This window comes from Vitis riparia, chromosome 16, assembly GCF_004353265.1.
Source record: "Vitis riparia cultivar Riparia Gloire de Montpellier isolate 1030 chromosome 16, EGFV_Vit.rip_1.0, whole genome shotgun sequence".
NCBI lineage: Eukaryota > Viridiplantae > Streptophyta > Magnoliopsida > Vitales > Vitaceae > Vitis > Vitis riparia.
Window position 1 is genome coordinate 13222017 of NC_048446.1, and position 72089 is coordinate 13294105.

The following is a 72089-nucleotide window of genomic DNA, read 5'->3' on the forward strand; positions in this document are numbered from 1 at the left end:
TCCTTTTTGCTTTCTATTTTCTTTTTCCCCTTATCATTCCTTTCAAACTTTTCATGGTGAAAAAAAATATATATATCAAGTATAGGTTGGAGAAGGTTCTAGAAACATCTTCTTGCCCAAGCAGCTTCAAACACTACCTACAAAAACAAAAGGTCCACAAAATTGTCTCAAGATAGATTTATTGATGATTACGTTATTTCCTTTCTGTTAAAAAAAAAAACAATTTTAAATTCATAATAATAGGAGATTGTTACTATTTGTCTAGTAACCCTTTGCACATATATGCTGGATCCAGTGGAAGGTAAATTTTCTATAGCCTTTACCTGGTCCTAATTTGCTTCAATTTGCTCCCTTAGTCATAGGGAATCATAAGAATTTTCCTTATTTCACTCCAAAGGGATATTTGCTTAAGTTTAGTTTCATATCATCATGATATTTTATATTGCTTTCACTTGTTTTATGAAATTTATTTTAAAAAATAATTATACAAGCATTCTAAATGAATAAAAATAAAACATTACATATAAAAATTATTTTTAAAGCATATTTAAAAATATTTTAGATTTTCAAATAAACTTTTATTTTACAAAACTTAAGAAAACTATTTTTAAAAACTATTATAAAAAATAGTTTTTCAAAACTATTTTTAAAAAGGGTTATCAAACAGGTCGCCTTGAATATCTGTTATGTGTTAAAAGAGGGCATGACTTTATGCATATTATTCCATGTCCTCTAATTAGGTGGATTTATAATAATGACTTTAATGACCCTATTCAACCTTTTTCTCTTACTAATTAAATATCATGGATGATATTTTATATTGTTTTCACTTATTTTATAAAATTTATTTTAAAAAATGATTATATAAACATTTAGAATGAATAAAAATAAAACATTACACATAAAAATTATTTTTAAAACATAATTAAAAATATTTTAGATTTTCAAATAAACTTTTATTTTACAAAACTTCAAAAAGTTGTTATCAAAAATCGTTTTTCAAAACTATTTTAAAAAATAGTTATCAAACAGGTTGCCTTGAATATCTGTTATGTATTAAAAGAGGGCATGACTTTATGTATATTATTCCATGTCCCATAATTAGGTGTATTTATACTAATGACTCTAATGACCCTATTCAACCTTTCTCTCTTACTAATTAAAAATATATTTAATATAATAGAATATTTGTAATGGAGAAATTCCTTGAAGAAAACCTAGTTTTGCTTCCAAGGTGAAGAATATATTCTAAAACTAGTATAAAATTCTTTTGGATTAATAATTAGGTAAATAATTTGCATTTTATTCCTTTTGTAATGATTGAGAAACATGATCTCACTTAGACGGAAGATCATATATAGTTGATGATATTCAAACTTTTGGATATTTACTTTATGATAATCCCACCTACTACCCACCATTATCACTTCATTCATCCCCATTTTCCAGCCATCCAATCGCACTCTCATCACCACTCCAATCACCACTCCACTTCCACTTCCATAATGCTTAGCCATTACTACCCCCACCCACTATTATAATCAAATATTATCATCCTCCGGTCACCAACTTGACTATTTTCAAAACACTTTTAATGTCATTACTACTAATAAGGAAATATCCATCTCATTCTCTTATATTCAAAAGAGGGTAAGGAAAACATCCAAGTAGCTCCAAGTCAGTGCTCAAAATTTGAAAAGGTCATTAAAGCGATGTTACTTTGTTCCAAAATTGATGTGATGGTTGGGATACCCAAAAATTCTACAACTTCATTGATGCACCCAACGAATGGTCCGAGGATTCCAAATTGTGCCTTTGGATTGCTGAATTTTAGCCAAAATAATAATTATATATTTTTTTCTTTTCTTTTTCTTTTTAAAATTACATGGTCTCAACACCCATTACAACAATCCTTTTCTTTTATTTCTTTAGCTTTATTTGTCTTCAAAATTTTGTGGGACAAAAGAATTAGTTTTGGGTATAAAAAAAGAAAAAAGAAAATATTGAATGTGTAATAAGATGATGTTGAAGGTTTCTTTTTCTTTTATTAAAGTCTCTTTTGTTTATGTTTAAGTCCTATTTTTATGATTAATTGGTTGAAAAAATGAAATGATCCTCCTATTTTTAAATTTAATCTTTTTCATATTTTTGTTTGAAAAGTAACCTATTTTTTTTTTTATATATATAAATACCCTTAACTATTTTAAGAATTTACATATAATTTTTTTTTTTGAAAAAAAAAGAGTTATTTTTTCAAGAAAAAATTGAGGACAATTTTTTCAAAATATAGTAAAAAAAAAAAGAAAGGTTAAATTTACAAAATTGTGTTTTCAATGGTCATTTTAATCAAATAACTCTATTTTTATATCTATTTAATGGTGGAAAATTAGATAACGATACTAAGGATTGGGATTTTAAAGTTTGTTTCATAGTGATTCTAAAAAGTCCTTTTAACTTAAAATATGTTTTAAAAAGAAAAATTAGGTATTTGGCAAATTTTGGAAACACTTTTAAAAATATTAAAAATCACATGTAGAGTTGAAACATCACTTATAATATTTTTTGGAATTGATGACTCTTCTAAAAACATTTTCAAAGAAAACATTTCTAAAACAACTTGAATAAAAATATTGCCAAACACATCATGAAAGTTGTACATGGAACTTGATATTATAATATCTAATATATGTGAAAAAAAATTATGAGTTTAGTATATAGTATAATTTAGTAGATATTATTCAATGACATAGCATAATATTTTTTATTTATTCTAAAATATATTAATTATTGCTATTAATGATAAATAAAAAAAGATTTATCATGGATATAACGTTTGACATGAAAGAGATTTTTTTGTCTTCTGAATTAAGAAAACAAAAATGTTGGTGTTGTGCCAACTGGATGTAGGTTCATCTAGCTTAACTAGAGTCAGACGAACTTCTTCTTTGTACAAAAGGATGTCGGGATAGGTGGTTTGGGCACGCCCCTCCGAAGCTTAAGTTAGAATTTAGCGAGAGTGAACCCAACTTTTTTTGAATGACTACGTGCGTGCATACCTTTTTCGTGCTTGTTGAGGGGTTTTTGTAGAACATATGACACTATTGTTGCAACGTTGATTGTGCATTCATGTCTTTCTTGTGCTGATGATCATCGTCGTGGTGGATGTTATGCCTTATTAAGGTAGTCAACGCTATTATCTTAGTGCAGATTAGACAATCATAACAAACAAGAGATGCTGATTAGTGCCATTTGTTGGTTGTCGCACAAGAATCTCATACCATATTATTGATTGTGCATTTACATTTGTCAATGCTGCTAATTGGGTGTAACAATTGACTGACATTAATTTTTTGGTGTAAATATTTTCTTCATTGTCGCTCAGACATTAATGGTAATTAATCATCCGTCCAATGCCTAAAATTTCCGACTGGCTTGGTTTGTCTGTTTGGAAGTCCCCAGTCTACTTGGTTTGTCAATTATGTTTGGTATTGGGGAATAAGGAAATATGTCTTTCTTCTTATGCCAGACGGAACTTGTCTTGGTCCAAACAAATTGTTCCTAAACGAATTATCTCCTTACCTTGGACAACCAAAAGGTCTTGAGCCTATGAAGGACATGTGGAGGGAAGCTTCCCACAAAAAATGTCATGTATTTCTTTGTTATTATTAATTTTTTAAATATCAAATATGATAATGAATTATGGTTCTCATGGAGAAAGAGAAGAAAGAAGAAAAATATGAAACACTCATTTTTAGAATTTGTATCAGTTGCTAGAGACAGGAGTGGACCTTAGAGATCCTGTTGAGGACCAAATTTAGTATGATAACTTAATTGCCATTTTCTTTTATAATGTGAGAGTGATTTTCAAAATCCTAACAATGGCTTGAAGATGATGAAACTAACAAGTTTATGAAGATCTTCACATAAAGCAAAACAAAGTTCTAAAGTTGAATGAGATGAAATTGATTTCCAATACTGCCTTCATTTAGGAGAAGATGACTTGAAGATGATGGACCAACAAATCTATAAATATCTTCACATAGCATGTTGTTTTTCGTTTTTAGAACAATAGCAAAATCAAGGAAATACTCATTAAAGGTGTTATTTGAAAACATCGTGCTTTGGGAATAATTTCCTGAAAACTATTCTTAGAAAATTTTAGAGCCAACTGAGTTTTCTTCTATTAAAAAAAAGTGTTTCCTATTCTAAAAAATAAATAAATAAACTATTTTTGAGAACGATTATCAAACAAAGCCTAACTCTTCCGTTAATTGGTCTCTTTGTTTTTATTAATTGACAACTTATTTTGGATTTTAAAATCACAAAATTAACTTTCAATGTCTAATGTAGAGAGAGGTACGTTTTGATTTTTTTTTCTACAATTAAATATATTGGACTCAAATTATATGCATTGTCCTTAATCTAATTTTTGTGCAAAAGAGTAAAGAAAAAAGTTTTAAATATGTTATCCTACTTTTTACCCTATCTTATTTTTCATTTAAAGATGGAATAAGATAAGATGTGAAATAATATATCCACATTCTTTCTCATATTCCTTATACGTGAAATTTAATAATCTCATAGGGAGCGATGGGATGTATATCCCATGGATTATGAATTCTTTTCTCTCATTTATTTTCTTCATTTTGTCTTATACTAAGTATTATTGTGGCAAAATCGATACTTTTTGACAAAGAGTGAGACTAAATCAAAATAGACTGATGGTCTAACATGTGGTGTGAAAAACAATTTCTATACGAGGAATCACTTATCATTCCCAACTATTCCAATTTATTTTAGGCAAAGTGCAGTATGCTTAGGAGGATACTCTCATATCTTTCTTCCTACTAGGACTCTTTATGTACACAAGGTTCTTTTCTATGAACTTTTAAGCCAATAAACATTCACTAAAACCAAAATTAAGAAAAAAAGAAGTTATTCATAAGAAATCAAATTGGCTAGTAGAGTAGGTTAGTTCACTAAGAATTCTTATGAGTTTGGCTCATTATAAACTAGATTTATAGAGATTGAATAAAATATAATATTAGACTTTTCATTAATTCAGTTGGAAAATTAGAATAAGAATACCATATAATATTTATTAAACTACATTACACAAGACCATTTCTTCAGTGGTGATCACCCTAATGCAATGCCTTGAATATTACTCTTACAATATCCTAATTATAGTCTCTCTATTATGAAGCTTTATAACAAGCTTTGGAACTGGTTATTATGTTATTGATCAATCTGTAACTTATGGCTAGTGGGTGTAGGATACGTTCGCTGATCCACTAGTCGCTCCATTGATATATGTATTGGATAATGTTGTAATGGTAGTTTATTGGAGTGGTGTAGTGTAACCCATGCTAGAGAAATCTTCTTGCCGTATTCCTAAGCAATGATGCTAAATTAATGATTGAACATTGAGTGGACTCTTTTCCTTGAAGTCGACTCATGACTAGATGTTTTTCTTTGATTCATTTTATTGATTTAAACTTAAGAAATAAGAATATACATTGGGGTATTCCTTAATTGATGCAACTATAATTGATTGTTACTCTACTCCTACTTAGAAGATAGAAGATTGTCATGATTGATAATGAAAATAAGATTTTTTATGGGTTATGTATGTTGTGTGTTATTAGAGGTAATCTTAGGTGTCAATCAAGATTACCTCCCTCTTAGGTGTAGAAAGTGAATCTCTCATTGTAATTACCATTTACCTTACTTAACCTAACCATTTACCTTATTTAGTTTAGCTCATTTTGTACATATATGTAATGTTTCTTACCAAGATAATAAGAACAATATACTCATTCACTAAATTTAACATGGTATTGGAGTAAAATGGTTGAAGCGATTTTGGAAACTTACCATGATTGAAAAACAACCTGCTCTTGATGTCACTAAGGCTCTCACAGATGTCTCCTCCCCATACTTCTTACACTCCTCCGATCAGCCCAACCACTCCCTCATTGACACACCCATAAATGGTGACAATTACAGTGCCTAGCGGCGTGCCATATCTCTCGCCCTCAATGCCAAGAACAAGTTGGGTTTTGTCACTGACTCTTTCCAAACCCAAAGACGACACCACTGCTACCCTCTGGAGTCGGTGTTGTGACATGGTTATGTCATGGCTCCTTCACTCCATCGACAAACAACTTGTTAGCAACCTGGTTTATTGTGCCACTCCCACTGACCTCTAGATCGAACTGGAAACAAGATTCCAACAAAGCAATCAAACACAGATTTTTCGCATCAAGTGGGATCTCGCAACTTTGACCCAAGACAACCTCTCGGTCACCCAATATTATGGCCGACTGAAGACCCTCTTGGAGGAATTGGCTTCTTTTTAGTCTGTTAACCCGTGCACCTGTGTAGCCACAACCAAACACTTGTAAATCCAATCTGCTAATCAGGTATATCAATTCTTAATGGGTCTTAATGAAACTTACCATCAACTACGCTCACAAATCTTGGCCATCGACCCTCTGCCGCCTTTGGCCCATTGCTACTCCATCATCCACCAAGAGGAGACCCAACGCTTGGTGCTTCCAAAATCGACGCCATGACTTTGCTTTACCAAGCACCCAGTCACAAATCCACCTTGCAGCAACGACCGAAGAGAGTCTAGCCTCCAGGCTCATCGATTTGCTTCAATTGTAAGAAATCGGGACATACCCACCATCGTTGCTTCGTGGAGATCGGCTATCCCGAATGGTGGCCAACCAAGCCCAAGGAACCGTCGACAAGCTTGACTCTGGCGATGCATAATGTGACAGCTAGCTTGACAGTCTCATTTACGAGCGTCAACTCTGGGTTCTCACATGAACAATATGACCATCTGCTCGAACTTCTATAGCCCCCCACGCTTGCCTTCTTAGGTCTATCACCGTGCCCACTTCAACCAATTACATCTCTTCCTTGGATAATATATAGTGGGGTCACTCATCATATTATCACGTCCAATTTTATTTCAACTTTACACCCTATCGCTCACCCTCTCTCTGTCAATGTTCCTACAAGAAATACAATTAATGTCACCTCCACGGGTGATGTTAAATTGTCCTCCTTCTTTACTTTACATAATATCCTTTTTGTTCATGAGTTCAAATTTAATTTAATGTCTATTAGTTAATTGACTAAATCATTAAATTGTGTTGTTTCTCTTTATCCTAAGTTTTGTTTTTTTCAAGACCTAACCACAAAGACACTGATTGGAATGGGTGAAGAGCACGATGATCTCTACTACTTCAAACCCATCACAACCATTTTTTTACAAACTTCAGGGTCCGTTTCTTTTGAGGTGTGGCATAAAGGCCTTAGTCACCCCTTCATTAATAATGTTCCTAATTTTATTTCTTGCCCTAAAACCTTGGATATTTGTGATAGTTGTGCTCATGGGAAGCATACTCATTTACCTTTTAAATTGGTTTTAAATAAAAGTTATATGCCTTTTGAACGATTATATTGTGATATTTGGGATGAATACCATATTACTTCTTTATGTGGTGCACATTATTTTTTGACAATTGTGGATGAATATGCTAGGGTTACTTGGCTTTACCTAATGTGTTTCAAATAAAAAACCTTTGCTTGTCTTAAATCTTTTATCGCTATGGTTCAAACCCAATTTAATGCAAAAATTCTCCATATTCGCACAGATAATGGTCAAGAGTTCCTTACACACTCCACACAATTTTTTTTTTTTCTTTTGAACATGACATTTTACATGAACTTACTTGTGTGGAGATACCTTAACAAAACGGTGTAGCTAAACGAAAACATCGACACATCCTCAATGTGGCTCGATGTCTTCGTTTTCAAGCTCACCTATCTTTAGAATTTTGGGGTGACTGTGTGCTCATTGCTACTTATCTAATTAATCAGATCCCATCCTCTTCACTTCAAAACCAAACTCCTTTTGAACATCTTTTTAACCAAACCCCTCAATACAATCACTTACGAGTTTTTGGTTGTCTATATTATGCTCAAATAATTACTTCACATCGAGATAAATTCCAACCACGTGCTGATCCATGCATATTTTTGGGATACCCTCCCAATCATCGTGGTTATCATCTTTATAATCTTAAACACAAAAACATTACCATATCTTGTGATGTGACTTTTGTTAAGCATATTTTTCCTTTCCAATCACATACACCACCTGTTCATCCTTTACTCGTCTTACCTCTTCCTATTTTAGATACAATCTCATCCTCTTACCCTCATATTACTTCTGAACTTGACCTACCACATTCCACCTCACCACCATCTCCCCTCCACCCTCGTCGTACCATAAATAGACCTCTCACTTACGTGATTACTTATGCCCTACCTTACCCTCATCCACTATGCTTTCTACTCATTTTGACACGTCTTCCGGTATGGCTCATCCTTTATCTTATTTTGTTTCCTATTTTAAATTTTTAGTTGCTCATTATGCTTTTTTATCCATGTTATCATAATCAATTGACCCATCCAGTTATTCTCAAGCTATTCACATTGGCATGATGCTATACAGACTGAAATCTAGGCCCTTGAGGCTAATAACACATGGACTCTTACTTATCTTTCCTTTGGAAAGAAACCTATTAGTTGCAAATGGGTGTTCAAAGACAAACTTCGTGCAAATGGTTCGATTGAACGCCATAAAACTCGATTAATTGCCAAGGGATACACTCAAGTTGAGGGCCTCGACTACTTTGACACTTTCACCCCCGTTGCCAAGCTTATTACGGTTCGTTGTGTTCTTGCCATTGATGCAGCTCGTCACTGGCACCTTCATCAATTCAATGTCAACAATGCCTTCCTCCATGGTGACTTGGATAAGGAAGTCTACATGACCTTACCACTTGGATATGGTCGAAAGGGGGAGTCCCATGTGTGTCGCTTACTTAAGTCTCTATACAGACTTATGCAAGCCTCATGCAACTGGTACTCCAAATTATCATTTATGCTCCTTTTGGTCGGTTAATCTCAATTTGATGTTGATCATTCTCTATTTATACGGAGTCAGGGTTCCTCATTCACTGTAGTTTTGGTATATGTTGATGATCTTTTAATTGCAGGAAATGATCTTACTGTTATCACTAACCTCAAGACTTTTCTAGCTAACCGATTCAAGCTTAAAGATTTTGGAACCCTCAAATACTTTCTTGGTCTTGAGGTGACACGTTCTCTTTCTGGGATTTCTCTCTCTCAACACAAATATGTTCTGGACATCCTAGCCAACTTTGGTATGTTAGGATCTCACCTAGTTTTTTTTTCCCATGGAACAACACTTGAAGCTTACTTCAGAAGATGGGGTCTTACTTTCTGATCCTAACCCTTACCGAAGGTTGGTGGGTCATCTCATTTATTTGACCATCACTCGCCCGGACATATCTTTTTCTATTAACATATTAAGCAAGTTCATGCAAGCTCCACGAGAACCGCATTATCAGGCTACCTTACATGTGCTTTGCTATCTGAAGAGCTTACTAGGCCATGGACTATTTTTTCCATCCACTTGTGACTTACAGCTTTTTGCATACTCCGACTTTAATTGGGCCAGTTGTCTTACCACTCGCCCCTCTACTATAGACTTCTTCATCACACTCGGGACCAGCCATTTTTCTTGGCGAACAAAGAAAGACAGTTGTCTCTCGTTCTTCCACAGAGGCCAAATATCGTGCTATGGCCACCACTACATGTGAACTTGTTTGGCTCAAGACTCCACTCTCTGATCTCATGGTATTACATCTGAAGTGCATCATCCTTTATTGTGATAATCAAGTTGCACTCCACATTACACGCAATCTAGTCTTCCATGAGTGTACAAAACAAATAGAGATTGATTGTCATTATGTATGTGAAAAATTTCGCTTCGGCCTTCTTATGCCGATCCATATCTCCACGTAGCACTAGATTACCGACATCTTCACTAAAACCCTTGGGAAAGATCTGTTTCATCATTTTGTTTGCAAGTTGGGCATTACGGACCTTCATGCTCCAACTTGAGGAGAAGTATTAAAGGTAATCTTAGGTGTCAACCAAGATTACCTCCCTCTTAGGTGTAAAATGTGAATCTCTCCTTGTAATTACCATTTACCTTACTTGGCCTAGCCATTTACCTTATTTAGCTTAGCTAATTTTATACATATAAGTAATGTTTCTTACCAAGATAATAAGAACAATATACTCATTCACTAAATTTAACATGTGTGTTCATTTGAAAGCCTCTTATACTGTTATACCCAAATGTCCATGATTTCCTATTGTCGTGGTTGTAAAACCCTCTACTCTTCTTATTTTTCTCTTGGCCCTAATGTGCTTTTAACTTACTTTATTTGGCATGTCTCTCACTAAATACAATTTGGCTTGGGATACTTAGACTTCTAATGCATTTGGGATATGACAACTAATATTTGTCACCCTTTTTCCATGTCATGCCACATCACTCTTTTTTCTACCGTTCGAGATCCAAAGAGTTACTTTGCAAAACAAAAATATTTAATTTAAAAACTATCTACTCATTGGAATATATTTCTTATTTCTATTTTTAGAAGTAGAAATTAGTAGCAATTTGTATATGAAATATATGAATTTTTATATAAAAAGTATGAACTCACCTTATGTACTTAAAAAATACTTTTAATTTTTTTTTTAAATTTGAGGTAGTAAAAATTTTTAATACCTCAAATTTTTAAATAACTTTTAAAAATTATTGTCCCTTTAAGATAAGTTTCAAAGAGTTTTTACTTTTTATATTGGAATTAATATCATTTTTTGTTTTTAAAATAGAAACAAGAAGTCCACCAACCACATCCAAATCTTTGGTTCCAAAATTTAATATTATTTATTTATAAAATTTTAAATATTTTAATTATTAATATTATTATTAAATAAATAAGTTACCAATTGGAAAATAAATTATAGAGATATTACCAAATAACGGTAAATATGAGAGTGATTTAAACACAAGAACATTGATTATATTTTCTATTTGACAAATAACTTAATATTAAGAAATATGTTTCCATTTTTCTTTTATTCATTTGATAGAACAAAAACTAATATGATATAATATATCCCCCTAAATATAATATTCTAAAATTTTATTATCCATTAGATATAATATTAAAATGTTAATCTAAGGGTTTTCTTAATTATGTTTTGATGATAACCGAACAAAGTTAAGTGCCCCTAACATGTTTAAATCAAGTGAAAATTTCAGATTTTATCATTAAATTCAAAAGAAAGCTCAAGTATGCTTATAAGAGATTTAAATATCACGAAGAAACATATTCATGAAGATTCAAGTGCCTAGATATCTATGTAAGATGAATTTCATGGGTGCACTTAGTATAAAATATTTTTTTATGCACTTTCCTATGCATTTAATTCATTCTTACGCTTAAAAATAACCTTTTGTTTTTAACCTTAGGAAGCATTCTTTCAAAAATATCTTAGAAATGTTATACAATGAAATGCTCAAGTTACTGGAAGAATAAAAATGAAAATGAAAGTTTTTTGAGCTTATTTTTGCCCAATAGGTCAAGAGACCTTGAATTGGTCAAATCAGTTAAGGCATGGGTTCAATAAAATTGAAAATGGAAGCTTTTTGGGCTCATTTTTTCCAATGCTGCCCTAAACCAATTTAATTTGTTGGAGAACCAATTCAACCAGTTAAGCTTTTCAAGTTAAGGACCAGTTAGGTTTGCGTAAAATTTTCTCTCTCTTTCAATAGTTGATGTCTAGTCGATCGAGGTCTAGTTAAGGTTCGATTAAGACCCAATCGAGCATTAAAAACTCCAACAATCACCTATAGTGCATTAATTACCTTAATAGTTATCCAATTGGTTGAATTGGAGTGTGACCAATTGAAGCTCTTTTGTGCTATTTTGGATGCCCGAGCTTGTTTTATGAAAATTGGAGAGTTCCCTTGCATTTATCAACAAGATAACACCTACATTGAATTATTTTACAATTACATTCTCTCGTTTAAAACTCTTCACTTAAGTACATTGAATTTGCTACTTGCAAATCCTGTAGTACACTAATTAAAATTATCCTAGTTCTTTCTTTCTATTAAGTCATATTTTTACTATGATTGAGAGCATTACATCCTCACTTTATTATTCAAGGTTGAGTGTTTGAGACTTAAAGTTGGTTGAGAACTTGAAGGGAGTGATGTAGTACTAATTGGAGTCATGAATCTAAGTGTAAAGTATTAAAGGCTTGGGTTTAAGCCTTGATAAGTGAAACCCTCAATTAAGAAGGAGATTAAGGAGAGTAGACGTAGGCTAGAGTGTTGAACCACTATAAAAGCATTTGCATTTCTCTTCCTTCTACCATTTAATTACTTGCTCGATGAATTTATTGTTTTGTTGTCTTAATCATACAATTTTGAAAAGTTTTTAATCACCTAATTCACCTTCCCCCTCTTGGGTGTTTTTATTAATTAATTAGCTTTGTTTCACACAAAGGATATTATATTCTATTGAAAATATTATAAGAGGATATGTAAATACTATCTTATCTTATCTTATCTTATCCATTTAATCAAATTAGCCATATATGTTATACCATAACAATGTTTGATTTTTCAGGTATAAAAATGGAATGAAACCATATTTTATCCTAAGATTTAATATTTTAAAATAAAAATATATTACTTGCCAATGATTAGTATGAAAAGAAAGTATAAAATCTCTCATATTTATTATTATTTGAATATCTCTTTACAATTTACTTTTTAATATGTAATTTTTTTATTAATAATATTAATGAATAAAATATTTAAAATTTCAAAAATAAAAATCCTACATTTTCAAAAAAAAAGAATTTATTTCTAAATAATATTTTTGCTTTGTAAAGTGACTAATATAACAAAAAGAAAATGAAGAAAAAATAAAATAAAATGGAGGAGGATATATGAGACAATGGAATTTATGGTCAAGGAGATACATATCCTATCATTATTAAATCATCTATGTATACGAGGAAAAAAAAAATATCCTACACGTATTATTTTATCTTATAAACAAAGGATAAGATAAGAGGTGAAATAACATATCTTATTTTCTAAATATAAGATAGGACATTTTATCTTACTTTTAGTCACATATAAGGTCATATCAAGTAAATAAAACATGATTTTAATTAAATTAGTTTAAGAATTAAAATAACCATAATTTTTAGATTAAAAATATTAAGGATGTAAATGGGCCAGATTTGGGATCACCTCATAAGACCAATTCCATACCTATCCCTCCCCCTTCAACTCTATTTGAAAAAAATTTCAATTATTTTTCTAATTTTCTAATTTTTAATATAAAAATTAAACTTATATTTTTATTTTATTTATATTCAAAGGAGAAAAGGAAAAGGAAGAAATGAATAAATTGAATTAAAATTTTATTTTATTTAAAATATAATTAGGGAGGGGACGACAATGAAAGTTGTCCATATTGTTTAAAAACTTTCCAAACCCCATCTATACTCCAATTGGACCTTATCAAAGGAGTGGGAGAGGTTGTCTTTCTTAGAGCATGATTTGTAGCATTGCTTTTATCACTTCTTTTTAAAGGAAAAATTATAGACAAGTTCTGCAAATTCTTCTCAAGGATATGAGTTATTTTAAGAAAATTTGATCAACTACAATTTCAATTATATCATTTATTTGTCTTTTCCCATTTAAATTTACTTAACTTTTTTTTTGTTTTTATGCTATATTTACTACATTAAAACAAATTGTATCATTATTAATATTAATATTTATGTTATTAGCATTATGTTATTATTAATAGAAATAATGTTATTCTTATTGAAATATTGTTTATTATTAAATATTATTAAATATTGTTATTATTATTATAATATTTTTAATAATAGTGTTTCTTTCTTTTTAGAATTATTAAATATTGTTTATTATTATTATTATTATAATATTTTTAATTAAAAATTATGAAATTAATGAAATGACAAAATATAATGATTTTGTTATTTAATTATAAAAATTGCATAATAATTTATAAAAAGAAAAAAGTTACATGCCACTCATTCAAATAATTTTCCCTTTCTTAGGGTGTGTTAAGTAAAGGTAAAGAATATAGTTTAAGTATAATTTTTCTTAATGTAGAAAAATTGCATATACTTTTTTAACTTTTTTGAAAGACCTTGCGTTTGATCCAAAAAGGAATCATGGGAAGCAAGCAGAGAAAGGAAACATTTTCTTTCTGGATAAGAAAACCCCTTGCAGTTGCAGAGAGAGGCAGGCCCACACAATCGGAAGAGGAAGGAAAGTACAAGTGGGGACACCAAGATAAGAATATCCTTGTGGGCCCATCTGTAGTGGGGCCATTGGCTCTTTCTCATGTGAACGTTCAGAATCAGAATAAGAAGAAGAAGAAGAAGAGGAGCCCGTTGAGAACGCCGAGGCGCCGAAACTTGTGTAAGGTTCGACTCACCGTCTGCTGTCAGTTTTCATTATTCCTTTAATAATTTTAAATTATTTTTGGAATTTAAACTTTGTTATCAATTTATCACATATTTTCAATTTGGAAACTATTGAAATTATCGGAATCAATTATTAATTTATTAGACCATGCAAATTAGAAATATATTTTTTTTTGGATAAAAAAACAAATTACTCGATCTATTTCAAATATATATAATAGGATTATTAAAATTCACGATAATTATTAAATGTATCGTATGTATTAATTCATTTATGTTCGATAAATGGTATTTAAAATAATTGTTCGAATTTCTTATGATATATAATTGAAACAAGTTCTTACTAATATTTAAAGAAGGGCTTTAAATGTCAGGAAGCATATGAAATATTAAAATCAAATTTATGATGAAAATTTTATTTTATTAAAAGTTACCGTTAAAGTTTATGATGGTGCATGGTGGCATAATTAATTGTGGCAACTCATTTGGTATGAAATCGAAAAGATTCGCATGGATTCATCCACATGAAATTGAGTTGTAAACAACTAGGAATTAAGATTTATTAATTTATTTTTTATTTTTAACTTTCTTGGAAAACAAGCAAAATTAGTATAGGATTAAAAAATAGGTGTACATATATGGGTGACCGGCTGAAGGAGTTGCAGGTGATTGGGGGGCGGGTCTTTTCCAAAGCCGTTTCTAGGGCAACAGGGGTGTGTATAGTCTGCGTTTTTTTATTATTACAAATTACAAACAAGGACTCCACAAAAAAAAAAAAAAGAGCCGTTTTCTCTCTCTACGCGTCTTCTCTCTTCTTCCAGACTCTCCCCCTTTCTATACTGCCTCTTCGATCATATGTAAAACCCTTCTAAAATCTCTGAAAATTGGGTTCATCATTCACTTTGATACAGTGATACACGCCCACAGTAACCCATTTCATGGAGTTTCTTGGGCACTCAACGTGGGTTCTTGTGCACATTGCGCTCTTCTCTGGCCTCTGTTTCGCTGCAGACCCATTTGTGAATTTCGAGCTGACCTACTCTTTCATCACTGCTTCTCCTTTGGGTGTTCCACAGCAGGTTTGGGTTTTCGACCTTTTCTGTGTTTTTGTCTTTATTTTTTCATGTGGGTTTGTTTCAGTTTCTTGACAGAGTGATGAACTGGTTGGGTTTTCTTTGTTTCCCTTCCCCCCTTTTTTCTTGTGGGGATTTAGTTGTTTTTTGGATTTTGTTTTGGACTGTTATCTATCGGCAATGCGATTCTGATGATTTTTCTTTATGGTTTTTGTGTTTTTTTTTTCTGCATAATCTGATGTTTATGTTCTGGATGCGTTTGCATCGTGTAGTGGGATTTAATATCGCCGGAGTAGATCGGGGTCCCAAATTTTCAGTATAAATAAATTTTTTTGCTCTTTTTTTATTTTTTTTTAATTTTTTTATTTTTGAATCAGATACAGGGGATTTTTTCCTGTTGGTGAAGCAGATTGGGAGATGTGTAATTGTTGATTATTACGGGTTTTTTTTTTCAATTTTTTTTTCTGAGTGCTTAATGTTCTACTGGTAGTTAACTGAGAATCTGGGTTTTGGTTATAAGTAGATGAGAGTCCGAAGATAGAATTACGGTTGTTTTTCTTTAATTACCTGGTTTGTGTTTTTTCATTTTTTTTTCCCAGTCATTCATATAGTTGAATCTGATGATGGGGTTTGTGTGTCAATGAGATTGACTATGGCCTAAATGTCTTCATTATAGATGTTTTTTCATACGGATTATGTGAGCTCTCATGATTTTTGATATAGGATGTCTAGTTCCTAATGGACAGAGGAAAAGGGAAAAGTTCTATATGTAGTAAATTGAGGGATGGGGTTTAAGCAATGTTGAAGTCAATCGAGTTCAAGCTTGTGCCTTGGCTTTGTGCTTTTTCATGTTTTTTAAGTAATTTGTGGCTAATATTGCATATTTAGTCAATTTACGAAGTCTGGTTTTGAAGTTACATTGAGGCAGATAACGCTTCAGTCATTTATTTATTTGTGTTACTTTTGTTGCAGGTTATAGCAGTTAATGGAAATTTTCCAGGTCATCCTTTGAATGTTACAACAAATAACAATGTTGTTGTTAATGTGACAAACAAATTGAATGAAGACCTCTTGATCACTTGGTAGGTTTCAACATATTATCTATTCCATACATTGTTTATTTCCTTTAATTAATCTTAGAATTTGTGGAGAAGTAATAATTTTAGTGGATTTGGGGTTGATAATTTTGCAGGCCCGGGGTACAAATGCGCCGTAATTCTTGGCAAGATGGTGTTCTAGGCACAAATTGCCCTATACCATCTAAATGGAAGTGGGATTACCAGTTTCAGGTTAAGGATCAGATTGGCAGTTTCTTCTACTTCCCATCTCTCAACTTTCAGAGAGCAGCTGGTGGTTTTGGGTCATTTATTATTACTAACAGACCAGTTATCTCACTGCCTTTCGCAGCCCCAGATGGGGATATCATACTCCTCATTGGTGACTGGTACACACAAAACCATACGGTGAGTACCCATTTTAGGTAGTGAGTCAAAGGGGAAATTTGATCATAGAATTCAAAGTATAATGTGTGTCTGTGCTTGAATTTTAGGCTCTGCGGCAGACCCTTGATGCTGGAAAAGACCTTGGGATGCCAGATGGAGTTCTCATCAATGGGAAGGGACCTTACAGATACAACACTACTCTTGTACCAGATGGCATAGCATATGAAACAGTTTCAGTTGAACCAGGTAATACTTTTAGGTTTCATAGAGAAACTCATCTGGTCTAGTAGTCTTTACTCTTTACCATTTAATAAGCATGGAAAAGAATTAATGTCAAGTATTTTATTCTGTTTTTTCCTTATTATGAATGACTGAATTTCCTTGGCACTTACGATATCAGGTCCTTAGTTAATTTACATTTGGTGAATACACAATGATCCATTGATTTGATCTGCTATGTGGATGCATTTTTTCATTCAAACCTAAAATCATTCACACATCTATATTGTTTCATGAGGTCCTCAAAATGTCTCACTCTGGGCCTTTAGACTATTCAATGCATGCTGATACTCAGAGGCTAGAAAATAGTGCCCATTCAGCCATTCAAGAGGACAGTCATCTAACTATCTTTGAGAGCCAACTATTCCTTGATTTTTGTAGCTGTTATGAAATAGTCTCTGATCTTCTTTTGCTTGATTGTGTAACTTTGAGTTTGCATTTTGTGTGGATTGATTCTTACTTCTGAATAGTAAATATTTTACCTGTGGTTTAGTAGAAAGAGGTGATGTTATTGATTTGATGACACCAAATAATCTGTACCTATCAAAAAAATGACACCAAATAATCTGTGATATGCTTTTGTTTTTTTATATACTTTAAGTTTAGACTTTGTACCATGAGTTAGTATCTACTATTTTGTATGTAATGGTAAACCCATTATCTGTGGTCTGCTAGAAAGATGCCATAAGTTTGATGGTTAGACCAATTAAATTTGGTTGAATTCATTTCTGCATACACACAATGGATTGGACATCGCTGATGGTATAGACTCTACATAGCAGGATTATTATGCATTCAAATCTGAGCTTTATCATACTTGCACCATTTGCCTTCTAAAATTATGCTCTTGCTTTGACACATAGTTTGGACTGTTTGAAATCTTAACCAGTGAGGACATGACATTTTGCAGGAAAAACTTATCGAGTTCGGGTTCACAATGTTGGAATCTCCACTAGTCTGAACTTCAGAATTCAGAACCATAATATGCTTCTAGTGGAAACAGAGGGACATTACACATCACAACAAAACTATAGTAACTTAGATATTCATGTTGGGCAGTCTTACACCTTTTTAGTTACCATGGATCAAAATGCAAGTACCGATTACTACATTGTGGCCAGTGCCAGGTTTGTGAATGAGTCACTTTGGCAAAGAGTTACTGGTGTCGCTGTCTTGCAGTACTCCAATTCTAAAGGAGCTGCAACTGGTCCTCTCCCTCCTGGGCCAGATGACTTGTATGACAAGACGTTTTCAATGAACCAAGCAAGATCTATCAGGTTTGTTCTTATACTGCATGGTGTTTAAGAGTTTAATTCCTACCATAGGTACATATTTTATTTTCACCTTTTTATTGGAATCCTGATATTGAACTCCCCTTTTGTAGTTAGCCTCCTATAGCTGACCTTTTTATTTTTTTCTTTCAAAGTACATTTACTTTAACCATACCCCTACTAGGTACAGGGCAGTTAGATGTACAGCTGTTCTACTGGTCCCCTCTTTTCTTTTTCGTTTTTCGCTTGAGATCAAATTTTGCAGAAAATCTGGTTATCGTTTAATTAACCATTTACATTAAGGCATTTTCTATTCCCCTGCTCCCCTTTAATTGTTTTTCTTGTTTCCTTCTTTTTCCTAAAACTTTTTCTATTCCCTTTATTCTTTTTGGTTCTTCCCTTTATATCTAATTTACAGTAGAACTGGTTTTATTTAATCTAACATTCATCATCTCAATTTTTGTTGATCAGGCAAAATGTATCTGCAAGTGGAGCTCGTCCTAACCCTCAGGGGTCTTTTCACTATGGTTCAATCAATGTGACTGATACATATGTGTTAAGGAGCATGCCACTAGTGACAATTAACAACACACTTAGGGCTACATTTAATGGGATCTCATTTGTCAATCCCGAGACACCAATCAGGCTGGCTGACCAGCATAAAGTTAAGGGAGCTTACAAGCTTGATTACCCGAAAAAGCCTCTTACAGGAGCACCAAAACTTGATATATCTGTTATCAATGGTACATATAAGGGGTTTATAGAAGTTATATTGCAGAACAATGATACAATAATGCAGAGCTTCCACATGGATGGTTATTCATTTTTTGTGGTCGGGTAGGAGCTCTCTTCTTCTTGTTTACACGATTTTCATCCAAGTTTCATGGGTGTTGACCCTTTGATTTCTACAGGATGGATTATGGTAACTGGACAGAAAGCAGTAGGGGTACATACAATAAGTGGGATGCGATTGCTCGCTGCACAGCACAGGTTTGGTTTTTTCATTTTTATTTATTTATTTTTTATTTAGAGCCATGTTATTTTCTGTTTATTGGAAGAAAGAAAGCTGGAGTTAGTCTTCTGCTTGAAGCTCTCTGTAGGATGAAGTTGTTTTAATTTTCAATATTGCCATAGAGTCCTTGTCCTCAGGAGATACTTCATTGGTCAGTACTGCAATGTTGATCTGCATTTTCCCATTTAGACAAAACTATTACCTGGTGATCTGATGAGTGAGTTGAACTGCTTGACCTGTGGATCATAAGAATCTGATGACCGAATAGTGTGTTGCAATAGCTACTATTGGAAGGATCTAGAGCTAATGATGATATGAACATTTGTTTTTTGAGGATCTGGTGATTAAACGAGTGTTATAGTGTTCGATCATTTTGCTTACTATACATGTGTTTTATCAGAGATGCTGTGCAACAGTTAGAATCTTTAAGGATGAATCCTGAAATTCATGTAGGTTTTCCCTGGGGCATGGACAGCAGTGTTAATCTCTCTTGACAATGCTGGAGCATGGAATCTTAGAGTAGAAAACCTTGACAGATGGTATCTGGGCCAAGAAACATACATGAGAATCGTCAATCCTGAGGAAAATGGTGAAACAGAGTTTTCTGCTCCCAGTAATATTTTGTATTGTGGCGCTCTTAAGAATTTGCAAGGGTATATATCTCGAACCTTGTTACATTGACCTCTCTCTCTCTCTCTCCCTCTCCCTCTCCCTCTCCCTCTCCCTCTCTTACATTAATGACTTGTACTTCTGTTGCTTTTGTCTTCAGAAGCCAGAATTCAAGTAATGCTCCAATGTTGATCACCGGGTGGAAACTGAAGCTGTTTTTCACACTACTGCTGACACTATCTGCTGCCATTTCCATATCCTGCTAATCCGCAGCAACCTTTCAATGTGTAGGCACCATGGCTATCCTAGTATTGGTTGTTGGAGTTGGGCTTGCTTTGGTTACAGTTTTAGTTTAGGTCAAAACAAGAGTCCTGACTGCAAATTTTCGTGGTGTTATAGACATGTTTTCATTGTCATGTGATTCACCCCATTCCTTGTAATACAGGCAATTGGGAATCCATCATTCTTTGGGTACCTTAGAGTTACACAGATGATAATATCATTTGCAATATGAATTAATTTGATACCCATGTTTCAATGTATTTTCTTTGATGATTCACTGTCCCTGTTTGCTTTGGAATCAATCAGTTTTGTTGTTCAACATATCACATTTTTTTTTTGGTCATTAATCTGGTGATGATTCAACTTTGAACATTTTTTCTTGACGGGTCTAGAAACAGCTTCAGGAGGCATAATCTTGATAAAGAATCAATCAACATCCGATTAAAGGGACATAGCACATTGTTTGATGTTACTAAAACTTATTTTGAGAATTTTATGTTGTAAATCTCTTATCGTTTCTTCATCTTCTACTAGAATCCATTTCAATGGATGCTGGATTTTCTGGGTTTTTGAGGCCAAGACATTTCTTTCTGGCTCAATGCGAAAGATTTCATTTGAATGAACTTTGTTGATATATCATTATTGTCTTACAAAGTTTCTGTTAAATATTTATCAACAGTAGAGCCCATGTAGGACAAGAGGGAGGAAATTAGCTTACGGCTTGAAGGATTCATGGGTTTGCCAAATTGTTTGAAAGCTAACTAGCTAAGGCCAAGACTTCCGTTGTACATGCTGCTTCTTTCTTGTGCATTCCTTCACTTGTGGCTTGTTTATACCATTGTACCTTTCAATTTTGTCAACCAAAACACGCGTACACATAGAATGCACCAACACTTGAGAATCCATTAAGAAAAGGAAATGAGATGGTGAAGCTCTAAAAAAACACCTCTCAATGTGACTACTTTAAAAATAAAACCCGAAAACATATTAATATATAATGGTGGCAAATTCGTCATTCATAACATTAAAAAATTACTTAAGGGGCAACTCAGACCACTGGAATCCATAAAGAATTTTTATATGTAATATAGAGATTTCTATTTGGCATGTAAAAAAAATCTAAATTCCTAATCCTTCTTTTGAAAGTTTTTCAATGAATGCATTACACCTTCACTATACCCCAGAAGAACTTTTCAACCTAAAACTACAATTAATATATATATATATATAAAGGGCCTTAACTCCCAACTTCATTAGTAGGGAATTCAAATCTCAAACCTCTTACAGCTTAAAATGCATCAAATTGGAAGCTTTAGTTAGAAATCAATAAAATATTAAACTCTTTAAAAATCAGAACAGCTTTTAGGGAGTGGAAGGGCCGGGCAGATAAGGGGCTGACCCATTCTATTTTACTCTATCTTGGAAGAGCACTCAAGGTTTTGGGCATGTGCTTGTCTGAACATCGCTAGGTATTGAAGTTAATGAAAGTGTTTTGCCTGTTCTTTTTTAGAAACTCAACAAGTTCAGCCTTGAAGATCAAGGAAACATCAATCAGTAAATAAATTAATGGCTGTCTCCTTTTTGGCTTTCCTTTACTTGCAGTGAAAGCTCTCTCTTTACACATGAGAAGGAGCTACATCAGAACAGGGTTTTAGTCACGTGAGTTCTGAGAAATCTCTCTCTCTCTCTCTCTCTCATATCTATATAGACGATTAAAAAATTTATGATTTATTCTCTGTTGGGTCCAGGAAATTAACAACATAAACTTGCATATTTTGAACTTCAAATCCAAAACTAATCCACCCTCAGTGGCTAAATTTCTTAATTATTATGCTAGAAGATAATGGTCAATCACCCACTAACAGATTCAATGAAATGGGCATGCAAATTTATGCAAAATAAAGAACATCTTATATAGAATATATTTGAAAAAGCGGTTTATTGTGCCAGTTTGATAGTTGTAGGATCAATTTATGCTAGAATGGAACTCCACACCTACTTAGCTGTAGTCTGTTAAGAAAGTGGAATACTAGGAAAGAGCCTATTGTTGAAGATACGTGGTGTTTGGATTTCTAATTAAATTGCAGCCTAAAATGAAGAATCCCCTTTCTCAAATTAGAATCGTGGAATCCTTAGCCTCGAAGATTTATAGGATTTGGATGTGTTGGGAAAAGTGGGGAAGAACATGATATATAACAACCAAAGACAAGCAATCAAATAGGTATATTCTTCTATCCTTCTGTTTGTAACTGGCTTTTCAACATATAAGCCTCCTGTCTCCCAAGTTAAAAAAGCCTGCAGATATATAGAAAAGGGACACCATTTTCCAAAGCAAAAGGAGGTTGAGTACAGTCCTTACTTATGTGGAAACCCCTATATCAATGAGAAACTAGGGTTTCGATTTTGACACAAAAAGTAATGTAAACTTAAAGATTGGTGGGGCACAAGTGTTTGGATTTTGTGTGTGGAAAGAAGAACATAATAGCAGTCACATGGAGTTGTTTGAGGGTGTGAATGATGGTGTCTTCCCATACAAACAACATATTCATAAAACCCTAATTATTCAGTCACCCCCCAAGTGCCCTTCTTCATGCCACATTGCCATGCGTATGGCTATCCTTTTGACTCTCCTTTACAGACAACAAAACCCAAATTCGAAGGAAGTAAACTCCACCTCAATTTTAGTCAGCATTGACTCCAAAATCCCTTTTCCTCCTAAAGAAGCATTGACTCTTCAATCCTTTCTTCCTAGGATTCCTTCTATTCATGATCTCTCTCTCTCTCTCACTCACTCACTCACTCAATGAGTATGTCAAATCTTATTCCTTAAAGGGACTTCCAAGCATGACTTTGCGACAGTAAACCAGCTCTCCTTTCACATTAATAGCATCACTGCATGCTCTATATTTTCATACTCTTACAAAAATTTCGTTCGTAGTGTACTTTTCCTAGTAAAACCATCTAGGCTTCTTGGTTCAAATTCTAACTGAATTGTTCGTCTTTTGTATCCTTCAAATTTGCTATCACTTTCTTCCCCTAACCTCGCAGTTTAGGAATTCGTTCTTGTTGCTGTTCTCTTTTTCTTCCTTGCATGAATGGTTGAAGCTGAGTGCTTTCATATAAAGCTTATCTTGGCTTGTCATTTGCTTATCTTTCCTTACTGTACTTGTCATTTGCCTCTGAGCATAGCTTCAGCAATGCAAGTAAAAAGCTTTGGAGTCCTGGAGTCCGATAAGCAAAGATAAGTTCAATGTTATTCTCAATGTCTTACACCTAATGAGCTCTACATTTTGTTTCTGTTTGATTCATACTCTTTGCAATGGAACACAGTCGGTCTTTTATAATTTTCTAAAGCCTAACCTAAAGGATTAGCTTTTGCTCTTCCATTTTTCTTTTAGTATGTCCACAGCTTTTGCTCTTCCATTTTTCCTTTAGTATGTCCACGAAACAGAAAGCTGTCTTAGGAAACCAGCACTACATACTCTTTCTTCCCTATTTAGTTGTCATCCAAGTGAATAGTCATACTAAGAGTGCGTTTGTAAGTGATTTTAGAAAGCGTTTTTAATCTTTCTAACACTTGAATGATAAAATTTTTCAAGTATTAGAAATATTAAAAGCACTTTCTATAATCACCACCAAACGGGCTATAATTCATTCCATACTCTTTTGGTGTCTGGCGCCTGCTATCCCACTTATATTTTCAGTTCTTGACTGATCTGTCTTTTAGGCTTTTTTGCAAACTTAGTTTAGTTTTTTCACTATAAATGTAACTATTTTTGAACTATTATTTCATATGTAATACATAACTTGATCATTACGATGAGGTAGAGCCCATTTTGCCAGGTATAAGCGGATTCCATCAAAACAATTAGTGTTGTTTTGATGGATTGATGAGTAAGCAATACCACTTTGCTTAGCAGCCCTTCTATTTGTCTTAGTAAAATGAGGTCCTGGCCATGATTTGTCTAATCGAGTAACATATCCTCAAGAAGCAACTTTCTGTTATGTTACTTGCTTGGCGTGCACTACTGCATCTTCCTCTCTATGATAGGTACAATAAGCCACAAAATCCCTACTTTAACAAGATATAATACTTAAGACCCTTGTTTACTAATAAATTTGGTGGCTTTCATTCAAGCATGCGTCCTCGAAGTTACATGTCATATTGCAGATATAGAAGTCATTTTCATGAAAGGATATAAGTTCTCCAAGCAACTAAAAAATTTGTCTTCTTGTAGTGAATGCCAATTTTCATGCATAATTTTCTGATTTAATAGGCCTTATGTGCCTTCTAAGAAACGAATACTCTGTGTGCCTTATTTGTCATATTTGCTAAGAAGCGATTCAGTTAGCACAATACATATCATAGTCGAATTGCATATTTTCTTTCTTTTTTGCTAGAGTGTCTTCAATGTTGGAACTCTAGTTCTTTTTGCTCGTGCATCTTTTCACTAATCAAATGAATTTGATACCATAAATTGAGCAATTCTATATTTCATTTCTTTTCCTCTAAATTGAATCTTTGCATTGAAGTAGAGAATAGAGGGAGAAAAAAAAGGCCAATAACTGCAGATATATATCTATAGAGCTAGTGAGGCAGAATTTCATGGACTATATATATGTATATATACAAAAGAAGAAAGACAATATTCTTCTATTTCAAGTTCAACCAGCGTACAAACATATCGGTGAGCGACCACAGGTCCACTCTATAAAGTATAAACAGCACAGTCGGCTGCTAGACCAGGCTATGTAATAGAGCCCATTACATGCATGCAAACAATGCTACAAGTACTCCATGCCTTTCACAGCAACACTCAGCTCTGCAGGCCTAGCAATACTTATATACTACTAGAAATATGGTTTTTGACTCACTAGTTTCATAGTTTTAATTACTTAATACCGAGGTTTTTCTAGCCAGATGATCAACAGCTAGAGTTATATTGTTATAGTTTTATTATGTACAGGAAGAGGAACCATACGTATGATATCATATCGATCCCTTTTTCTTCTGCTTGAACTTCCTATGATCAGTATATACCACCGAATCTCTATCGCAGGGTTTCATTTCCACAGCTCAATTTGACAACTTGAAGTCGATGTTGAGGCATTCTCAGGCACTGCTTCTTCTTTGTTCAGATGTTGGACAAGCAAATTTGGGTGTTCAGCTGCATGAAAGAGAGTGGCTGCATTCGATGAGTAGTTATTTTCCTTGGAAACATCTTCATGGCTGAGCTGAGAAGCAACAAACTTGTGGAGAACTCGCCAATCTGTGACTTGATCCACCGCCAGCTCGTTATTATTGTATACATAGATGGGGTGCAAGTTTTGCTCATGGGCTTGTTGGCGAATATGTTCATCCTGGGTAAGTGAAGGGGACTGCAAAGTGGTTCCATGGTTTATGTCAATACCGTATGCAACCATAGAGTTGCAGCTTACAGTGGTTGCTGCTGTTTGCAAAAGTTTTGGGCTCTCTAGGAGAGGGAGCTGGAGGAATTGCTCGTGTGGAATCTGGTACTGCAGGTCTATCTCTTTCTTGCAGGAGTAAGGGAGATGGTAAGCCATATTAGAGTGAGAGTTCTGTTTTGGTGATTCCAACTCCGGCATGAACGAGACTTGATCATCATACCAACATGGTGACTCATGCTCGCTCATTTTCCGCACCGTTGCTATTCTCTTCTTGAACACTCTGCACACAACCCAGCCTTCTTCCTGCTTCAATTTCACTAAATTCATATCAGTTGACATGATAAATAGTTTCATTAGTTTCAGGGGAAAAAGAAAAGCCGAAAAAGGAGTGAAGTAGGAAAAAAAAAAAGTCAATCACTAAGTTTATTAGGGAGGCATTTAGATGCGTCTTGATGCTTAACCAATTCACTGTGGTTTACGTGGGATTTACAAGTCCATCTTGTTCTTTCCTAGGATGTCACAAAACCCTTTTTTTCTTCTTATTCTTTAGACATTATCTCTACTTTGTTCTCATGATTTTTTAATGTCTCCATGTCACATTACCAACTTGGGTGTCAAAGGCATTGTTAGGCATTTGGACTCACTGGATTTCCATAATAAGTTTCATCTTATAATTCATTCTTTCTGGATCTTTAAGTTACATTTCTTTGTCTTACTGGATCTTTAAGCATAACATGATTTCATGATAATTTATAATCCTGGAAATCATTATTAATTTCATGATTCCATTCCTGACAATTTGAAAAGTTGTACAAGGAGCTTCAGATCATGCAATCCTATACATCTGTCTTGAACATGATAAAAAGTTTTAGATTAAAATAGCTTGCATATGGCTATGATTTGTGTCTTGAACATGATAAAAACAACTTAGCTCATCATCTGCAGCTTCCCACTAGGTTTCACTGAGTCAGTGAGTGAGTGTGTGTGTGTGTGTGTGTGTGAGAGAGAGAGAGAGAGAGAGATAGTTTCCTACCAAAAGTGCTAATGCTCAAGTGCTCGATAAGATTACTGGGATTTTATTGGTTTGGAAAAGGAAATGAATGAGACGAGCTGGCCATGTATGAATAAGAAAACTTTTTTTTCATAGGAAATAAATAAGCTTTTGAAGTTAAATGATTGAGAAAACTTGCCTGAGGAGTCCCATTCTCATCTGTCTCAAGTCGGTATTCATGCATAATCCAATCTGATTTTTGACCATTCGGGGCTCGACCTTTGTAAAAGACTAAGGTCTTCCTCATGCCAATCAAGTCATGCTTAGAGTAAATAGCTTTGTCTCTTCCTGTTGCTTTCCAAAATCCAGCCGCTGTAGCCCTATTTGTTCGAGTCCCAGTCGGATACTTCTTATCTTTATGGCTAAAAAAGTACCATTCATTTTGCTCATCCGTTCCTATTCTGCAAAGTTCTGTTCAAATTTACAAAGTCAACTTAGTTCGGTTAACGACACATTTGTTAATTTGGGTGGTCTAATTCTAAGGATAGAGTTCATTCTATTGATGGGAAGGATTGTAAAATCATGGAATACCTTGAAGATCCCATGGCTCTATTTTATAGAGATCAACATCCTTAATGACATCTAGGTCAATTCTTCTTGAAGTAACCTTTTTTCTGAGGTAGTAATCTACGAGCTCTTCATCAGTTGGATGGAACCGAAAACCAGGGGGAACATGTGCAAAGGTATTCATATCCTCCAATGTACGTAGTCCTGCTATTCATTTAGCATAATACATAAGCACATTATCATTCCAAATTCAAATAGAAGGCACTGGCTAATTAACCATGCCTATTATACAAATAGAAAGTATTATTTCATGTAGTGGATCATAGAAGGACTTAAGTTATTTACTAATTGAACTTTCCCATCTCTAAGTAGAACAATTAAATATAATGTAAACCGCAATAACATAGGTAGATGTCTAAGCAAGAAGATTATTTGATCACTTCCTAAAAATTTGATCTGATTTCCGTACCATCTCAAGAAATTTCAATCTTACAAGGTCGGAACTATCCTTCTCCCTTCTTATATTTCATGGGAATATCGAAGACCATAATGACCCGCCATTTGGGTCCAAAGCAGATAATGTCTATAGGTTTGGGAGCAGGTTGTTACAAAGATAGTTGTAAATATTTTATTTTGCTCTGAATGGAAATTAAGTTCATTCACAAGAAATTAGTTTTCCTATATTTCTAATAGTATGATGGAAATATAGGAAGAATCACTGGCTTAAGATGTTTGCTCTTTGAACAAATGCATATTGCTTGAATATTCAAGCTGTGTATGTATATATACATAGGGCTAGAACTCAAGCTTATGTTGCAGAACTTTTCCTTTGGCAATAAGTAATAATTATAAATAAATAAGACATGGAAATTAAACTTGAAAAGTTTTACATTTGAGTTATGTATTCTATATTTTTGGATAGGCTTTGGAAGAAAATAGTGTTAATAATTTTCAGTCGGTTTTCACTTCATCCAATACAAAAAGGAACATAAATATTTGGTCACTGAAAACACATGGAAACATGGGATTAATTCTTAATTAAGGAGCACTTACGTACTTCGAATCACTCATTCGAGAGTATATTAATCAAAATAAAAATTGCTTTATATAGAAAAGCTTTATCAATGCTGTCTAAACTTCTAATGTATGCACATGAATTATGTTTATTCATGTAAAGCAAGGATTCTAAGTAGCAATTTTCATTTGGGATTTTAAGGCTAATTCATTTCCAACTTTCTGATCCATGACTTTTCGAAAGAATTAATGCAGATGAGATCAGCTTTCCATGTAACCAAAATGAAACCATGCATGATGAGTAAACAAGAAATAAAAATGCATGGTTGAATCAATGACTGGACATTCAATATATACAAGAAATTTTAATAAGCATTAATTGTTTTGTTGATCACCTGAAGTCAAGAGGGTTGAAGTACATATTCTATAACACAAACAAGTTCAAGACCTCTCCTAATTATGAATTTACTTGCTTCAAATGCCTGTATGGGCATGAAGGACCTAATCATTATGTTCGACGAAATTTCTTTAGCAAGGAGATAACATAACATCGCATGTAAACATAGACATGTATGCAAAAAACTTCAGAAGCACACTCTAGCTTTAATTCATGTGTACTTATTACAATGTGAGTATGTCGATTCAGTGGCTTATAATTATCTTCCAAGTTGATATGCAATTCAATGACATTATAAAGATGAGTGAAAAATAAACAAATAAAGAACAGTGTTTTTCATGTTATATGATAATTAAGCATCATTTCAGAATTCAGAAATGAATTCTGAGATATGTGATAATTAAAAAGGGACATGTAATCATGAAATATTCAATTGGGTGAATGAAGAATAAGCGTTGACAATCCTATGTTTCTCTTTGTTGGATCATCATTCTCTAGTTAGTGCTATATTTACATTAAAGAAATGATTCATAGAGCAAAAAGATCAAATGGTTGGATGTGAACTAAATTTTAAAATCACATGAATTCTTTTCTTTAACATGAAAGCTAGACATCACTTGTGAATTCTTATGATATTCAGGAGAAACTGATCCAAAGAGTAGAAGATCAAATGGTTGGATATGAACTAAATTGAATTCACTTGAATTTCTTCTTCAACATAGAATAGCTGTGAGTTCATATGATATTCAACAGAAACTATTGATTCTAATCGATTATATGGTCCTGGTGCAGCCATATGTGGTAAGCTAACATGCGGTATCATTTCGACCATACCAAAAGAGAAAGAAAAAGGAAAAAAAACAAGCATTAGATATCACCAGCATGACAAGAAAAATGCAAATGATCTCCCATCGTGAGTGTCACTCATAGTAACTCTTCAGTGCAAGATCATCAAAATACCTAGAGGTATGGGGAAAAAAAGGAACATTCATCTTCTGAAGCAGAAGAAGCATAGAACCAAAGATAAAGACTAACGAGATTATAATAGCTGGATAGAAATTATTTTCATAAGCATTTTTGTTGTCACAAGACTAGTTGAGATTATAGATCTGCTATAAAGGAGGCCTCCACTCCAACCCACCTTGTAACCTCAATATCTTCATCCAAACAGATGATCCATAATATCAAATCACTACCTATGTAAGAAAAAAAAAACCCAACAAAGAAAAAAAAACACTGTGATCCAAGAAGAGAAGAAAATAAAGCTCACAGATCAGGTAAGAAAGACCTTTAGCGCTTGAAACCCACAAAGCACAGATCCGAGGAAGAGAATTGAGCTGGGGTTTTAGGCTTTTACAGGTTCCAACTTTAGTGGAGAGGCTTCCCAACCAGACAAGATTGAGAGACAAAAAAGAACAAGGAAAGGAAAGGAAAAGAAAAAGAGAATAAAGCAGATATCCTCGGGAATTGCAGCCCTAAACACTAGTGATGATCCCAGGGACAGTGGTCCAGGGATGTGGAAGGAGAGAGTGGGCTGGGATCCCGAGGACTGTGTTTATGTTCTGTGTTTCCGAAAAAAGGAAAGGGCTGAGGAATGGGAGAAAGGGGAAGGAGTAGGGTTAAATAGGAAAAAGAAAAATGTAGAGATATGAAAGTTGAAAGTGATGATGAAAGAATACTAGAAAGAAAGCAGAGTCATCTGGGGTTTCACTGTCATGTGGGGAGGGGTGAATTGGTGGGAAAGCGTCGGGCGGGAAAAAAGGTGGCGGAAATGAAGCTGAAGGGTGTGCCACCTCCACCACCCGCCACTGATGTAGACTTGATATGAGAAGAGGCGAAGTGAGTGTGCTGTGGCTCTTGTAATTGTAAGCAGAGAGATCACTTGAGAGAGAAGGTCAAGACAAGTGAGAGGGATGACCCCATTGTCAAGGTCTCAAGGTTGTTGTTTAGCGGTGTTTAGAAGACCCCGAAAAGGTTGAATAGAATATTGCGGGGGTGCATATTGGTGGGTGATGTAATGGAACAGCGTCTGGCCAAAAGTTTTGTATGCCCCATTTCCTGGCGTGGCCCCCTCTTCCAATTCCCATTTCCTACCATCAATCCTACCCAATCCCCAATTCCATGTAATCCCCATTCGAATCATACTTTTTCAATTTATCCCACTTTTTTCAAACATTGAAGTGCTTCCTAGTTATACCCTAAAGTCTTCTTACATCCTCTTATTTTACACGTATCTTTCAAATTTGTTTTTCACCCTTCAACTTAATTGTTTATTTAATCAATTAAGATATCGTCTACAACAAGATTTAAGTCTTGTTTGGATAACTATCTATTTCTAACTTTAATTAAAATTTGAAATTGAAATAAAAATTACAATTTCGATAAAGGTGATATCAGTATTATAAAAATTTTATTGTGCAAGAAAAATCTTTTTATATAATTCAAAATAGAATTCTTACACTAAGTAATAATTTCTTTGAATCAAATTAGCCAAATGGACTTCAAAAAATCTTATTAAACTTACAAAAAATAAAAAAAAAAGTTTAAGTCAATCCAAACAAAGCCTTGATACTCTTATAAATGATAAAAGGAGTAAAAATTAGAAAGCACTTTTTGAATTTATTATGGAAGATGTATCCAACTTGAATAATCTTATGTAGTAACATTTGGTGTAACCGTGTAACTTCTCCTCCAAACAAATTTTGCTTCAAAAGGAAAAAAAAAAAGAAAAAAGAAAAACGCATACACACTAATCAACTTATATTGGCTTTTTGGTTTTCTTGTTGATGTTGTAAGAGAATATCTTAACGAAGGGGTTAACAATCAAGATTTGTGTTCTTTTGAAAAGCAACAAATGTTTTTTTGCCACTAATTCTTTAACAAACCTTATAATATAAATTAAACATATTCCTACTTCATTGAAAGTTTGGTAAGCGACTAATAATTAAGCCACACAACCCACTACTACGACCGTCCACTTGCTCATTTTACATCAAAGAACCACATACACAACCCAATAGCTTAAAATTAGAATCATTCATGGGCCTCGTCAACCCAAGGAGCATCGCTCTGTATTTTCTCGACAGCCAATCAGAAAAATCTGAAGTAAGCCGTATGTGTTAGACAGAGATTTCCAAAATTGTCCTTCCCAATAAACATATAAATATATTAGAGATGGACATCATTGAACGTACCGGCTTTGCTCGTGACCGATACGTTACACCCTCCACTCCCCACTCTCATTATTACACTCCATTATACAAATTTTCTCCGTCTCTCAGCTCGCTCCTCAGCCCAAGCCCCGTTTCAACTCCCGTTCTGTACTCCCTCTTTTCCGCTCTTTTCCACTTACAAAGGGGCATTTTCGGTAATTTGAGCAATAAGATCTCCGGCATTAAAGGTGGCAATCTCCCATTGGTTTGTTACTTTGATAGCCTCATCCGCACTGCCACATAGCCTTCACGTGCTGCCTTATGATGTGGGCCCACTACTATGAACATCGTGAGAGCGACATTTCTCCAAATTTCAAACTTCGAATGATTGCGGGCCGCCAGCCGAATGAGCCGTGTCCCAGACGTGCCGAGCCGGGGTTAGTGTGGTGGATGGCGGGGCCCACAGCGGTGAATGGGAATGATGCGCCTTTGAACACAAGTACGTGGCGGCTTGCGGTCCGGCGTGGGCTAGCCATTATGATTGAGCTCGCAACTTGGCGTGGGTCCCCTCACTGTCACGTGCCATAACAAGCTTGCACGTGTAACTAGCCCAAGAACGAGCATTGATTTTGATGTGACCGATTCCATCGTTAAGTGTTGTGTCGTAGGTTATAAGCCGTCGATCGAATCTACATGACATTTGGAGTGGCGTATAGTTCTATTGAGTGGGACCCAGTATAATTTATACGAGATATTACAAGATCATAGCCGTCGATTAGGGGACTATACAAATACAATATATAAATAGAAAGTAATGAAGTGAAGCAAAAGTCTCACACGTGATCGGACGGTCATCTTTCATCACCACCTTCCTATTCCGTATTATCCACGTGTTTATAATAAAATCAAATTATTATTTTCTTAGAGCCCTAAAATAAATAAAAAAATCACATACCTTTCAAGTCAGTCAAAAAGGTAAATCAATAAAAAAAATAAAAAAAAAATTCCATATTTCCAACAAGTAGCCTAAATAATAATAAAAGAAGTACTATTTTTTGGTAGAATATTTATATATAAATTCATAATCATGAAAGAAATTAAGTGAATAAAAAATAAATTTGAATATTCGTTTTTAGGCTGAAAGCAAACTTGTCTTTGTGTAAATGAATTATAATAAATAATAAATACCAAAAAGAAGGAAAATAAAATAATATGATGTGGGGCGGAGATGAAATCATGTGGGCCCAACTTTACAATCATGACGACTATAGCACATCATTGCTTCCGTCCTAACGCTTCTTTTGGGTGTCCAGTGAATGCCCGTCGAATGATTACGTGGCACACTTTGGATGGCTGTACTTCACCGCAACCAATAAAGATGCGGCTTCTCCAATATACCTTGGGTCCCACCACTTTATAGCTACGGCCCCAGGTTCTAGCACCTATAGCTTGCATCGGGAGTTCCCATATGAATGTCCACGTGGAAATCTATCATTGGTCCGTGTCCATCGAGAAGCATGTAACAGACCAGATTGCCCTTGATTGCCTTTAAGGCTTCCAAATAATTAATGTTATAATTAGAGGCAGATCATCTGCCTGGTTTAGTAGTCAAACAATGGGCTTACGCCCTCTGTAATGTCCTTTTTCTTGTCATTCTGTACTTGTCGTAGTCTCTCTCTCTCTCTCTCTCTCTTTTTAAAAGAATAATATTCCAATTTATGAATATGTAACATTTTTTTTATAAGATTATGAGATATTTACTCTAAATCTCTTCCATAATCCTGGCCAAATTAAGAAAATAATTACATTTTTGACCCACTCAAATTATTTTTATTTTAATAAATAGATTTTTTTTTTGAAGTATATTAGAAGTTTAGAATTATTTATATTCTCGTAATTAACTCAAAGAGTTATCAGAAAAAACAATAATACTCATATATAAGAAAACCACTTCATAAATTAAAAAATCGGTTATTCAACATTTTCTTTATGATCAAAATTCCTAAATAGCTAAAATTAAAAAATAATTTTAAATTGTTAGGTGGTATTTGTTTTTTTACTTAATTCTAAATAGAACCTTAATGTTTAATCGTGTTAAATATTTAGTTGTTTGTTTTTATAGTATTTTATTTCTATTAAGTATTAAAAAGTAAATAAACACCAATATATTATTTTTTTTATTTAGAGAAAATATCATATTTTATCTTTTTTTTATTCAATAAAAAAATTTATAATAAATTATAAAAAAGTAAAAAATCAAACAACTTAAATTATGAAAACAAATTACTTTTACCAAAAACCTAAAAAAACAAACACCCCTTAGTTTTAGAATCTAACTTAAAATTTAGTACATAATCAATTAATTAAACTATCGACCAAAAAGTAAGGTCTAATCCAATTTTAAGACGACACAAAATAAATTGATGAACCCAACCCAATTTCAACAATGCACTTCTCTAGAAAGCAGAATTACTTGACGTTACTTATTAAACTTATTAAAACTCATTAAAACCCGATGCACATCATTATGCTTAATAAAAGGATTAAAAAGAAAAACTACTTTGAAGATGAACATCTTTATATATATATAATTATGTAATTGATATCACATAAATTAAAAAGTAATTCAAAAATTTTCACTTGTATCATATTACTACTTTCCATATAATCAAATGCAAAGTAGTGATAAAAGTAATGCTTCATGTAGCACCATCTAAATAAATTCATAAGGTTTTATGGGTATTATAATTTGGGTATGGTTGAACCAATGGTCCCCTTGGTTACCTACAATTCTGCAACTTTTCTAATTTAATGATCAATTTTATTGGGAAAATGTTGATGCATGAAATAGGCATAATTTTGACAAATGATAATAATCAAAAGGAGATATAATGCCACATAGGAAAAGTGTAATTAAGCTTTAAAAAGTAACAAACCAAGCTTTACCCTTCAACTACTGATCATGACCAAAAACATGCACACATGAACCTACTAGAATTATCTTGCCTTCCCTGTTCAATCCAAAGCATTGAAAGAAAAAAAAAAAAATCAAGAATGAAAAAAAGAAAAAAAAATATATATATATTTTTGTTGTGAGATCATGCTGAGGAGAAGGTGAAGAAATATCTAAGGAGTATAATGTGGTAGGGCCAACGAGTGGAAAATACTCAAAGCTCAAAGTGTATGAATACATGTAGGCCATAGAAGGGGTAGAGATATTATATTCACCCCATCATTTTGTTTTTGTTGGGTACCCTAAATTTATGGACTATGACATTTTTTTTAAAAAAAATTATTTAAATTAATGCAAATAGAAACAAAAAGCACAAGTATAGTTCTCAAGTGCCTCTCCCAAAACTTTACCTATTGTTTCCTCAAATTCATCCAAGGAGACCACTGAGATATTGCACAACACTGTTGGTTAGACCTTTGAATAGACCATTATTATTTCCTCCTCAAGGGTTTGAAAAAAAAAAAAAAAGAAAAAAAAGAAGAAGAAGAAGAAGATCTAAAAAGGGTGAGATATAACACAAAAGATTAAATATATGCAAATGTTAGTTGTTTCTTAGTTAAAATTAAGGTTATATTTGGTTGATGGGGGTGGGTAGGAGGTGTGGAAAGAATATTTACATCCTGAGATATTATTTTTCATAAAATGTAATAAGCTATAAATATTTGGTCTGACTGTGACAAAACATTGGTCATTAATATTAGATTTTTATAAAAATATAGAAAAAAAAAATATTGGACATAAATTTTCTAGAACAATTTTACATGAAGTGATAAAACATTAGTAGTATAGATATTAAATTAGGTTTTCTAAGAAATTAATATAAGTATAATATACTCAACAATAAAAAATGTATATTATGAAAGTCTTTGTTTAGATAAACTTTTAAGAAATTAAAAACTGTTTTTTATAAAAAAAAAAATAATAATTTTATGTCTTAATAAAAAAGCATAATTAAATACCATGAAAATGCTATTTTTTAAGGGTATGTTTGGTTCTTCGAAGTTTTGAGGGAAAATGTGAGAAAAAGTGAAAGGAAAATGAAAGTAGATTTAAAATTAATAAATTATTTTCTTATGCTATTTCAAAATTATTTCATTTATTTTAATTTTTTGATATAAAAATTAAATAATTTTGAAATATACAAAATTTTAATTAATCTTAATTATATTTGATTTTTTTTTTGGTATTTTTTATAAAACAATTAAATATAAGAAAATCTTTTTTTAAATAGTTTTTTCCTTAATACTTTTTAGGAACCAAGTATAACTTAGAAGTTTTATTATGTTTTATGTAAGTTTTTTTATATTTAACAAAATTTTATAACATTACGAAAATTATGATTTTGACTTTAAGTTTATTTTTGAACTGAAGACAAAAATAAAAAACTTTCCCAAGTAAGTTTGGAATAAAGCTTGTATGACTATACACAACCATTCCCATAACTTATCATGAATTGGAATGGGCTTTTTTTTTTTTTTTTAATTTCCTTTTAATTATATTTGAAATTTCATATGAGATTTGTAAAAAAGATAATAAATATCTATACTTATCTCTTCATATTGGATGGAAATATTGAATATGACATAAATATTTGCATCATGCTTACCTGTTCATTATGTTATTTAATATTATATTATGAAAAATTCTAAGAAAAATACAAGTGAGTCATAGAAAACAAAAGTAAAGGAGGCAAAAGAGAATGGGAAAACAAAAAGTTTGACTTCAATAAAAGTTTTTCACCATCATAAAAGTTTGATTTCAATAAAAATTTTCCACCATCATTCTTTGACTCTTATTTTTATTTTATATAAAAATTCAAAAATTTAAAACATATAAATATTTAAATATTATTTATTTTATATTTATTACTTTTTATATTTTACATGAAAAATCAAATAAACAAGCTGATATTACACCTCCCTTTTGGTCACTTTTGATATCCACAAAGGGCTCAAATTAGAGGAGTGTAAGAAAAAGGTGAAACCAATAAATCCAAAGAATCAAACCAAATTGAAACAATTTAATTTGATTTATTTTATTTTTTAAAATTTATTGGTTGAATCTATTGAAAAAGCAAAGTGATAGGCTTGGTTGATGAGGAAAATTTTTTGTTAGTCCGTTTGAATTGAGGACAAAATCATAATAAGTTACCTTTTTCTTTTAGTTTTTCCCTAAAAGTAATATTGATCAACTCAATTCTTTCATCTTCCTTCTTATTTTATTTACCATATTTTTGGGTTGTATTAGATAACTTATATTTAGTCATCAAGCATGGAAATAGGCATTTCTAGACCATCGAAAATATATGAGCCTAATTTTTAACCATATTGAATGAATCAAATCAAATGTGGTACGTGTTTTTTTTAATTTAATATTGAATGTAATTTACATTTAGACTTTAGATGATTTGTTTTTTAATTTTTTTTTTTATTTACTTATTACTTTTTTTTTTAAAAAAAAAATCATTGAATAGAAAGAGGTAAAATATTTGACTTTTTGTTAAATACTAATTTAAAAAAAAAAAATTAAAACATTGACTTTCATTTTATTACTAATTAATACTTAATAGAAATAAAATCATAAAAAATAAACGACTTAATACTATTAAATTTTATTTAGAATTAAATTAAATTAAGTTATATTTAGATTTAAGTAAGAAAATAAACACCAACTTAGCTTAATTCATCAATTTAATCTATTGTTGTTGTTTCCAATTAAATCAAAATTAATCAATTTAGTTTGGTTCTTGGCCAGCTAAGAATGCATATGAATCCAATGGTTTACACCTCACCTCTAAGTTCTCTAACTCAAATTCATCAAGACAAGAAGAATCCATTACTTTGTGTTCATGATTTGACATATATGCCTTAAAAAATTGAGAAAAGAAAGAAAAATAAAGGAGCATGAAAATTATTTAAGTGGGTACACAATTTAACTTTTGTGGAGCAAAAAGATATCAAAAACAAACTTTTAGACAAGTGCATGAAGCATGGATTATTGATATCTTGCAAGTTAATTTTGTCAACTACAAGTATCATTGGCCTTTTCCAAGTGCACACGAGATTCATCTTTAATGATCTTGGATTGTGGTAAATATGGCTAATAATTGTGCTTTTCTTAGTGTCAATCACAATTGGCCCTTTTCAGAAAATGGAAACCCTTACCTAATATCAAATAATAACATAAACAATAGATATTATGATTGTATTTTGGTTTATATGTCCCCCTCGAATAATAATGTCAATTATTACTATAATGATATGAATAAGAGGTAAGAACAAATAAAGTGCGAAATAGTGGAAATTTGATTATTAGGATTACACACTTATTACCCATTCTAAAAATGAATTATATGGTGTTAGTTTAAATTGATAATTTAGCTTCGAAGAGGGTTGGTATCGAGAAACTACAATTAAAGCTCAAGCATTTATATCAAGATAATAATGATGTATTAGAATACATATTTTAATAGTAATGGAGGCTTGAAAGCATGCATATAAGATAATTGAGTGGATAGTAACATGCAAAAAGATGAAATTGGGTTGGACACATGAATGCCCAATAGGGAGTGGTCAGGTGCTCAGGTGTGCCACCTTAAAGGGCATTCAAATACCTCACACTTTTAAGTCTAAAAAATGTTTTAATTTAATACTTATGATAAATTTCTTACTTTTTAAAAAATTAGTGTTTGCATAGTATGAGATGACTAACAACCTAACCATTATTTTGCCATAAAAATAAATTAGAAAACTTATTTTACACACAAAAAAAGAGAACCCTAAAAATTGTCTAACGAGGTCTTTATCCTATCGAGGTTCGTAAACCCTTAAAAAGAAAGAAAAGGCATAGATGAGGATTCAAGATGTCAAGCCTCACTATTGTTTTGAGGCGATCTAATTAAGGAGCATGATGGTATGTCGAATTATAGGTATAAAGAAGTGTGGATGATGGTCTTGTAAGTCTTATGCTACTATATATATATATATAACTTCTAGATAGATAAAATTATGTGCTCATATTTCATATTTAATGAATTTTATTATGATCAATAGATCCATGGTTTTTGTATATATAGAAATGGTGAGTAACAATCTTTGTAGGTTTTTTTTCCATGCATATTTGGTATCATTGTGTATAGTTTTATTATTAATTTATCTAGATTATCATTAAATATCTATGAGATTACTAAAAGAGATTAATTAATTAAATTGAACTTATCTAAAATAGTGATTTAAGAAAATAAAGTACTTTAACATTTAAGATTTGGGATATAATAAGAAAAAAATTATTGAGGACCATCTAGATATTAACCTCTTACATTTACTGATTTACATTTTCATAGAACAAATGGGCTTAGTGGGCTACAAAATGTGTGGCATGCTCTTTTCAAATGGCCCAAAGCATTCAAAGATTGGTGTATAAGGATTTAATGCGCCAAGATGCTTCAATTAGTTTTAGTTTAGAGTGAGATTTCAAGCTCAAAAGGCCCAGCCCAGCTTGAGATTTCATCATTTAGAGCTCCAAATCCAACCTGGTTGGGTTATAATGCTTACAAATCATAAATACAAGAACAAATAAACCAATAAAAACATAAATAAATAAGATAATATTGCAACAAAAAGATAAATAACATAAGCTTAAATTGTGCCTTTAGGCACTTCAAATTCCAACTTGTGACCATAAAAAAATGAATTTACATTGTTTGGTATGGTGCAAATCAAAACAATTTTTTTGAAGACAATATTCTCTAACTGATTTTTTTTTTTCCCAAATAATGACAATTGATAGTTGTGGCTCAACATGTATTTAAAATTGTCTTTCTCAACCATTTTTACTCTAGAAAAATTACTATTGGAGTGTATATTATTAATTTAAGTCTTAAACTAATTATTAAGTATCATGACCTCTAGTGCATAAAACTTTTGTGGATTAGTATGAACGAGATGGATTAGGTTTTTTTTTTTTTTTTTTTTTTTGTATGTCTACGCAAAGAATAAATTGTTAGAATTTATGCAAGCCACATAAACAAGTAGTTTAGGGACCATGTTTTTTGAAAATTGATTTTAAAAACTGTTTTTAAATTAAAGAATAAAAAACATTTTTCTAATATTTTATAAAAATAAGGGTGTTTGGTAAGTTATTTTTAAAACAAGTTTTAAAAATAAAAAATAAAAAACTTATTTAGATAAGTTGTTATTGAAATTAATTTTTTTTTGTTTTGATTTTGTAAAAACATTGAGAATTCAATTTATATAATATAAATTAAATTTAATTCATTTCGAAATTAAATTCAAAATTATTCTTATAAATTGTAAAATTATTAAAGAAATTAAATTATTAATTATGTCTTACTTAAATTATCATTTATTTACCTAAATTCAAAAAATATATTTGTTTGTATAGGAGAAAAAGTAAAATCATGTTATTTTTTTTATTGATTCGATTTTTTTTTTTGAGTTCCAAATTATTTTTAAAAATTGTTAAAATATCATTAATAAATTTAATACAAAGAGTCACTTGATTTGAAGATCATTTTTATAGTATGAACTTATGAAAATATAATTATGTGTAAAAAAATAATAGAGCCATTATAAACCAATTTTTATCCATAATTCTTTGATATTAATGGGTTTATTATTTGAGTTTCAAATTATTTTTAAAAATTACTAAATTTGTTAATGAATCTAACACATTAAGTCTTGTTTAATTTGGAGTTTATTTGTTTGGATAAAAAAAAAATAGAAAATAATAATTCTATATAGAAGAGAAACAATAAAGTCATCTAAACCAAGTTTTGTCTATAAATTTATGGTATTAATTGGTTCATTATTTAAGTTTTAAATTATTTTTAAAACAATTGTCATCAACAAGTTTTACATCCATGTCTATTGAAATACTGATTAGTTTAGAGAAAAATAAGAATTTGTCAGATAATAAAGTACAAGATTCTAAGGGAAAAATAGAAGAAATGAAAGAAAGAGATCATTCAAGAAGAAATAAATAGAATAATGAATGTATTAGAGAATTTTGAAAGGATCCTCAATAAATGATTGCATGAAGATTTTGAGGAGACTCTATGAGAGTCCATTGTATTATGTAGCAACTTATGTGTTTTGCAAGAAAAAAGAGTAGAGACTTGATGGATATGGAAAGTAACTAAGAGTGGATGGGATGGATTCAAAACTTGTGAAAAATGACTTCGAATATTTTGTTTGGACTTGTGTAATGAATATGATATATTGCTTATATGATGATTGTATGTGGTACATTTGGTTTGTTTATTTCAGACATTTGATACATTTAAACTTTTGCAATTATAAGACTTTTTCTTTATATTTTATTGAATACTCATGTTCCTATATTATTCTCTCTACTTTGATAATCTAAAAAGGGTGTATTATTATAAGTTGATAGTCTTTCATGGTAATGGAAGCATTAGAAGCATTACTTATATATTGTTATAAACTATTTGATGATATTGTTATGCTTTTATATTATAAATACTATATATATATATATATATATATATATATATATATATATATATATATATATATATATATTATAATAGATATTCTTATGGAGAATCCTTCACATCACTCAAGTAGTTTAAGCTCAGCATCATCAATTGAAGAGGAAGATATCAAGTTAAAAATTGAAAGAGTTTTAAAAAGTAAAGATTGGTTATGTTATTACTTCAATCATTAAGTGACTCATTCATTAATAAGCAACAAATCTCTACATCATCATTTATAGGTTCACTTTTCATTTAAAAGCTTTCAAACCGTTCATCTAGCATATATTATGAACTAATGCAACTAGAAAACCATGGATTTATTTCTCCATGTCATAAGTTTTAGGAAAAATGGTGGTTTGTTAATAGTAAACATTTAAATGTTGAAGAGAAAATGATAATGTTTATAATGATTATTAGTCATAATATTTGAAATCAATTAATTAAGAATAGATTCTAACACTCCATTCAAATAATTCACAAATGCTTCCATGAGATTTTAGTGGCTATGGTGAAGTTCTCAAAAGAGATGATTACTCTTCCATCATTCAATGATAGTTCAAATGGTATCTCTAATCATTAACTAAGGCAAAATTTTAAGGTATATTATTTTTTATTAGTAATTATTCATATCATATTTTTTTTTATCCTCATATAAAATAATTATTTATATTTTAAAAAATTATTGTCATGTAGGTTGTTGGTGCAATTGATGGAACTCTTATTCATGCATGGATTCTTTATGATCAACAAGACCATATTGAGGTTGTGGGAAAAGAGAATGTTTTCATAATGTTATGGTAGGTTGTAATTTTGATATGATCTTTAGGTATGTTGTTGTTGGAAGGGAAGAAATAGTCCATAATTCAAGGATTTTGACTAAAACTATTCACAACCCGTAACATAATTTTCCAATGCCTCTACTAAGTAATTTTTTTTATTCATTTTATTTAACATGATTTGTGTTTATTCACAATACTAATCAACTTAATGCTTATATTTTTTTAGATAAATAATATTTTGTAGATATAATATATACACACAGTTGGGGTTTCATGACACCATATTGTAACGTACACTATTGGTTGAATGATTTTTGTATATAGTAGTATTGGTTGAGCTATAAGAAAAGAGGAGATATTCAACCAATATTATGCTTTCGGTGTTCTTGAAGCATGTTTTCCAATATTGAAGAGAATGACACCGTATTTGTTTACTAATCAAACAAAAATTGTCATGACATGTTTTTCCATTATTCACAATTTTCTTTGGAAAATTTTAGTTGCTGGTAGGTTACTTTTTGAATATAACAATGAAGTGGTTGAATTGGAAAGTGACAATAACTTTTTTCTAACATCTAATCAAGTATTCATGCAACAACTTGACCAAATTGCAAATAAACTTTTTCAAATATTTAATTAATTAATTTGTCATTTTGTAGCTTTTACCATAGTAAGAAATGTGATTTTTATTTGGATATAGTACAAAATACAATGTATTTGAATATTTGAAAATATGTAATGTCTTTAATATTATTTAGGTTTTACCAATCTATTCTTTTTATTTATTTATTTATTCCAAATTATTAGCTTTAAAAAATTTATTGTCAAATTGAAATATGTTAAATTACTTTTTGATCAAATGAGAATTAATATAAAAATTAATTTTCTTAATGCATTAAGATGTTTACTTTTGGAATATAACAAACAAACAACTTAATACTTAAAAAAAAATTAAATAATTAATTTAATACTTAATACTATTAATTTGTGTTTAGAATCAAATTAAATTATATTCCACTTATACTTAAGTCAAAAAAACAAATGTGGCCTTAGTCAAGAGCGTGGATAACCTCACAGCAGTGTGTTCCTTTACCTATAGGGTTCTTTCCTGTTCAAAAATCAAGCAAATCCTCGAAGTCAGCTGCTAATTAATTTGTGATTCAACTAATAATTTGAAGATTGATACATTCTAGTAATGGTCAGTTCCCTCAGAAACATGGGAATTATTATAATTAATTCTTATTACAAGTTAATGATTGTGAAAATCCCATTTCCAGTTCCCATGAAGGTCTTACAAGAATATAGAACAAACGAAAGAAATAAACAAGCAGCAAATTGGACTTCATACATGCGGTGTTGGACATCATCATAGACCAGACCTGAACGGGACACCAGTGGCCGGTAACCATGACTGGCCAGCTATAAAGTTGGCGACACTGAACTTGGAAGCTTCAGTTGCACTGGTTATAACCCGATAGCCTCGCCACTTCACCCTCCCACTGGTCGATGAACCAGGCCCGAAATTCTTATACTCGCCATAGTACAAAGTATTCAGGGCAAAGTTTCCATCCCATTCCAACCAGCCTGCAGAGTCCACCAAGGTATCAAGGTAAGTTCCAAGGTAAACAGTCCGTGAGTACTCCTTCCATGGCCGTCCCAAGAAGGTCTTGAAGGAACTCAGCACCGGTTTAAGGTCGGTTGCAGCCATGACACGGCTGTTATGGATGGATATCCCGGTGTTTTGGTTTGGATCAGATCTGCCTTGTGCTGTGACTACATTTTTTTGTTTATCCATAGGCCTCCTGGCATAGATCATGCAGTTTTGGAGGACCACTGCTGCGTTGCCAAATATGAAATCTACTGTTCCATAGATGTAGCATTCTTTGTAGAATTGTCGCTGCGAGTGGACATAGAGGGTGTCTTGGTATCCTTCAAAGGAGCATTGGTAGAAGACAGAGAGGTCGGAGCCTGACCGGAGCGCCACTGCTTGGTGATTCTGTGGACCGGCCGTGTTGCGGAATGTGATGCCACGGGCTATGAAACCTTCACCAGTCACAGCTGAAAGAAAAAACCAAGTAATGAAATTAGTGAAGACTCGTATGGCTTTGTTAGGGATGTGCCAAAAAAACTGATAAAGCGATCAATCGGTAAATATCGGATCAAACCATATCAGATTAAGTCAGTTTTATCAAAATTTTAAATTATTCCCACATATTATTGCTTCGATTGTTTGTATTTTTATTCTTAAACATAATAATGCGATCATGCTGATCATTTGCATTCATGATAAATGTGAAGAGAAAATGTATGACCCAACTTGCCCCAGATGAAATTAACTGAACTGAATCAAATCCAGTCCCAATTAAGTCTTTAATTTGGTCAAAAAATTAGTTAGTTCTAATAAATTCCAATTTAATTAAAACCGACCAAAAGAAAAATTGTCACTTCAAGGTAAGACTATTTGCATACCATGTGTATTCAAAGAGGTAGTATATACGATAAGAAAATGTTAGTGTTCTTTTTGAGTTGTAGACATTTAGGGGGTTTACAAGCATGTTAGACTAAGCTAAAACATCTACAGGCATTGAATATCATGGGCAACATCTTTGTTTCAAATTTCAACCGAGTTTTAATTGTATATAGATAGAGGGAGAAAAAAGGCAAAGCTTCCATTGATTAGGTTGTCCATTTTTTCCTCTAGACATTCACACCTGATATTGATTGCTTGGAAAATCCATGCAATTCTTTTGTCAAGATAATAAAGGTCGCCTTAATTAGTAATCTAGAACGCTTGACCTTTTGGGCATTTGACCATTTGAAAACCGATGGGATTCATAATACTCGAATCCACCATGTGAAGTAATACAGAGAAAATAACATGATGCTTTTCTAAAACACCTGAAAACAAGATTTGCAGTCACTATTTTTTTAATCCTACTATATGATAATAATAATTGAATGTTAGAGACTTGCATTTTACTCTTGAAATATGAAGGGAAATTTAAAAAGACTGAAAAGAAGAGAGGTGTCTTACCAACTGTGGCAGAGTTGAAGGTGGTGAAGCCTCCTCCAACGCTGCGGCTGCCAGTAATAATGGTGTTCCTCAGCCCATCACCCACCAGCATTATATTCTTCATTTTGTTCCCAATCTCTATATTCTCCTTGTACACTCCTTTCTTCACATGTATCACATACCTCCCACTCCCACTCCTCTTCGCTGCTGCTTCAATCGCCGCCTTTATGGTCTTATAATTCCCTGATCCATCCGGGGCCACCACTAGGTTTGCCTTTGCCGCCGTCGACGTTGACTGCAAAAGCCTCCTATCCCCAGCTTTAACCCAACTGGGAAACCCTTCTTTGTATGTATGTTTCTCGGGAATATCATTTTTCATAGCTAAACTGTTGCTGATCAGCTTTGACACATTGTTGGACATGAGAGGCAACACGAAGTCTGAAACGCCGAGCTCCACGAAACCTGCCCGACATGTGTCGAGGTTTGTCAAGGCTGTGCTGAGCCAAGTTTGCTGGTCAAAGTCTGTGCACTTGGTTGCAGGGTCCAGGGTTTGGTTGAGTTGTTGAATGGTGTCTTGATACTGCTTCAAGCAATCAGCCCATGCAGCCTTCTCGCGCTCGTTGCGGCACTTGGACCCCAGCCACTTGTTGTGGCTCTGCGCGGTGAGGGCTCGCTCCATGGCCACCTCCATAGCCATCTTTCGGAACTCGGACTTCTGCTTGGGCGCATTGTACTTGTGCCCACCATGGCTCATGAAGTACTTGCAAGGTGCCGGATATGGCGTTTTGTCGCACCACCAGTTGACGTCGCCGGAGTCAGAAGCCAATAGGGTGGAAGAGAAAAATGACAAAGAGAGCATAAAAATTGCGAATAACTCGAGCTTTATCGCCATTACAGGGGTTGTATTTCTCTAGGTTGCAGTGGCTGTGGCTCTGGTGACGGGCTTGTTTATATAGATAGTGAAGTGATGGGATACAGGTTGGCTTGTTTTGAATATGACTATGAGGAATATGCAAATAAAAAAACTCATGGAGATATTGAACCCTTGTACAGGAATGAGGAATCATTGTTCGGTCCTCTGTTTATGACTTTTTATATTCAGCTGTATTCAAAAGCGTGTACATACATCTACATACCAATCATGATAATTTAATGTAATAAAATAATATTAAAATTATTAAATAACTCTTTAATACATATGTATATATACTTCTTTGACTAAATATTATCATAAATTAGATGAAAAATACTAAGATAGCTATTGATAATGTAGAATAAGTTAGATAACGTTTATCCGCGTTTGACAAAAGGTAGCAGGGAAAAGCAGCATGAAACAGTTTGGTGAGGCTGCCAGTTGTGGAGCGTAGGATATGTTGGACTTTTTCAAATAGTTGACTTTGGACTTTGATGGGCGGCTCCAAACGCGTCGCCCTAACAACTGTTGATTGATTGATTGATATTCAAACGTGCACGGTGTTCCAATCAAAGGCGGTGATCACTTGAAAAGTTCTACCGTGAAGTTTCCATGCACCCATACATTATTCTCCATCTTTTACACTCACCACCTTTTCTTCCATCCTTGAATATTTCAAGCTTTGTTGCGGCTACGACATTTGGCTATAGTTAGAAAAACAGAGAAAGGAGAAAACAAAAATGTAATAGTTCTCTTCTATTTTCTGCATTAAAGAAAAAAGTAGATTAGATTATTTAGGGATACAATTGCTCTTTATATAGAGATTTGGAAAGAGTGGAATAGAAAGTTATTAAACTCTACAAGATTCATTTTACATCATATTTAAGAGATTTTTTTGGTTCCGATGAAAAAAAACAATATCACTTAATCATTATCAAACTGACTGTTAAACAATTTAACTTTTTCATTAGCTTATTTTAACAACTTAATCTCTAATTACTTAAAACTCGTTTGTTAATAATTTTAAAAAGTACTTTTAATATTTTTAATACTTGAAAATTTTTATTATTTAAGTACCAGAAATATTAAAAACGTTTTTTAAAATTACTTGTAAACGCACTTTTAATTTCTAACTATTGTCATAAATCAATTAAAGGATAATATAAAGGTATAATGAAATTCTGATCTGAAATGTTTTGAATCAAGCAATTAGTCTTTATGTTAATTAATTTTACAGAAAAGAATTTTGAGCCTCAAATTTTTCATTTTTTCGTACAATTGCTTTATGACCTTATGATGTATAAAAAATATTAATGATATTAATGTTAAAAGCAAGCTGAAAGACATTTTGAACATCGTTTTCATACATGAATTTTTAAAGTCAAAGTTTAGAAATTATCGTTACATCTATATAGAATCCCTATGTGTTAGAATATTATTATTAAAATAAAAATATATATGACAAGTGGGATTTATAAACAACACTTCTCATTTTTTTTATCATAAAATCTATTGGGTAGAAGAAAAAAATTAAGAAATGTTTAAAATTTTAATTTATTTTTATTTTTCATCCTGCAATCATCATTCATCACCTACCACTGTCGCCATTAATAAAATGACTAAAAATACTAAGCATAGCTATAAAAATCATGAAATTAAATATGAATTATAAAAATATTTATTTAAATATAAATTATTTTATGGAAGTCAACTCTCACCCACTTCATCTAATCAATCAAAATATAAAAATGTTATTATCATCAACACTAATTATGAATCCCATTATTAACTTCCGCTGTGGACCAATCTAGGGATTGCTATTGAACTCCATGATATAGGATTAGGCCTAAGAAATACTACATATTTATACAATTGTACATGTACAATCATCGAAATTCACTATGTATAACAAATTTGATTTTCTGCCACAAACCTAATTTTGTCTCCAAAGATCATTTTGGAAGATGAAATCCCTTTTTGTTGCTAAAAAGTTGCATGAATTTGTGCTCTATATGACAACAAATTTTGCATAATGAAAAATCATTTTGTTGTGTAAAATATTTAGGGAGACCATATATTATAGTTTCCTCGGGAGAAATAAAACAGTGGGCTACACAATACATTTTTGTTGCACAATATTTGTTGAGATGAAAGTTTGACAATTGGAGGCAGACTGCTTTTCATCTTGAAAAAATGTCCTCTACTTTGAACAACAAAATCCTATTTTGTTATAGAAAACTAACTAATGGACAATGAAATATTTTTATTACAAAAAACATATGGAGACGAAATTTTGACCATGGGAGACACAATAAATTAATACCTGAAAAATTGCTTTTATTTTTTGAAATAAAAAAATCATTTTACCAAGAAATGAAACTTTGACAACAGTACTATACAAATATATATATATATATATATATAATTTAATTTAGATGGCATTAAATATTTGAAATCCAAAAAAAGGTTATTATGTTAGAACTAAAATATTAATTACCATATTTATGTTTTTCAATAAGAAAACATATATTTTTTTTTAAATTAAAAAAAAAAAATCAAAATCCGGGTCAACATATAATGAAATATTATGTTTTATCAAATTTTTATAAAATTACATGATTTTGTAAAATTTATAACATTTTTCCATTGCAATTTAAAAAAAATATATTGAAAAATAAATTTTATGAAATCAATGTTTTTTATTTGCAATAGAATTTTATTCTTTTATTAAAATAATGTTTTATATATATTTCAATCATTTTCTAATTTAATTTTTTGATAACTCAATTTTGAAACTTCTTGTTTATTTAAATTAAAAGGACTAGATATAATTAATTTCTACAATTAATTTCTTTTATTTAAAAACAAATTATGATTTTCTTTTTTTCTTAAAATTGAATATTTGTGTAATTTATGAAATTTATTTTCTTTGTAAATTTCAAAATATTTAATAAGAAATAAGTATAATGTTTTTAATTTGGTAGTTTTTGGCATTGCATGTCATTCTTTTAGTAAATCAATTTTTTCAAATTATTTCATGCTTTTCAATTGCCTCATTCTTCTATTGTGGTGTGCACTCCTATTGGGTCACATGTTTGTATTACAATTGTTTGTTTGTTTTAGTTTTCATTACATACTACATTATTCACGATTTAAAAAAGATCAGTGTTTTTTATTGTTGATGTAAAATGAGAAGCTAAACCTTAATTATTTCTATCCACACAAATAGCTAATCACAACTCAAAATTCAAAGTAAGCAATGATAGCCTTAAGGTTTCCATCTAATATTATGTTGTTAAAGGCTATCATTGCTGACTTTGAATTCAAATTTGGCGTGATTCTTACTAAGCTTCTAATAGGAGAAAAGGCTATTTGTGTGGATAGAAATGAACAAGATTTAGCTTCTCTTATTACATCAATAACGAAAAACATTGGTTTTTTCAAAATCATAGATCATAATGTAGGTGGCGTTTGTTTTTTTGGCTTTTTACTGAAAGCAATTTGCTTTTAGAATTTAGGTTATTTGGTTTTCTAGTTTTTAATGATTTATTACTGAATTTTTAATTTTTTTGGCTAAATAGAAAAAACCAAAATATTTGGTTTTTTCTAAATAGAAAAAGAAAGCTTTTTAAACCTCCCCCAAATCACGATTGCATCTCGACGCTCGACGCCCGACGCCCAACCCTAGCCCATCCCTTGAACTCTCTAGTCTCAATTGCAACCGGCGATCCCCAACCCTCACCTCATCCTTGTGTAGCTCATTGGTTCCACGACCATCACCAAGCTTTCTCAAGGTAATTTCTTCCCCATTTTCTCTCTCTATTTAGGTTTCAACTTTTGTTCTTACTCTTTCTCAGCAATGGGGTTAAACCATAGGTAGAATGGTTGTTTTTTGTTTGGAAATGGTTTATTAATATCTTTTCTGGTACTATTCTTTATGATTCTCATGCAAATGGTTTATTTTGGGGTTTTGTGGGGAATTTTGATTTTATGGGAGTGGGTTTGATGGATTTACAAGTTCGCTGAATTTTGTAGAGATGCTCATGGGTTTTGTGGATGCATTTGTGTGATTCGGTGTTGCCATGCTCAAGGAAAATGATAGTGTTGATTTAATTCTCTTTTTTGGTTTGTAAAATAATCATTTGGTTTTGTTTTGTTTTTTTCTTGAATCATCCATTTCTTGTCTGTGTGTGCTTTTGATTTAAAATTGAATAAGGAAAGGTTAGCTTGTTACTTTTTTCACCATCTTAAAATTTATACGATGTTAAGTGAGCTTTTAGGACTACATGCTGTTTTTCATAATCCCATAATTTATATGATGTGAAATAAGCTTAACTATCTATGTCTTGTTGAATTTGAGATGTGACAAATTGTGAGCTTCTAGTGTTGTCAACAATGCAAGAAACTCACAATGTATATGTATTCCTTAGTGGTAGTGGGAGAAATATCATGAACTGGTTTTGGTACACCTTCTTTAGCAAGTTTTTGATATAATTAAAGTATTCATGATGGTTGTGGAAGGCGTTTTAAGATCGTAATCTCGTGTAAAATGCATTTATATACATAATAATCTAGTTAGTTGTGTCTAAAATTTAGCTTGTATTAAATGAATCAAAAGTCACATAGAGAAATTATACAGGGTGTACAGATGGTTATCCAAGGCTGTGAATTTTGTGAATTTACTGTATATAATGGCGATAAAGTTAAATGAGTTGGTTCTTCATATCTGCATGCAGTTATTAACATGTTAAATATAGTCATACGTAGCGTTAAGACTGCTTTTTGTGCACTTAAGAAATATGATTGCATTACATATTGTTGGTATAGTTGTCAAGAGTGATGCTTAGTGATGATTCACTTGATCTTTGTGTCATGAGAATCTATTATGTTAGCCTTAAACCTACGACTTTAATTGTTTTACTAGGGAAACCTGATTATTGAAGTTATTGAGATCAAATTGTTTTTCTATTTGGAAGACTACCTCATCTTAAGGAGTAAAGAGTTTTCAAAAAAGTAAGTGAATGCATTTCTATTAACATTTCCAAAGCAATGGTACTCAGAGTACATGTTATTGACTATTGAGCCACATCTCTTTTTTTATGCATTGAGCCAGATTTCTTTTTTGTGCATTGATTTATATCCTGTTTTTGTGTCTATGATGGTTACCTAATAGAAAAGATTTTAAATTTTGAATTCCATATTTGGTGAAAGAATCATGTTGAAAGTGGGGGAAGATTTTCTTTATTCTTAGGGCTTCTCTCCATTATAGCACCCGCTCAATATTTTGGGCTGGAGGGAATTGGGCCAGGGTTTGTTTTTATTGTAATAGCCCTAACAAAAATTAGTGGATGGTTGATCAACTAGTTGGCAAAGCTCCAGGTGTTGTATGAAAACCTTTTGTGTTGTCCAAGGAGTTCCATTGTCTTTAGGCCTCTACAGATGCCTGTGTGGTCCCTTGCAGCCCATTTAGGATTTGCCTAAATTCTGATTTGCACCTTTTGACATGCATGCCCCCTCAATTGGGCCTTAGGAAAGCCTGAAGGATCAGCGTGGAGTCTTTCCTTTGAAGGAAAGAGGAAAATGGACAGGATGAAAATACCATAGGAACTTCTCAATCTTTTGGTGATTTCTTGTCAGTAAGGTTTAAATTTGGGAGTTTGAGTTCTACAGGGTAATGAATTAGACCACTCCAAAGATGATTAACATATTCAGATTTTTTGGGAATGGAGTGAATAGTTTGAGACAATCCTTAATTCCATTTTCCATATAGTAAGGTGGTGCTTGTTTTTTTGGCTTTTTGCTGAAAACAATTCACTTTCAGAATTTAGGTTGTTTATTTTTCTAGTTTTAATGACTTATTAATGAATTTAAAATTTTTTTGGCTAAATAGAAAAAAAGAGCTTTTTAAACCCCCCCAAATCACGATTGCAACCCGACACTCGATGCCCAACCCTAGCCCATCCCTTGTAGCTCTCTAGTCTCAATTGCAACCGGCGATCCCCAACCCTCACCTCATCCTTGTGTAGCTCATTGGTTCCACGACCATCACCAAGCTTTCTCAAGGTAATTTCTTCCTTATTTTCTCTCTCTATTTAGGTTTCAGCTTTTGTTCTTTCTCTTTCTCAACAATGGGGTTAAACCATAGGTAGAATGGTTGTTTTCTGTTTGGAAATGGTTTATTAATATCTTCTCTGGTATGATTCTTTATGATTCTCATTCCAATGGTTTATTTTGGGGTTTTGTGGGGAATTTTGATTTTGTGGGAGTAGGTTTGATGGGTTTACAAGTTCGCCGAATATTGTAGAAATGCTCATGGGTTTTGTGGATGCATTTGTGTGATTTGGTTCTATCATGCTCAAGGAAAATGATAGTGTTGATTTAATTCTCTTTTTTGGTTTGTAAAATAATCATTTGGTTTTGTTTTGTTTTTTTTCTTGTATCATCCATTTCTTTTCTATGTGTGCTTTTGATTTAAAATTGAATAAGGAAAGGTCAACCTACTACTTTTTTCGCCATCTTAAAATTTATACGATGTTAAGTGGGCTTTTAGGACCACATGCTATTTTTCATAATCCTATAATTTATATGATGTGAAATAAGCTCAACTATCTGTGCCTTGTTGAATTTGAGTACAGACAAATTGTGTGCTTCTAGTGTTGTCAACAGTGTAAACTCACAATGTATATGTATTCCTTAGTGGTAGTGGGAGAAATATCATGAACTGGTTTTGGTACACCTTCTTCAGAGAGTTTTTAATATAATTGAAGTATTCATGACGGTTGTGGAAGGCGTTTAAAGATCGTAATCTTGTGTAAAATGCATTTATATACATAATAATCTAGTTAGTTGTGTCTAAAATTTAGCTTGTATTAAATGAATCAAAAGTCACATAGAGAAAATTGTACAGGGTGTACAGATGGTTATCCAAGGTAGTGAATTTACTGTATATAATGACAATAAAGTTAAATGAGCTGGTTCTCCATATCTCCATGCAGTTATTAGCATGTTATATATAGTCATACGTAGCGTTAAGACTGTTTTTTGTGCACTTAAGAAATATGATTGCATTACATATTGTTGGTATAGTTGTCAAGAGTGGTGCTTAGTGATGATTCACTTGATCTTTGTGCCATGAGAATATATTCTGTTAGCCTTAAACCTATAACTTTAATTGTTATACTAGGGAAACCTGATTATTGAACTTATTGAGATCAAATTGTTCTTTTGTTTGGAAGACTACCTCAGCTTAAGGAGTAAATAGTTTTCAAAAAAGTAAGTGAATGCATTTCTATTAACATTTCCAAAGCAAGGGTACTCAAAGTAAATGTTATTGACTATTGAGCCACATATCTCTTTTTGTGCATTGAGCCACATCTTTTTTGTGCATTGAGCCACATCCGGTTTTTGTGTCTATGGTGGTTACCTAATAGAGAAGATTTTAAATTTTGAATTCCCTATCTAGTGGGAGAATCATGTTGAAGGTAGGGGAAGATTTTCTTTATTCTTGGGGCTTATCTCCATTATAACATCCCCTCAATATTTTGGGCTGGAGGGAATTGGGCCATGGTTTGTTTTTATTGTAATAGCCCCAACAAAAATTAGTGGATGGTTGATCAGCCAGTTGGAAAAGCTCCAGGTGTTGTATGAAAACTTCCTGTGTTTTCCAGGGAGTTCTATTGTCTTTAGGCCTTTGTAGATGCCCGTGTGGTCCCTTGTAGGCCATTTATGATCTGCCTAAATTCTGATTTGCGCCTTTAGGCTTGCATGGCCCCTCAATTGGGCCTTGGGAAAGCCTGAAGGATCATTGTGGAGTCTTTCCTTTGAAGAAAAGAGGAAAATGGACAATATGAAAATTCCATAGGAATTTCTCAATCTTTTGGTGATTTCTTGTTAGCAAGGTTTAAATTTAGGAGTTTGAGTTCTACAAGGTTATGATTTAGACCTCTCTAAAGATAATTAACATATTCATATTTTCTAGGAATGGAGCGAATGGTTTGAGACAACCCTTAATTCCATTTTTCATATAGTAAGATGTTAGTAGAAATATTATTAATTTCAAATGAATGGCTTTAGCTAAAGAGATACTGCTTATACTTGGAAAACTGATCACTCTACCTCTGTATGATACCCTTATGGTACTACCATTTGTTATCTATGATTGCTAAATTACAAAGCAATTGTACTACAAAGAGTTAGTAATGAAGTTTTATGTGATCATTGAGGGCAGCCGACTGTAATTTTTCATTCATTGGCTTCATTTAAAACAATCTACCATCTCTAACACCCAAGCCAATAGGAAGAACTTAAAAACCTCACAATCTACATTAGCCAGGAGCACATGGACAGAAATAAAGTTTCAATCCTCCCATAAAAAATGATTCAGTTGTGAGTGAATAGGAAATGCTAACAACTAAAAGGCTGGTCATGGAAGATATTTGCTTTGAAAACTAGCATACATGGAACTTTTAGATCAGAAACTGCCATTTGAACCCAATTGTTCAACCTCTAGGATTACCAAAAAACTAGGCAATGATTAAAGAAGATAATATCTTTTTTTGTCACTTGCAATGAAAGTAGATATGGTGGACCCATGCATCCCAAATTTGCCATCGCAGAAAACAACTGCCAATTTTCCCCAACAACATCCATATCATGAGGCATACATTTTACTTGAAAGTAAATAATATATTCTTTTGTCACTTGTAATGATTAATCAACATTTTACTTGTTCCCTGATTTACTTGAGCTTGAAATATATTAGTTCAGGAAATGCCTTAATGTTGAATTTATTGAACACATTGATTTTGACTAATTTAACCATACACAATAAAATCTCATGCATTACAAAAAAAAAAAATATGTTAAACTTAGGTAAAAAGAAAACGAAAAAATAACCCCCACCATTTGAAAAAAATAGAAAAAAACACCCTACTTGTTTTTTGTTCCAATTACTTGAATGCTTCTGTGTTGTTGAAACATGAATGATGTGCTTTGCATGTTGTTTTTCTTCCTTGGACTTGCATGCATCAATTCTCATTTCACAACAGTGGGATTAAAAACAATTAAACTAAATCTTTATGGTCAGAATTAAACTTCAATCTTTAAGGCCAACGCGGTAACACTTTACTGGTTCCAAAAATTCAAATTGCGTGAATTTGTAGGCATGCACTAGAAGCCTACACACTTCGACATTGGCAACTTGAACTTTGACCATGGACCACAATAAACATTATGGTATTACTATTTTTTGAGTATACAATTCAACATGTTTCATGTTATATTAATATATATGACGGGTCTTTTGCTGTTATTTGACATTTCAGTTTATTGTTTTTACTGATCATCATTCAAAGCACATTCAAGGAGCTTTGAATGATGTTTGAATGGTGTTAAGGCTATTTTGTCATTGATATTAAGTAGCTAGATATCCAGAATTCCTTTTCTTTCCTTCATAACTTGTTCTTATGTTTGAGAACCTGTTTTATTAGACATAGGATTGCTTTTGCATACATGTTTGATCAGATATTTAAAAAATCTTTTTGGTCAAACACTCTCATTAACTCATCTGAATGCTTGTGAGGGTTTTTATGCAATAATTTTAGAAATGAAAAAAAAAATTATGTTTCCCACATTTCCTACCTTCCTCTTTGTGCATGTCCATATTTGGGTGCTTTAGAAAAAATCATCTTAAGGGACTTTGAATAGTTTTTATAAATTGTTTTTAGGTGTTGTTGGCATAATTTGGGTTTTAATGCTTCTTGTGCTAGATGAATTCATTCTCTACATAAAATGGTTACATGTGAATGGATTGATATTTGTTCTCTATTCTTCCATCATCCAAACTATATATTTATTGTCTCTAATTTAATACTACTATTTGAATTTAATTTTCAAATCCACATGCTAGATATATATGCAAAATGCCACTAGACATTAAAAAAAAAATTTGAAAATTAATCATTAATGTTGGTTGGTTTTTTGTATAATAATGAGTCAAAATGTTGAGATTAGTAGGGCAAATGGGACTAACCCCATCCAAAGAAAGCACTTATTGATCTTTGTTAGGAATGGCAATTTTCTAGGTAATTCGGGTCACCCGCCCCGCCCCTATTGGGACGGGTATGGGAATATCCTATTCGGGTATAGAACGGGTTTGGGGAATATATAAAAACCCGAATCGGGTTCAGGATAGGGATGGGTTTTTCAGTTTCCGCCCCGTCCTATATGTGAATTACCAATTTACCCTCATGTCATTACAAATTACCCAAAAAGTCCTCCATATATAATCATTTCTTCCTCAAGTTTTAGGGTTATTTCGCTCGTGAGAGAGTCAGAGGGCTTTCGCTCTTAAAGGGCTTTCGCTCTCAGAGGGCTTTCGTTCTCATTTCTTCCTAAATTGCTCAGGGTTTTTTTTGCTCGTAAGAGGTCTTTCGTTTTCTCATTTCTTCCCGTTTTCTCATTTCTTCCTGTTTTCTCATTTATTCCTAAATTGCTTCTTCCCGTTTCACCCTAAAAGCACAATTTTTGCTCTGATAACCAAAATACCAAATTCGTAGACAACAAATTATTAGGATTTATTTGGATTTCTCATTTCCAGGTAAGAAAACCCTAAGTTTTGAGGCTTTGTTAGAAATGTCTTGTTTTTCATATTTTCTGGTTTTGGTTGATGGATTTGAGATTTTTTGGGTTGTTTATTTGTAGATTTGTGCATTTTGTTCTCGTATAAGCAGTTTGCAGTTTTGTTGCACAACAAATGCTTGATTAAATGTGTTTATGATAACCCAGATAACGTTTATTGAAATTTCAGAGACCCATGTTCTGTAAAAGTATAATTCCTGAAAATACATTTGGGACAGGGATGAGATTATCGGCTCTTTTGTAAACGGGCATGGGGGAGACCAACTCGCCCCGCCCCGGGTTTGGGACGGGAATGGGAAAAAAAATATATAACCGGGACGAAAATGGGGTAGGGGTGGCCCGTCCCATACCCGCCCCGTTGCCATCCTCAATCTTTGTCTTCAAGAGACAAACAAAGACTTTAGATTAAGTGGAGGTTTAAAGTCTAGTGTTTGGCCTCGAATTGCTGAAGAATTGGAGAAGTTACTTGGAAAACGCTATACTTCAAAACAACTTAAGAATGGGTGGGATTACATGAAAAGACAATATCTCATTTGAAGTAAAATGATGACTATGACAGGACATGGTTATAACTCTGTAACCAAAACTTTTGATTGGCTAGCTGAAAAATGGGAAGAAATCTACAAATAGTTTTCTTATGGCTCTGAGTGAATTTTAAAAATAATTGTCTAATATATGTATGCATGACTAATTTGTTGTTTATCTTGTAAAATAAAAATATTCATAAGCTAAACAATTCAGTTTCAAACCATTAGCAAATGTGGAAGAATTAGAAGTATTGTTTGGAGGAGTGTTAGTTACTAGGTCTAAAAATTGGAGTTCAGGAGGAGTGATAGCTTCTAGGGTTGAGGAATCATCAACACATCCTACATCTATGCCTAGCAAAACTTCAATTAATTTAGAAGAAGATGAGAATTTGGAAAGAAATACTAATGATGAAACAAAAGGTTCTAAGAAAAAACAAAAGAAAAGAAAGAAAAAGCAAACTCAAGAAGAAATTAATAGAATAATGAATGTGTTGGAGAATTTTGGACCTTCAATCAAAGAATGCATGAAGATTTTGAAGAGGCTCTTGACTTATGAAGATCCATTATACTATGTAGCAATTAATGTGTTTTGCAAAAAGAAAGAGTATAGAGAGGTGTGGGTGGAGATAGAAAGCGAAAAAGAGCGAATGAGATGGATTCAAAGCTTGCGAAAATAAATTTTAAATATTTGTTTTAGATTTGTGGAATGCATATGGTATATGGCTTGTATGACGATTGTAATTTGGTACATTTGATTTGTTTGTTTTGGATATTTGATACATTTAAACTTTTCCAATTATAAGACTTTCTCTCTACATTTTATGGATATTTGTTTTGGATATTTGTTACTCATACATTGTTATAACTATTTGATTATATTGTTATGCTTTTATTTCATAACTACTGTTTTTTTATAATAGATATTCTTATGGAGAATCATTCACATCACTCAAATAGTTCAAGTTCATCATCATCAAGTGAAGATGAAGATACAAAGTTATAAGTGACAAGAGTTTTTTTAAAAAAAGATTGGTTGTGTTGTTGCTCCAATTATTAAGTGACTCATCCATTAAGGAACGAGTCTCTACATCATCATTTACAGGTTCACTTTTCATTCAAGAGCTTTTAAATGGTTCATCTAGCCCATGTTATGAACTAATGCGGATGGAAAAACATGGATTTATTTCTCTGTCACATGTTTCGAGAAAAAAATGGCTTGTTGACAATAAACATTTGAATGTTGAAAAGAAGATGGCCATGTTTCTTATGACTATTAGTCATAATCTTCAGAATCGATTGATTAAGAATAGATTACAACACTCAAGTTAAACAATTCACAAATACTTCCATGAGTGGCCATGGTGAATTTCTCAAAATAGATGATTACTCCATCATTCAATGATAGTTCAAATGGTATCTCCAATCGTCGATTAAGACAAACTTTTAAGGTATATTATTTTTTATTTCTAATTATTCATATCATATTTGTATTATTCTCATATAAAAATAATTATTTACATTTTAAAGAATTATTTCCATGTAGGATGCTGTTGGTGCAATTGATGAAACTCTTATCCATGTATGCATTCCTACTAATCAACAAGTACCTTATCGAGGTCGTGGGAGAGGAGAATGTTTTCAGAATGTTATGACAGTTTGTGATTTTGACATGATATTTAGGTTTGTTGTTGTTGGATGGGAAGGAACAACTCATGATTCAAGAGTCTTGACAGAAACTATCCGTAACCCGCAACATAATTTTCCAATGCCCCCATCAGGTAAATATTTTATTTTTATTTTATTTAATATGTATTGTATTTATTCATTATAATAATCAATTCAATCCTTTTATTTTTCTGAAAAATATTATTTAGTAGATGCAACATACACACACACTTAAGGTTTTATGGCACCATATCGTAATGTACGCTATTGGTTGAGTGATTTTCATAGTGGTGGTAAAGCTATAGGAAAATAGGAGATATTCAACCAATGCCATGCAAGGCTAAGAAATGTCATTGAATGTGCTTTTGGTGTTGTTAAGGTGCGTTTCCCAATATTGAAGAGAATGACACCTTATTTGTTTACTACTTAAACAAAAATTGTCATGGCATGCTTCTCCATTCACAATCTTCTTCGACAAATCTCAGTTGCAGATAGATTATTTTCTGAATATGACAATGAAATGGAATTGGAAAGTGACAATGCAAATCAAAACTCAACTACAAGTAGTTTTTTTGCAGCATCTGATCAAGAATTCAGGCAACAATTTTGAGACCAAATCGCAAATGAACTCTTTCAAGTATTTAATTAACTTGTCATTTATAGCTTTTTACCATTGTAAGAAATGCAACGTTTAGATATTAGCATAAAATGTGATGTCTTTGGATATTTGAAAATATGTACTTGAATTGTTATGTTTTTTCTTTAATTTGATTTTGGTTTTATCAATCCATTATTTTTCAGATTATTAAATTTAAATATTTTATTTTAATTTTATAAAAAATAAATATATTAATTATTTTTTGTAAGGATGATAATGATAAATTATTTATTCTAACAATTTTATTATTTTGAACTTTTTAGAAATACATTAAATTATTTTTTTAATACATTAAAATATTAAGATATTGGGTTTTAATATATAAAAAAACAAACAACTTAATACTTAATACTATTAAGCATTATTTAGAATTAAACCAAAAAAAAAAAAACGTCACCGTAGTCTTTAATGAATATTAGATATAAATGATTCTTGTTATTTCTGGGTTTGCTGAAAGATGTCTAAAATTGATTGGAGATAAAAGGCCAACCATAAAGGAAGCTTGGGTAGGAAAAAAGGGGTGTGTGGTGATGGGAGAAATTTTGGGTATTTAGGTAGGGTTTGAGAAAGTGAGATCTTGGGGAAAAGGGAAAAATGAATAGTGGGGAGAGAAGTAAAATTTTAATCTTTAAAATTTTGCTCCTTAATTTCATTCAAATTATTTTCTTTAATATATTGTCATTTTTATGTAAATAGGAAGAAGTTTTAATAATTCTAATACAAACATGTGGTAGAATGGGAATGCACCACATAATAAAAGAATGATACAATTGAGAAGCATGAAATAATTTTTTAAAAAAATTGATTTATTAAAAAATGACATACAATGCTAAAATTGCCAATTTCATTATATTACAATTATTTCCTATTAAATATTTTAAAATTTTAAAATAAAAGAAATTACATAAATTATACTATTGTTAGATTTTAACAAAAAAAAAAAACATAAATTTGTTTTAATAATATAAGAAATGAATTGTATAAATTAATTATAAAGTTAATTTAATTCACCTCCCTTGAGGTTTCGGCTAAACACATTCAGATCATATAAAGTTTGAAATTTCATCAAATATCTCCCATATCCTTTTCATTTTTATTTTCACTTACTTCCATTGTCACTTAAAATAAAGGAAGTGTATGATAAAATTTCAAACCTATGGGGATTAAATGTATTTAACCAAAACCTCAGGGGAAGTGAATAAAATTAACCCATTAATTATATACAATCATTTTTATTTAAATAAAAAAATTTTAAATTTAGGTTTTTAAAAAAATTAAATTAGAAAAGGATTGAAATATATATATATATATATATATATATATATATATATATATATATATATATATATATATTGTAATTTTATAAAATTTAATAAAACATAGGATGCTAAATGCATATTGATTGGGTTCTCCCATTTGCTAAGGAGTGATGCTATCGGGATTTTCGCAAATGTGAGTTTAAGTGTTGTCATCCTTTGTTGGTTGAGTTTGTTTTATAATTTCAACAATGTCTTTTAAACCTGAAAAGATCATAGTTACGTCTTTTAAAAAAAAAGAAAGAATAGGTGTCACAATGATGATTATGAGAAACTCAAGGCTTAGGGAGAATGCTTCTACCTAGATACATGATTCCCTTGTATTATAAGTAGAACGTGTAGGGATTACCCAAACTACTTATAGAAATACCTAAACATAAGATCTCAAGTTATAACCTATTCAAGATCTCATAAAAATAGTCCAATTACAACAAGATTATGTTATAACTCAAAATCAAGATCATGTGTTTCAACACAAAGTCAAGATCATGTTAAATCATCAAGAAAAATAAATTGAAAGCGTACCTTGATCCATTGTAATGCAATGGAATGAGGTTTTAGTTTTCCATGTTTAAACCTTTTTTCTCTAGAGAGAAAAATCCTACTTCACTCAACGATGAGATATAAGTAGAATCTCTAATCTGTTTAGACTGGGGACCTCAAACTGTTTATTTTATTTTTGGCCCATCATAAAAATAAAATGAAATCAAGTGTTCTCTACACATTAAAACCCATACTTAATGAGATGTCTAAGCTTAATAAATAAATAAATAAATAAATAATTATTTGATCATTTTCATGGGCGAAATGAAAATGACAGCTAATAATTTACAATTAATCAACACATGTAGGCCCACTTTAATAATTTCCCAACAGAATGGGGTTTTGATTTTTTAAAAACTATGACTCGGTGACTTTGGTATTGGAAGGAATAAAAAGTGCTTTGAAGTTGAAGGTGAGTTAATTTGCCCCTATTTAGAGATATATTGTTCATATGGCGCTATTTTTCTCAAGTTGTCTATGTATTTGTCAAACTTATGCAATCATGAGCCTCACCTACAATAATAACCATTAAAAATTGAGAATTTTACCTTAACCTTTAGTTAAAAATTAAAAAGTGTTTTCTTATTTAAAAAAAATAAAGATGACAATTAATATTTTAGTTGCAACATGATAACCTAGTTTTTGTACTTCAAATAATTAATTCAATGTGCATTAAACTCTTTTACATAGATTAGTAACAAGGTAAATACTAAATAAAACTTTATTTTTATTAAAAATTTTCATTATATATATACTATTTATAAAAGTACAAGATATTTATCAACTTTTTCCTTCCAAAAATACCCTTAATCACCAAGAAATCTACTCACAAGTCCATCAATCAATATTAATTTTATGTTATATAAACTTTAATCAATTTTACATCTTATGATTAAATTTCTATACATTTCGATTTGTATCCATTTTGTGTTTTATGATTTATTATGTAATGGTTTATCCTTCTCTTAATAAAAATTCCTTTATTTTATTTTCTTAGTAATGTTTCTCCAATATTTTTCTTCTTTTTAGGATCTAGTTGGTTTGTTGTCTCTCTTATATAGCTTTTGATTTTGGGTTTGTCATGTTTTTTTTTTTTAAATAAGCTTGCATGGTTGTGATAGGTTTTGGTTATGCTTGTTAATTTGGTTGTTAGAAAACTGAGGAAAATAAAATAAAAGAAAAGATATTAGAACCTTTCAAGTATTATGATTTTTGTTTTTTGATTAGCAAAAAAACCAACTCTTCTTTTCTATGATTAGCAGAATTTAAATAAAATTTATGGGTTTTGTTTTATTTGAGTCCATATTCTCACTTTAGTAAGTTTCGCCAATATTCTTCTTCTTGATTACAAAAGTAGTCTTCCCATTCAAGAGAATTTCAAACTTTCTTAAGTAATCTAAACCTCTCTTATCCCTTAGTTTTCCTTTCTTAATTATTTTATTCAAGATTTTAAAATTAGGATGAAATACTCCATTTTGTTCTTTCTAAATTCATTTTACTTCAAAGAAATAATTGATTTAGAAACATTGTCAAGTGCACTCTAACATTCATTAAATACTTAGACCCAAACTCTACACACTAACATTCATCATTCATGTGCACCTCGCCCAATGCACGTGACACTTAATTGGTAAAAAAATTGAGGTGATTTTTTGTTAAAAAATATTAATTTAAAGTAAGACATACAAAACTAATAAAAATCATTAAAAATGTATCCAAATGATACCATTAAGCTTTATAAGGATAAAAACTAAACTAATTATAAAAAATATAAAATAATTAAAAAAATAAAGAATAAATCTTATATTAATCTGATATTATTATACTATATTACATTATACTAGCAATTAATATATTTGGATAATATATTTGATATATCTATTTATAAATATTATTTATTGATTAATATCATATTGTCAAATATATTATTGGTATAGTAAATATATTTATAATTAGGTATATGAGTACATAATAGAAATGAAATTATATTATATTATATGAGAATATAATATGATATTACACTGATTATGATAATATAATATTATATTATGTAATACACTTAATGAATTTTATGTATTAAATACATCTGTGGACCCGTATTTTCCTCGTGTGTCCCCATTCGACTGTGAGACTCACTTTTTATTGGTGAAAAATTGATATATATATATTAAAGACCTTGAGTCGCCACTTATTATTTTTTTTTAAGGAAAATAAAATAAGAAAGAAAACTCCGTGTCTCCTTATTTGGAAAAGACATGTCTGCTAAAAATTGAGTCTAGATTTGGGGGTTAGGTTACCTATCGGGAAGGTACGGTGGTGAGCCATAACACCCCTCTAAGCCTGTATATGTACGGTCTCTACTAAACAAATTGAGAGAACTATGATAATCAATTAATTAATCATGAATACCAAGATTAATGACCCAAATCAATATATACAAGAATGACGATAAAATCAAATTATATGAATGCACAAAATAAATGACAAGGGAATTATGCAAATTGATTTATTAAGCTTAAAAAAAATTCAAAAGAAATACTTTTTTCAAGAAATTTCAAAGGAGTTTATAAAAACAATCTCGAGTAAATAATTTCAATTTATTTATTTACAAAAAGGTTTCAATTCATTCCCAAGAAGTGATTTGATTTAATTTTATTTGCATTCAATTTTTATTTTCAAGAAAGTCATTTGCACTTATTTAATCAAAAGAGTTTAATACGAAATTTCAATTTGACAACAAAAATTATTTTTATTTGCTTTTATTAAAAAATAATGATTTTTTATAACTTTATTTACAAAAGTAGCTCAATTTGATTTTTATTTACAAATGAATTAATTTCTTTATAAACTTTATTTACAAAAGTATTTGCAATTCAATTTTATCATAAAAATGATTTTTCCAACTTTGTTTTGCAAAAAACTCTCATCTTATTCTTAAAAATCTTTAAGACCCCTATTTATGAAAATTACTTTTAATCTCGTTTTAAATAAGGAAAGAAAATTTATTTAAAAATAATTTTTTTAACAATCTTATTAAAAATGAACTTTTGGGCTATTTTATTTAAAGATCAATTTTTAGACAACTTTTATTAAACAAATAAATTTTAAAACAATTGTTACTAAAAACAATTTTTTTGAACTTTTATGAACAACAGTTTTTTTTTTGGATTTTATTAAAAACAATTTTCTAGATTTTTATTAAAAAAAACATTATTTTATTAAAACATATTTATTGAATTATTCATCTTATTTAAACAAAATTTCTTATTTATTCAATATTCAATTTTATTCACACTCAATAAATATATACAAACGAATATTTACATAAACTAATAGAAATATAATCAAATAGAAGTGGGAAATAAAATGTGTACCCTAACTAACCTACAACAAGTTCAATGTCTTCCTAGGCTTCCTTATCCTTCATGAAATTTAATCCTCCATGCGTCACCAATCCATACTCAGCCAACAAAACACCAATGCAAGTAGTGGAATGGGACTATGCAAAACAAAAATTACCAAAATGTAAATATCCAAAAATGTACAAAGTCCAAAACAAATATTCAAGTTCAAATTCAACATTCAAATTAGTCCAATAACTTTCACTAATTAAAAATGAACCCAAATTAGCAAATATAATACAACAAAAATATCCCACATGCTATAAAACCTAGTCCAAAATTTTCAAATTAATAACCAAAATATAAGCACAATCAACCAAACCTAAAATTTGATAAATTAAAATAAATTTCACTAGGTCTAAATTCAATATCACAAAATTCAACTTCAATTTAATATGCAAACCTAAATCTACAACCAAAATCAAACCCAATTTAATTTATAAAGTTCAAAAGCAACAAAAATATACCATAATATTATCTCATGTCCAAATTAAATAATTCAAATGAGCAAAACTCATATCAAATATCATCCAACAAAATTCACCAATAACAAATGGGTCCAAATTTTATATTAATTAGCAACCACAAATCTTACACACAATTACTATTGAAATCAAAACAAGAAAAATAAAAAGAAAATAAAATAAAGAAATTCATAAATAAACTTACACCATAGATGGAAAGTTGTTGAAGGATGGCAATGGAATTGAGAGGAGAAAGAAATAAAAAAGAAAAATAAAAGAGAATGAGAGGGAAAGAAAAAAAAAAAAAAAGGTAAGAGTATAAATGAGTGGAAGGGGATAATAAGAGGGAGAAAGGGAAGAAGAAAAAGAAGAAAAAAAAAAGAAAAAAAATGAAAGAAGAAAGAGGAGGGGATGTAATACCTAGTAGTAACGAATTAAATAGGCAATAATGATTATCTTAGTACTTAACCTTAAACGTGCTTAATTAGATGTTAAAACTAGTTTAATGCTAATCTTATTTAATTATGAATTATACTTTGATTAAGGTTAAGTGGAATTAGTTAATGAATTAAGCATGCTTAATAGGTTCTTAGAGGCTAATTAGAATTATGAAAACCTAAGGGATTAATGGGCAATTGTAGACATAAAAATGCATAACTAGAAGGACTAAACAACAATTTTGGGAAATTTGAGGTTAGTGGCAACCTTATGGCTTGCGACCTCATGCTTGGCAGCTTGGGGACCCCTTTATAAGGGCTGGAAGTCTTCATTTGTAATCCTGTCTCTACAACAACGTGGGTTAGAGAGAGAATCTAGAAAGAGAAAGTGAAGAATTAAGGTAAGAATATAAATTTAGTGATTTTGGTTCCTAATGATCTTTTGAAATGAATAAATGATAAAGTTTGTTTAAAAGTTGAGTGTAATTAGTTATAAACATGTTTTAATTATAAATCAAAGTTTATTTAGGGCTTAAAGCGTTTTAACTTAAGTATTTTTTGATAGAAGAATCAACATTGATTGAAAAATAAATTAGTAAAACATGTGATTAATTAGGTTTATTTGGACACTTGGGACTTGCTAATAGATTGGGTTTGAGGAAAATCAAAACAATTAGTGTTTGGTAATTAATTGAGGAATACTAATATGCATTGTAAAAATGGTTTAACTCACTTTAAATTTGATTTGAAAACTTGTGGGCATGTAGATTAGAGAATATAAGAATTAAAGTTTGCAATAGTAAATTGTTAAAATTAGTAAGAAGAAAAATGTTATAAGCTTTAATTGTATAACTTTCATGGTTAGAAAACCTAAATTATGTTGTTTCATTTCAGTTCCTTGTAATAGTAAAGATAGCCTACATAGAAGAACTACAAATGGGAAGTTGGTGTTAGGTAGGGAATTTTATGTCATTCCATGGTGTATCTTGGTTTCATTTCTTGAAACATTTATTGAAATTTCATGTCATTACTATGATTTCATGAAGTGTTTTAATGTGTCACTATGTCTCAATTTATTGTATTGAAATATTGCAAAGATATTTGAATATGTAATGGTATGAGGATTCATGGGTTCAATATTTAGGAAATGGTTTATGGCATGGTTGCATTGCAAGAACGATATAAAATAATGACAGATAATATCCAGAAAATCAATTGATATGTGGGAAATGTTTATGTGAAGTTATAGACACTACCCTTTGATATATTGTTTATGTGGGACCATGGGTCCTTGGGTGAAAGTCCTTAAAGTCCTTAAAGCCCTTGAGGAAGACACTTCGATGTGGGTGTATAGGGTTGGTCCTGCCCCTAGATTTTAGTCCCTAAAGACATGAAATTGGTCCTACCCTTGGGTTGTAGTCCTAAAAGACACGGGGTTGGTCTTACCTTTAAGTATGAATCCTATCAGACACAGGGTATGACTTACCCTTGGGTGATAGTCTCAGAATAGTCATTATTATGACTGAGTATCTTGTTGAGCATTGATGTATGATATGTACATTGATGGGGGTTTGTAGTTTATCAGGTGTGAAATGATGGATGATGAAACGCATAAATGAAACCATCAACAACATGCATATGTGTTTGACATTATTGCATATTTGTTAATGGTTATAAAATGTTTATCATGCATGCTATTATATGTTCAATTCAAAGTTTTTAAAAATGCACATATGATGATTATAAACTTTCCTACTGGGTTGTAAACCCACTCTGTCCCTTCCACATTTAAATGCAGGTCAAAAGGCATCAGCTAGAGTTAATGCTTGAGCATTGCTTTTGTGTTGATAGGATGTTGTTTTGTTCGCATTGAAAGTGTTTTGAGGCTTTTTCCTTTGTATCATACGAAGACTAAATCATTTTGAAGGAATGATGTAATCTATATTTGTTTTGTACACTTGTAGTATGGGCTACCCTTAGTGAACCATAGGGTTTTGGTGTATACAAAGTAATGTGGTACAAGTTTTCTTTGCGAAACAGATCATATTTTGTTAATTAATGGTTACAAAGTTTATTACATGATGTATACTTCTTTATAACAGGTTTCCACATTCTCATTTTGCACAAAATCAACCAAGAATTCAACATTAAAATTTTTGTATCCCCAACTTTGGGGGCACTAATTTTTTATTTGAGTATTAATTAGTAAGTCTAAAAGTGTGGGTAGAGTAAAGGAGGAAGAGGGGAAGAAAAAATGGGGAAACCAAAAAGAAAAAAAAAATGAAGAAAGGAAAATGGAGAAGGTGTGGTTGTTGGATGTGGGAGGTATGGAGGGGGTATGGGTATGAGAGAGAGTGAGGGAGTGGGTGGAGTAGTTGGGGAAGGAAAATGGAGGAAAATGAAAATGGAAAAAAATAAATAAATAGGTGAACAAAAGTAAAATAATAATAATAATAAAATAAATAAATAAAAATTTGGACAAATTTTGGGGTCTACAACATCTTTATATTTTGATGTTTTTATAACTACCCAAATACTAAGAAAAAGGACAAGGACTTTATGAAAATAGTAAATACTATATTATTAATAAATTATAACTTATCATTTTATCCTTAATAATGCTAATAAATTTATCATTTATATTATCTTTAATTGCACCATAATATCATGAATGGGTATTTATTATATGCTTGATACATGAAATTGGAATTTTCTTTTATATATTTATTAATGAGAATAAATTAGAGATATTATTAAAACCACCAACACATTATATTAAAACCACTTCAAGACTCTATCCAAAGTATTGTGATGCAAATTATAAAGTGTTAGTTGAATTTTGATGCACATATCGTTTTAACTTTTATTTTAATATTCTTTCATTCTTTTCTTTTCTTTCTATGGAAAAAAATGACATTTGTTTTATTTACTTACTTCTCTTCTTTTATACATCCACTCTTTCTCTTACTTCTCTTCTTTTATATATTTCCACATTTTACTTATAATTGTAAATATTATGAATAAATGATTGAAAGTAAATAAAAGATAAAAGACATAGATTAGGTGATAAATGAGAATACAACAAAAATTAAATTAATATTAATAAGAGCAATATTTTTTAAAAAATTATAAAAATAATTGTGTTGAGAGTTATTTATGTTAGTTTATATAGTCATATATTATTTTAATTAACTTTAAAATATATAAGAATTACTAGCTTTAAATAACTTTTAAATAAACTACTTTTTTCTTAAGAATTAAGAATGATATAAACCAATAAGTTAATAAAATCATATAGAAAAATTCACAATATAAGAAATAGAAATATTATTAATATGAAAAAGATATTAATATACATAAAACATTATTTTATATATATTTGAAAGTAAATATTATATACCTTATAAATAAATATTTATTTGTTAAACTAGATTATTACAAATGAATATATTTTTATAATAAAATAATTTAGTTGATTAATTATAAATATATTAGACTATTTTATTAAAATGTTTTTAAATAAAAAATAAAATAAAAAGTTAGTAAATAATAGATAAATGCAATATAATATTGATTGATATGAAATATATTATATAATATAATAATATATAACAATATAACATATATTATTATTATTATTACATAATATCACATTCTATATATTATAAAAGAAATAATATTATCCATTATGATAAAAGATCTCATAACATTATATATAAATTATATACAATTTTACTCTTTTTTTTCTTTTGTAAGTTTTTACATTAACGAAAGCTTAAAACCAAAATCTTAAAAATTTATTTATTTATTTTTAAAAAATCAAACATATTTTTAGAAAAAGGAAAGAAAACACAAAATGAAAATTAAAAACTATTTTTCAAACCAAACACAACCAAATAATTAAAATTAATTTTCAAGCATTAAAATATTGATATTTTAAATATGCAATATTACCCGAATAAATTTCAAGTTATCTATTAATAGAATGAAATATTATTGGATAATATATTTGATATATCTATTATAAATATTATGATTATTATTGCATTTTTAACTAAATTATTGGTATATTATATCATTTTATATATTAATTTCGTTAGTTTAAATTATTTATAAAATGTCTAAAGGAAATAACTTATCTTAAATTATATATATATATATATATATATATATAATTCACAAAAGTTCTGTGCTTATATAATAATAAAAACTCTTTTATAAATAATTGAAAAATCAACATTATTTTCTATTTTAAAATTATAAATAAAAAAAATTATATTAATGATTCAAAAATTATTTTGGAAAATGCTTTCTAAAAAAAAAATAATTTAAATAAATAAAAATTATCTTTTACATTTTAGAAGTAAATAATTTAATGATTAAAACACTATTTAAAATAAATATATTCACTATTTTCTTTCTTTTTATACTAAAAAGTATTTTAATTTTTTTTTTACTATTATAAAATAAAAAGTTTAATTTGTTTTTAATCTTCTTCCTTCCTTATTTTAATAACTTTTTGAAGATGAATTTTAGTAATAAGTTATATGAAATGTTGCAAATTTGTTTACTAAGGATTTTTTTAATGATTTGAATTAATTGAAAATTTATCAAAATAAGAAAAAGAAAAAGAAAGAAAGAGGATGAATTGAGAGTTTTTACTTTAAATATTTAATTAAAATGTTTTTGTATGAATTAATTTTAGAAGTGGATTATATCAATACATAGTATAGTAGAGATTGAATTTTTCTTATATAAAAGGGTTGAATGATATATTTACTCATTTTAAATGAAAACAAATACTTAAAAATTGTATAAATTATGTTTGAGTTTGGTTTAAAAATATTTTTCTAGTTTTTATTTTTAAAAATAATTTTTATTTTCTATATTGTCTTTTTTAAATATATATATATATATATATATATATATATATATACACACACGTTACTAAAAAAAATGAAAACTATTTTTAAAAATGAAAATTGAAAACCTTGTTTAGTACAACTTTTTTTTATATGAAAATAATAAAAAGACTTAAATTTTATTTATTGATTATTCTTTTTTTTTTCTATTAGTTATTTTAATAATAAAATAAAAATATAATATATTCATAATTAAACAAAGGAATTGATCAATTGTGTATTTTTGACAAAAATATAATATATTCACAAAAAAAGTCGAATTTAAGTTTTCCACCATTTTCTCAACCAAACTACTAGAATCATATTTAATACACCTATATGCACACATTTATTACAGGGATATGAAATTTGCACCACCATATAATAGTATTTACTAATTGTACAAGGGGTGTACAAGGTTGCCATTTGTGAAAGATTTCAATCGATTTTGAACCACTCATTTGTTTTCCTTATCACCCATGGATTGTACACCCATGTCATACATTTTATTTAACTCTCACATGGAAATTCCAATACTTTCCCTAGTAATGATGTTAGAGAAAAAAAATTGACCTTTAAGTCATCCAACATTTTCTCAAACCATTGGAAACATGGTTAACACACCTACATGGATATATAATTTAGGAAGGATATAAAATTTGTGCCACTATACAAGGGTATTACATTAATTGTACAAGGAAAATATACTAAGTGTACAAAACTACCCTTTGTGAAAGATTTCAATCGAACCACTCCTTTATTTTCCTTGTCACTCAAGGATTATAAACTCATGTCATGCACTTTATTTAACTCCTACATGGAAATTCCAATGCTTTCCCCAATAATGATGTTTGGGGGAAAAAAAATTGACCCTAAGTAATCCACCGTATTCTCAACCAAACCATTGAAAACATGGTTAACACACCTACATGGACACAAAACTGAGGAGAGATATGGAGTTTGCACTATTCTACAAGGGTATTATATTAATTGTACAAGAGAAATGTGTCAAGTGATAAGGGCATACAAGACACCTAATAGGTTTTATACGATTTTTAAACAACTTAAACTTAACATTAGGACGATAGTGTATTTTTTTTTTTTACCAAACTATGCCATTAACACCTCCCTTACCAAAATTAACACATAGAAAATAAAATTAAAATTAATCATATTTGAATTGTTCATTATAAGTAAACTAAATGAAATATATATATTTTACTTTTTTTCCGTTATAAACATAATTTCACTATTATGAGTAGCGATTAAAAAAATCATATTTAAATGGAATTAAAAATAAACAAAAATTATTTTTGAAATATTTTTATTTTTTAAATCATTAATTTAAATTATGA

At 30.9% G+C, this 72089-nt stretch overlaps 3 protein-coding genes across 6 annotated transcripts; 1 reads left to right on the plus strand and 2 right to left on the minus strand.

Annotated features, from left to right (window-relative positions):
- Positions 1-15229: 15229 nt before the first annotated feature.
- Positions 15230-20696, plus strand: LOC117932968 (monocopper oxidase-like protein SKU5). Of its 2 annotated transcripts, XM_034854301.1 has the most exons (9): positions 15230-15530; positions 16497-16606; positions 16717-16987; positions 17074-17212; positions 18156-18522; positions 18988-19353; positions 19428-19506; positions 19982-20181; positions 20298-20696. In XM_034854301.1, the coding sequence occupies exons 1-9, from the start codon at positions 15390-15392 to the stop codon at positions 20401-20403; spliced, it is 1779 nt and encodes a 592-aa protein (XP_034710192.1). In that variant the 5' UTR covers positions 15230-15389; the 3' UTR covers positions 20404-20696. The 2 variants fall into 2 exon arrangements, with proteins under 2 accessions (XP_034710192.1, XP_034710193.1); XM_034854302.1 differs by lacking the exons at positions 19982-20181; positions 20298-20696 and adding an exon at positions 19651-19955.
- Positions 20697-25026: 4330 nt separating this feature from the next.
- On the minus strand, positions 25027-30673 carry LOC117933122 (NAC domain-containing protein 7-like). Of its 3 annotated transcripts, none has more exons than XM_034854512.1 (4): positions 30086-30673; positions 27411-27590; positions 27019-27290; positions 25027-26131 (listed from the first exon to the last, which is right to left on the minus strand). In XM_034854512.1, the coding sequence occupies exons 2-4, from the start codon at positions 27568-27570 to the stop codon at positions 25484-25486; spliced, it is 1080 nt and encodes a 359-aa protein (XP_034710403.1). In that variant the 5' UTR covers positions 27571-27590; positions 30086-30673; the 3' UTR covers positions 25027-25483. The 3 variants fall into 3 exon arrangements, with proteins under 3 accessions (XP_034710403.1, XP_034710404.1, XP_034710402.1); XM_034854513.1 differs by having other exon boundaries at positions 30068-30673; XM_034854511.1 differs by lacking the exon at positions 30086-30673 and adding an exon at positions 29939-30041.
- A 12772-nt stretch (positions 30674-43445) lies between these two features.
- LOC117933126 (probable pectinesterase/pectinesterase inhibitor 17) lies at positions 43446-46176 on the minus strand. Its single transcript, XM_034854519.1, has 3 exons — positions 45293-46176; positions 43600-44316; positions 43446-43549 (listed from the first exon to the last, which is right to left on the minus strand). The coding sequence occupies exons 1-2, from the start codon at positions 46161-46163 to the stop codon at positions 43625-43627; spliced, it is 1563 nt and encodes a 520-aa protein (XP_034710410.1). The 5' UTR covers positions 46164-46176; the 3' UTR covers positions 43446-43549; positions 43600-43624.
- Positions 46177-72089: the final 25913 nt, after the last annotated feature.

Bases quoted from the DNA above. Each gene is read 5' to 3' on its own strand.
- LOC117932968 (XM_034854301.1), top strand. From the start codon at position 15,390: ATGGAGTTTCTTGGGCACTCAACGTGGGTTCTTGTGCACATTGCGCTC. The intron at 15,531-16,496 runs GTTTGGGTTTTC...CTTTTGTTGCAG, and splicing joins CTTTGGGTGTTCCACAGCAG to GTTATAGCAGTTAATGGAAA. The intron at 16,607-16,716 runs GTAGGTTTCAAC...ATAATTTTGCAG, and splicing joins GAAGACCTCTTGATCACTTG to GCCCGGGGTACAAATGCGCC.
- LOC117933122 (XM_034854511.1), bottom strand. From the start codon at position 29,960: ATGAAGATATTGAGGTTACAAG. The intron at 27,591-29,938 runs GTGGGTTGGAGT...AATGAATAGCAG, and splicing joins GAAGATATTGAGGTTACAAG to GACTACGTACATTGGAGGAT. The intron at 27,291-27,410 runs GTATTCCATGAT...AAATTTGAACAG, and splicing joins AGAGCCATGGGATCTTCAAG to AACTTTGCAGAATAGGAACG.
- LOC117933126 (XM_034854519.1), bottom strand. From the start codon at position 46,163: ATGGCGATAAAGCTCGAGTTATTCGCAATTTTTATGCTCTCTTTGTCA. The intron at 44,317-45,292 runs GTAAGACACCTC...TTTTTCTTTCAG, and splicing joins CTTCAACTCTGCCACAGTTG to CTGTGACTGGTGAAGGTTTC.